This window comes from Equus quagga, chromosome 18 (assembly GCF_021613505.1).
Source record: "Equus quagga isolate Etosha38 chromosome 18, UCLA_HA_Equagga_1.0, whole genome shotgun sequence".
Classification (NCBI taxonomy): Eukaryota; Metazoa; Chordata; class Mammalia; order Perissodactyla; family Equidae; genus Equus; species Equus quagga.
In genome coordinates, this window is record NC_060284.1 from 36,376,063 (window position 1) to 36,448,151 (window position 72,089).

Consider the following 72,089-nt stretch of genomic DNA (forward strand, 5'->3'; position numbering starts at 1 on the left):
ATGCCTGAAACATCAGTACCAAACCCTACACATATTATACCTTTTCCTTTACGTACATACTTATGATAAACATTTATAAATTAGTCAAAGTAAGAGATTAACAAAAATTAATAAAAGAGAACAATAACATACTCTAATAAAATATAGATCTTAACACAGCGTATGATTTTTTTCCTTATTGAGAACTTTCACCTTTACACTTAAGTGAAGCACATTAGGCCTTCTCTTTGGCATATCCAAACTGCCAACATCACAACTCTTGCACTTTAGGGCCATTATTAAGTAAAATAATGGTTACTTGAACACAAGCATTGCGATACCACAGTCTATCTGATAACTGAGACGGGCAGGTAGTGTATTAGATAAAATGACGATTCACCTCCCAGGCAGAATGGCAGATTTCATCATGATATTCAGAATGGCACCCAATTTCAAACTTACGAATTGTTTATTTCTGGAATTTTCCATTTAATATTTTTGGATGGGGGGGGTAACTGAAATGGAGAAAGCAAAACAACCATGGACAACAGGCACTACTGTGCATATACACACATCCTCTGCCTAGAGGCTGTGAATTCTGTGAAATAAACCCCAGAGCCTATGAGGCTGTTATATGCAAATGAGTCAAGAAAACAAAACACTTTTTTGTCTCAACTTTTTGTTCCTTAAACTGAGTTGTCCACCTACCCGGACCCTTAGCTGAAGAAAGAACTTGCTATCTTTAGGCCTTACTATCCTCAGACTATAAATACACACCTCACATTCCTACACCAAGATGCCCTCCCCTCCTGTGCTTTGGCTGTATTTTCCCAAACACCAGGATCAGGAGCCCTGCCAGTCCAGCTCCACACTGCGCTTGCGCCAGCACAGACTCGCTCCTTCCACCCAACCCCCCTCCCCGCCCATGCGTAGCAGTGACTCCTTCTGTCTGGGTTTACAGCCTCTTTCCTTCACGGCCTGAGATTCCTTCTTTGACAACTTTTTAAATCCTCACGCCTCTCTCGGGCGAATTTTTGCTCTTAACACTTTCAACAGCTACCTGGAATTTAAATCACTTTGCTTTCCCGTCACTGTAAAACCTCTCCCTGCTGTCTGAGGAACGGGTCTCTGAACAGGTGTCACGCCTCCGTGGCAAAGGTCTCGCGAGAAGCTGACTACTTTTCGCGGTATTTCTTTGTTAACCAGAATCCTTAGCGCGAGGCGGAAAAATACGGCTTTCTCTCAGTTTCCGTCGATTGCTGCATTTTTTCTGCGGCTCTTTTTTCGGCTTTCCTGTTGCTGTTTCCGCGAGAGAGATGGCGGCCCCCGAGCAGCCGCTGCCGACGATGTCGAGAGGATGCCAGAGCTCTGCTTCGCTTTCTCCGCCGCGGGGCGACCGAACCCTTCTGGTGAGGCACCTGCCAGCAGAGCTGAGCGCGGAGGAGAAAGAGGACTTGCTGAAGTATTTCGGGGCACAGTCGGTGCGCGTCCTGTCCGATAAGGGGCGACTGGTAAGGGCGTGCCCAGTCCTCAGCCTCCCGGGAAGGCCCTTGGCTGGTGACCCAGGGAGGGGCAGGTCTGACAGAAGGAAGAAGACAGAAACGAGTAGGAAGAGGCCCTTCCCCATCTTTCCTCTTTCACATCTAAGTATCTTGCGTGCCAAGTCAAGTTTGAATTGGCTCGAGCCTAGGTTAGTCACAGGGCTGCGGAAAAGGGCAAGTGAGAAAGGCAAGGCAGGAGAGTGGAAAATAGCGTAGTTATATTCCCTTTTGCGACTCATCCTGAGAATCTCAAAACTTGTCTGAAGTTGGGGGTATTTCTGTTAGAGTACTGTCAGAAATGTGTAATAAAGGCCTTTTTAAAGATCTTGGTTCATTTATAAGCCAGTGTTAAAACGTATCAAAATAGAGGAGAAACTACAATAGTAACTTGAGTAAACTAGTTACAGAATTTCAACTAGGTTTTTGACGAAGTTCTTCGTAAAAATTTCCCTAAGGAATCTTTTAGGGAACAATATTACAGGAATGTAATTATTCGTTTTTATACCTGAAGGTGTTTTAGATGGATTTCTCTCCATTAAAATAGGGAGATGGTCTGTGATGGGGTAAAACATCAATGGATTCAAAGTGTCTCCCAGGTGACTGTAATATGCAGCCAGCGTTGAGAATTACTGAGTTAGAAGAAAGACCGATTTTGATAAAAGCTTCATGTATATCAGCAAATACAAATATTCATGTGATTCAGTTTAAGTACACTTAATTGGGTCGTCTTGGATCAGATAAGAAAAAATTAGAATGTGTGATATGATTACTCAAACAACTGGCAAATACTTTAATAAGCATTGACAAGGACTCTTCCTTAGCATAATGATTCGTGTACTTTTGACTTATGTTCCTTTTCTGATGGTTTAAAAGATATTTACAGGTTATATTTAAAAATGACTTCTCCTTTTGAACCCTTATTAAAAAGATAAAACACAAAGAAAACATACACTTAAGGAATGATTTTATGTTAGGCACGTTTTTAAGCTTTGCATTTGGCCGGATAGAGGGAAATTCAGATTTTTAGATATGTTATAAATGGGAGATATTTTATATTTTTGCATGGTTTAAGTGTGATCCTCTGTGTTTAGTAGGAGTTTTTTAAATTCTGGTCTCTTGAACTATTTGAATGTATATATAAAACATTGTGTACCTGTGCACACCTGTATATGAAGAAGGCCACATAGCTTTCATCTCAAAGAAGTTTGATTCAAAAAAGATTCAGAACCGCTGTACTGAAATTAATAAACAGTTAAAAGATCTTGATTTTTCTATGATTTTATTAATGTGTCAAATCACTGTCAACTGGTAAAATATCAGACATTTTTATGAGAAACTGAAATTATATTAGAAATAATGTGTATCTTAATTCTTTTTCAGAAACATACAGCTTTTGCTACTTTCGCTAATGAAAAAGCAGCTGTAAAGGTATGACTTTTTCTTTACCATTAGGGTTATCAACAATTTTCTATTATCATCTTGGTTTGAAAATGAAACATAATGTTAAACTACACTTTTTAAAAGTGAAAGCATTTGTATTTCAGGAGTTTGGTTACAGGCTACATTTGGTTTGTCAGTTGGCAGATCTTGCACAATATTTACGGATTTAAACATAAGAATAGTAGATTACTAGAAAGTGAATTAAAATTGAATTGTAATGTTATGTAATTAACAATAAGTTCTAAAGGATGCAAAGATTGATAACTACCTCTGTAGCTGTTGCAAAGTAAGATATTTTAAGTATTAAAGGGAGAAAATATATATTTAAAAAATCTTAGGGAATCAATTGCAAAGAGGTGACCTTTGATGTGGACCTTTAATGATTAGTTGGATTTTGAGAAGAAAACAAAGGGAGATGGACCATCTAGGTTTGGAGAACATTTAGTAAAGCTATGGGGCATGGAAAGTTGTAAGTGGATCAAGACCTAAGGGTTGAAATGGAAATAGGACTTGGAAAATAGATTGAGTCTAAATTTGGGTGGGAGAGAGGGATTGAATTTTGTTGAGTAGGTATTCTAAAGATACTTGATACATTTGAGTTAGCCAGTAATATGGTCAAGTCTGTGAAAGATATCTGGTAGTGTTTATGTAATAGATTAGATGTGGGAAAAGGTTAGAGGTAAGAAGACCAAATGGAAAGCCAAGACAAGAGAAATGTTATAATGGCCAGGACAAGAGAAAGGATCTGAATAAGGCAATAAGAAGACAAAGGAAGAAGAAGGTAAATACTTGGTAGAGATTGAGTTTGTAAGTCTTATGATCCCTATAGATGTAGAAGTTGAGAGCAGGAATACTTTGAGATTTTTGGACTTAGTTATCGGGTTATTACATTAGCTGACAGAGGCAGGATTCAGAGGATGTTTGCAAGGTAGATAATTCAAATGTCATCTATTAACTCTGAGGAGTCAATGTGCTACTTCTATGGAAATCTTTTAAAAACAGTTAAAAATATGAGTCTAGTGCTGAGGCAAGATAAAAAATGGAGTTTCTTCAATCAAGTGAATGGATATGGTTACCCACAGGAAGACAAGCCAGCAAAGACGACCAAAGGAGAAGTTAGGAACGAAGTAGAACTAGAAAAGAAATGATCATAGATGCAAAGAGAAGAGCGTTTCAAGAAGATGAGATCCTGTGGTGACACAAAATGAGGAATGAACAGCCTATTAGTAAAGGACTTTTTATTATGAAATGATAGAAATGACCCAAATTCTCAGTAAGGAGAAGAGACAGCTTAAATTGTCGTATATCCATATACTTGACTGTCAGAGAATTAAGGCAGAATGAATATGTATTAATAAAGCATGTAGCCCAGATAGAGTACATGAATAAAGTTGAAAAACATTATGTATGACATAACTTTTAATTTATGGAAAACTAATGGTATGTTTGTTAATTTATGCATAGAAAAAAATGTAGTAGAGGTATATGCCAAATTCTTAATGTCTTTCTCTGAGAGTGGTATTACAGAAGATTTTCACATTATATGTATTTTTAAAATTTTTTTCAGAAGACTTTTTTTTTAATATAGCATAAGAAATTATAAATAAAATATGTTAATGAAAACCACATTGTTTTAGGGTCAAGAATAACTTGGAAGAGAGGACATGGAGCCGGTCATTGTCTTTGAGAAATGTTTGTATTGAAGAGAAGGAATGAGAAAATAATAGCAGTGACAGGACTTTTAGGCTAGAGTGCACTTGATTGATTTAAAAAAAAGAGGAAGAGAAATGTTTAAGAATAAAGTGAGCTAGATAGGGAGATTAGTTAACATTAAAAGTGAAAAGCCATAAATCTTTGAAAAGAAGAGACTGTGTGTGATACAATTTTGAGAGGAAGAAAGTTGAAGTAATTCAGCTTAGATGACTTGTGTTTCAGATAATCAAAGGTCCACTGATAGTGAAGAGGTCTAGAGTTGATTTAGGGACTGGAAAATTATTGAAATATTTTAAAACTTGCTTTGTATAATGGAGTCAAATAAGGATGCCTAAAGACAGAATAAAATTGTAGTCCCAGTTAAGGCCTACATTTGTTCAAAAACTATTAAGTGCCTACTATGTGCTAGATGCTTCTTTAGGTCTTGGGATACATCAGTGAATAAAACAAAGATTTTTGCCCTCATTGGAGCTCACATTCTCAAAAGGGGAGACAGACCATAAATAATAAACTTAATAAATTGTTTATTATTTTAGAAAATGATAAATGCTATGGGAAAAAAAGAAAAAGAGCAATAGAATCAGGAATGTGCTGGCTGGGGAGGGTTAAGTTGCAGTTAATGTGGTTAGGGTCATATTTGAGCAACAATTTGAAGGAAGTGAAGGAAGTTAGGAGGTGAATGAACATGCCTGTTATGTTCAAGGAAGCCAGTGTGGCTGAAGCACTGAGGGGAGATGATTGGATTTGAGGTCAGAGTATTAATAGAGTTCATACCTATATTTTTTGTAAGGACCCTAGATTTTACTCTGAGTAAAATGGGGAGCCATTGGAGTATTTTGAGCAAATCAGTAACATAATATGACTTAATAATATTTAAAAGGATCACTTTGTGTTGAGAATAGATGAAAGGCAAGAAAGAGTAGAAACAGAAGATCTGTTAAAAGATTATTCTGGTAATTCAATCTAGAGATGATGGTTACTTGGACCACCGTGGTAGCAGTGGAGGTAGTAAGAAGTGGTTAGATTGTGGATATATTTTGAGGGTAGAAACTAACAGGATTTCTTGATGGCTTTCATATGCAATGTGGGAAAGAGTTGGAAAGCATGATTCCAGGATTTTTGGCATGAGTCAGGAGAAGAAGGAGTTACCATCAACTGAAATGGGGAAGGTTCCAGATGGAGAACATTTAGGGGGATGAGGAGAGATTAGTGGTTCAGTTTCTGAAGTGTTGATTTTACGATGTTTGTTAGACATCTAGGAGGAGCTATCCAGTAGTTTGGGTATATGTTCCTGGACTTCAGCGTAGAGGTTTGGGCTGAAGTTAGAAAGAAGGGAATCATTAGCATGCAGATGGTATTTAAATTTAGGGTGCTGGATTAGGTCACCAAGAGATTAGACAGAGAAGACCAATAATAGGGCTCTGGAGTATGCCTACATTAAGAGTTTCAGAAGGCACAAGCCGAAGAGATTGAGGAGTAGAAACCAGTGAGCTAGGAAGAAAACTGTGGGAAAGTATGGTGTCTTGACCCCAAGTGAAGAACATATATCAAGGAGGGAGTGATCAGCTGTGTTAAAAATACAGTAGACTGAAGACTGCGAGTTGACCATTGGCTTGGCAGTATAGAATTTGTTGTTGCCTGTGACCAGCAGTGTCAGTGGACAGAGTAAATGTAAGCCTGATTGAAGTGAGTTTGAAACTGGAAGACAGGAGAGGAATTCTAGATAGAGGACTTAGATAACTCTTAAGGAATTTTACTGTGAGTAATTAAAAAGGGAGCAAGCAGTGGTAAGTGGGATCAATAGATGAAGAAGAAAAAATTTTAGGATGGGAGAAATAAGAGCATGTTTGTCTCGGATGTAGATAATCCAGTAGAGGACAGAAAATTAGCAGAATAGGTAAGAACACGCCCATAATTCCAGAGAGTAGAAGTGAGGCTCTTGAATAGATTAGAGAGGGTGGGATATAGGACACAAGTGAAGCAACTTGATTTAGATAAAAACATGGATAGTTAATATGTGTTATCAGATGGAAGGTAGAATATGTAGGTACAGATGCTGGTAGGTGGGGAGTTATGTTGGGAATGTGAAGTTCTATCTAGTTGCTTCATTTTTCTCAAAGTAGGAAGCGAGGTCATAGGCTAAAAGAATGGGAGAGGAATATTGTGAGGTTGAGGAACAAGAGGAAAGTACAAAATACTCTCCAAGAGATTAATAGAAAAAAATGAACTAAGAATGTAATACGTAATACGTAATTGTGTGCCTTCATTAAGAGCCACCCCCAGATTTATGTCTGTGGTCATGAATTTAAATGAGACCAGGCCAATTCATTATGTTTGCTTTTCTAACCATTTTCAGCTGCCTGGGTATAGACAGAGTTGGATTCAAGCAGATTTTAGTTTTGCTAAGTGATGGGAATTAGTCCCTTAATAATCATTAAAGCCTTGGCAGCCTGAGCTTAGAAATGTGTAAGAAATAGCTAAAGAAATGTTAGCAGCATTAACAAAAACTGTATATAAATTATTTTGTATATGATCTCTAACAAATAATTTTTGGTACAGTTAGCAAATTTTTACTCTTTTGTTCTTCCAACCGAAGGCATTGACAAGACTCCATCAGCTGAAACTTTTAGGTCATACTTTAGTTGTTGAATTTGCAAAAGAGCAAGATCGAGTTCATTCCCCATGTCCCTCTTCATGCAGTGAGAAAAAGAAAAGGTATGTAGATAGTTAAGTTTTCCTAACATTTTACAGTGTTTTTTCATCAGTTGTATTGCTATTGGATTGTTTTCAGACTAGCAAGTAAATAATTTAAAACAGTAAATGATACATCTGTTGAATCTGTACATTAAAATAGTCTATTTATTTTTGTCCTAATTGTACAGTAGGAACCTGAGTGTTGATTTAATATTAGGAATTAATCAATGTGAAGTGGGAAGAGAGATGGTGAAAAGCATTCCACTTTAAGTGGATGGAAGGTAATTAGTATAAAGTCTTTGTTGTACTAGAGATAGTAGGGTGTCATGAATGGGCGTGCTTTGATATCAAAGACTAATATTTGGTTCCCAGCTGTAATTCTTTGTAGTTATACAACCTTACAAATTGGCTTTATGTTAGTGGTTCTCAAAGTGTGGTCCCTGGACCAGCTGCACCATCATGGATCTTGACGGCAATACAAATTCTTGGGTCTTAACCCAGTTCTACTGAATCAGAAATTTGAGGTTCTGGGGAGGATAACGCCCCAGCAACCTGAGTTTTAGCAAATCCTCTAGTTGATTGTGATGCACATTAAAGAAATTTGAGTGTCACGATTTTATGCCATGTAAACTTCAGGTGTGGTGTTTTTTTTGGTCAATGAGGTTTATCATACCATCTTCACAGTGGTACTGTGAAGAGTAAATGAAAATGTGGCATACTTTGTATAGTATTGGAATAGAGGAGGTATTTTCTGAAGCTTGATTCTGTTTCCCTTCCTTTTCATTGCTGTTTGCTTGAGAAATACTTCAAATTTTTACATATTATAGGACTGTTTTAATAATGCCATGTTTGAAAAGATAATGTCTTTTCTGTATGTAATTTTTCACTCTGTTTCTAAAGATCAGATCAACTTTGATTCTGTGTTTCTTAGGTCTGATGATCCTGTGGAAGATGATAAAAGAAAGAAAGAACTTGGTTGTTTAACCATAGAAAACGGAATTGCACCAAACCATGGGTTAGCATTTTTTGTTCTGAGTATATATACATACATACACATATATATACTGTATATATAATAAATAAGATAAATTTTCTTTTAAAGGGTATGTCATGAATATTTTTAGTGTGTTGATTAAACATTTTGGGCTATAAGAGTTTGTCACTAAATTTGGTTCCATCAACATGTGCAGGGTTATAAGATAAGCTCTAAGAAATACTTTATTTTTCTTTAATGTAGTCAAGGCAAGTTTATTTTTAAATGTACTTATTTGGATCTACTAGAAATAAGGTTAATCTAAGAGTACTGAATCATTTGAGCAATTTTGTATGCTAGCAGGTTACAAGTTATTGATATGAAGCTTATTAAGACATGATAAGAATTTATAATTTTTTTTTAGGCTGACTTTTCCTCTCAATTCATGCCTCAAGTATATGTACCCACCACCTTCCAGCACAATCCTAGCAAACATAGTAAATGCTTTGGCAAGTGTGCCTAAGTTCTATGTACAGGTAAGTAGAATAAAACTTTACTTTCCTCAAAGTGAGTGCTTATGTAACTTGATAAATTATTTTCCATGCTAATTCTCATGCTTTTTCATAATAGTATTAATCAGACAAATTCTGACCGGCAATGATACTATAATATTTTAAAGATATGTCAGTCAGTTCAGGCTGCTATAACTAAGTGCCATAGACTGGGTGACTTATAAACAACCAAAAATTGTCACAGTTCTGGAGGCTGAAAGTTGGAGATCAGGGTGCCAGCATGGTTGGTTTCTTGTGAGGGCCTTCTTTTGGGTTGCAGATGACTGTTTTCTCTTCGTATCATCACAAAGCTGAAAGAGGGTGAGAAAGCTCTCTGGGTTCCTTTTTATAAGGGACACTAATCGCTTTCCTGGGGGTTCTACCCTTGTGACCTAATTACTTCCCAAAGGCTCCCCTTCTAATACTATTAAATTGTGGGGTTAGGATTCAACATATGAATTTTGGAGGGACACAACAAACACTCAGTCCATTGCAAAAAGGAATGAAATATTTCTACATTCAAGTAAAGCCTTTTGTAAACTATAATATAAACATACTAATATGTTTAGTATTAGTGTAATAAACATAAGCTAATTTGGGAAATATAATTTCTGGTAATTCTTTGTTACCTTAGCATACATGTTTAATGTAGAGATTCTTTCTTAAAGGAAAAGACACAGTGGACCCTCAGCAAATGCTTCAAAGTATTGACAGTAATAAGATACTTCTTTGAAGTACAAAATATGTATGTTTATTTCCTTTATTTTGCTTCTCTCTGTTTTATAATTAGTAATCAGGGAAAAAGACACAACATTTCAGTAGATTTAACATTGCAAGAAAGTGACATTTTTAATAATGAGAATAATAGCATTAGTAGAATTGACAAACATTTTAGGAAGGGTGATATGAGATATACTAGGGGCTAGTTTTAGCCCTGTCCAGGGATTATAAAGGCAAAAAATTACTCAATAGTGTTATTGCAAAGTTTTTAATTATGTAAAATATAAGATGAGTCAAATCATCATTTCACTATGTGATTTTAAATGTTTAATTACTTTAAGGTGCTTCATCTTATGAATAAAATGAATTTACCCACACCTTTTGGACCAATTACTGCACGACCTCCCATGGTAAGAAAGCTCTTAGGATTTTTTCTAAGATTTTAAATTTCTCTTCTCAAGGTGGGAATATTGATGCTAACATTTTTAAATGTTGTGCTAGTGACTTCTAATGCATATTGAAAAGAAGGAACAAATATAAAGTTAATGTGATGATAGTCAAGTGGAGAGCTGAAAGTGGAAGAAAGCCAAAACATGAAAGAGGTACTTTTGGTAATAGAAGCCATTGTTTCTACCAGTGTTATTGTTCAATCTTTTGATCCAGACAGTTGTGCCGTTCTATAAGATAATTGCATTTAACCAACTTAATTTTCTAAAATTTATGTTCTGGTTTTATTGCATATAGAACTTCATTTGCAGAAGACAAGAAAGTTTGCTAATTTTTTAAATTAGAATTTGCTATGCAAATCTACCAATTTAGTTAGTAGCCTGTGTCTGCTCTTGAATAATTTTAGTTATTTTGCTATGATACTCTTAGTTTTTTAGATAATAGCAATGAGAAATTATCTTGACTACTAACATTTAAATGGAAAATTTGCTTTTCTGTTGTATTTTGGCTGCTTTTCTAATGTGTACACTCTTGGCTTCATAATTTTTCTTTGTAAGCCAAGACCTCAATGCCTGGAACGTTGCAGGGATATTAGTTAAGACTATGTTAGCTGCTGTTAACAAATAAAACTGAAATCTTAGTCACTTAAAACAATGTGAATTATTTCTTGTTCATGTCAAGTTCATTCCAAAAGTAAGGCAGAATGATGTTCTGCTCTACTGAGTCATTCAAAAGACCTAAGTTATCTTCACTATGTGCATTCTCAGGTTTTGGTGAGGACATTACCATGCAACTTGCAGATCAAGAAGGGAGAGAGGATTATATGTATGGAAGTTTTTTATGCTAACATTCCATTGGCTAAAACGCAGTTACATGGTGAGATCTAACTACAAAGGGTCTTGTAGTTTGGAAATTTAGTCCAGCTAGATGCCAAGGAAAAAGAAACAAGTTTTACGATCAGCTAGCAGTCTGCCACAGCAGATGTTCCCTCAGTGTATGTTAAATGTGTCAAAGAATATCATGAGGTAGAGAGATATGAGAATTGTGTCTGGGTGGATGGTTTTTGTATTCCATAAACATAGATTGCTATAGTATTTTCGTTTTGTTCTTTTAATTAGTATGAAGACTATATGCCATTACATGCACCTCTTCCACCTACATCTCCTCAGCCACCAGAGGAACCTCCTTTGCCAGATGAGGATGAGGAACTATCTAGTAAAGAATCAGAATATGAAAGCAGTGATGATGAAGACCGACAAAGGTTTGTAATGTCAAATAATACTTGTTTAGATTCCAAGAAACGTAGACTATTGGGAAAGTGATTCTCTAGCTCTTTTAAAATTTTGCATATAATCTTTCATAATTTAGGATCATTAAAATTTGTCTTTTCCTAGCCCCCAACCCCTCAAACATGTAGTCAGTATAGATTGAAACCTGAGAGAAGATATCAAGACTTAAGGAAAAATTTTTGTATCGTGAGTAATTTTTTTAGATGAATGATTATGGTATCATAAAGTACAGTTGATCTTCATTATTTGTGGATTCTATATTTTTTAATGTGGCTAGGTTGGTAAAAGTTAGTTGTAACCCAAAAATCAATACTTGCACTGCATTTATGGTCTTTTGTGAACATAGCCATATGCAGATGGTGGAAAATTTGAGTTGCTCAACTTGCACATTCTTAGATGGGGTAGAACAAGGTGACAGTCTGCCTTCTTGTTTCAGTAGCTCCTTGTCCTTTCTGTGGTCTTTTTTAGTACCATGTTTTTCACATTTTTGTGCTGTTTGTTAGTGATTTTGGTGTTTAAAATAGTCCCCAAGCATAGTGTTGAAATGTTTTCAATTCAAGATCAGGAAGACTGTGATGTGCTTTATGGAGAAAATACATGTGTTAGATAAACTTTGTTCAGGCATGAGTTATCGTGCTATTGACTGAGTTCAGCGTTTATGAATCGACAACATACAGTCATGCACCACTTAATGACAGATGCGTTCTGAGAAATGCGTTGTTAGGCAATTTCATTATCGTGTGAGCATCAGAGTGTCCTTACACAAACCTAGATAATACGGCTATACTTAGGCTATATCGTGCTAATCTTATGGGACCACCATTATATATGTGGTCCATTGTGGACCGAAATGTGGATCATTTTGTAGCACGTAACTGTGTGTGTTAGATAAAGCATCCTTAAACAGAAACACACATAAAACAAGATATGTGTTGATCAGTTGATGAAATGTGAGCTTGCGGGAACCTAATCCTGAATTTCCCCTATAGACAATGATTCATCATTCTCTAATTTAGTGTTTGTGGAGGCTTTATGGGACTCTCGTTACTTTCAAATAATGAGAACAGAAGTAAATTGTATTCATATTTTGTCAGCTTCTTCTCCTGGACTTTACTCACCTCAGAAAAATTTCTAGAGCAACTCTGTAGGATTTAATACAAAATTATTTGTAGTAACTACTGCAGATAAATTATTCTTTTTATTGGTTATTCTTGATGATCTACATATATTTTATTTAAAGACTGTCTTAAAACAGTAAGTTGTTAATAAGGTTCAGGTATGTAATCCACAGCATAACCTAGAATAGGAATTGCTAAACATTTTCTGTATAGGGCCAAAGGGTTCTTTTGGAGTGGGAAAGCAGCCATAGATAATGCCTGAATGAGTGGATGTGGCTGTGTTCAAACAAAGCTTTCTGTTTATAAACACAGGCAGTTGGCTTGATTTGGTTGTTGGGCTCTAATTTGCCAGCCCTGAGGCTCAAAGACCCATATAGGCAAATGGGAATCTTAGGTAACTGTGCACAGAAGAGTCAAGATACAGAAGGAGTCGTTGACATGAGTCAACCAAAACCCAGACTGGGAAACATATACAAATAATCAGCAGCAATTTGACATCTGTTGACTCAGTGTCCACTTAAGTAATTTTTTGTTGTTGTTAGAGCTTGTTGAGTCCTAGCAACCCTGTGTACAGCAGAGCAGAACTCTACCTGGTCTGTTTGCACCATCCTCTGACCTTCTGGTGCTGTAGAAGCCAGTGCTCTGCTGTTGTTCATAAGGTTTTCATGGGCAGTTTTTTGGCAGTGAGTGACTAGGGCCTTCTTCCTCATCTGTCTTAGTCTGGAAGCTCAGCTGAAACCTGTCCACCATGGGTGACCTTGCTGATATTTGAAATACCAGGGGCATAGTTTTCAGCATCACAGGACCGTGCAGCCCCCACAGTATGACAGTTGACAGATAGGTGTTGTGGTTCCCTGACTGAGAATTGAACCCGGGCCGCAGCGGTGAGAGTGCCTAATCTTAACTGCTAGACACCCAGGGGTGGTTACTGAAGTACTGGCTCAATATATGTTCTTTTTCTAGGGAAAGAGTTAAGATCAAAATGTAGGCAGGGCGGAAACTACAAAGTGGGAGTGAATAGAGTGCTTTGAACAGAGGCATTTAGAAAGGCTGGCAGTTCTCAATGGACTGTAACTTACTGCTAAATAAGAACAATGCTGCAAAGTGTTGCATTAGGGTAATTACTTAATCTGTAAATCTTACTTTCTTAATAAAAATAATGATAGCAATAAGAAATACTTTAGACTAGCTAGAACCTTTTTTGTTTGTTTTTGTTTTGTTCATTTAGATTTCCATTTTAGGGATATAGTAAGAAATTCTGCAAATAATTCATCTTGAGTCATGAGAACAAAGCCTTTGTGTGAATCAATCTCTGGTTTCATGCTTCTCTGTTATCTTCTAGAAATGTTAAAAAAAAAATGGTACTATTTATTTGTTCAGCAAATATATATTGATTACCTACCTAATATATGCCAGACACTGTTGTAGAGGCTTAGTATACTTTGGGTGAGCAATTTGTGAATGTAGACATGTTTTGTATAACTGGATTTATTCATAAAATTTTTCGCAAGCCATGGTTGTAAAGAGGCTTTAAAAATTTACAGTATTTGTTTTCATTTTTCCTTGCTTAGGGAAGGTTTAAAACTTATTTTAAACACACTCTCCTCCTCCTCCTTTGCATTTTATTGTGTTTGTTTTGCTTTCAAGTTTCACAAATATAACTAGAGAAGTAGAGCTGTGACTAGTGGTTTTTGAGCCTGCTCTGTGGAAACACTGTATCTGATCCTGTGGAAAATACAAAAATGCTTAAAAAAGATCTGTTCCAGATATTACACATACTGGTAATGGAGACAAGCTATGTACAAGGTATCAATTGTTATACCTTGATTGTTACTTACAAGCTACTTCAGGGTATAGGACTTGAAAATTTTGTTCTCAAGTAAGTTATCTTGTTTACATAAGTGTTGATTTGCAACAATTATGTGCAAATTTTTTTTTGTTTTGGTGAGGAAGAGTTTTTTTGATGAGGAAGATTTACTCTGAGCTAACATCTGTGCCAATCTTCCTCTATTTTATATGTGGGTCACTGCCACAGCATGGCTGACAAATGGTGTAGGTCTGCACCCGGGATCTGAACCTGAGAACCTGGGCTGCCAAAGCCGAACATGCAGAACTTTACCCACTAGGCCATGCAGCTGGCCCCACAGAAGGTTTTTTAAATGAAAATACTTCAATCCAGGCTCTGTAATAATTAGACTATAAATGGAAGTAATTTTACTGTGTTCGTAAGGTCTTTTGAATATCAGTCAAGAAAAGAGCAAAATAGTTACATAGATTGTATTAGTGTATCCTGTTCAATGTTTTGGCATTAAGTCCAACCATTCTTATTTGGGCAAATAATAATTTTTATAATGAAACGTATCTTTAAAAATTGATAAATCACAACTGAATAGATTTTTGTTTCCTTCAAAGTAAGATAAAGGTGAGCAAGGAGATTTAGAATTTGAGCTTTTGTCAAATTTATATCTTAATTGATGGCTTAGAAATTACGCTTAGGCTGTACACAAATCATTTTATAATTTATAAGCCCGAATCCATATTTAAGCTTAGCAGACAACAGTGGTAAATAGCTGTGCTTTTCCATAAGAAATTTTATTTTCACTTTCCTTTCCTCCAATGTAGAATGACCAAACTAATGGAACTAGCAAATCTTCAGCCCAAAAGACCAAAAACAATAAAGCAGCGCCACGTGAGAAAAAAGCAAAAAATAAAGGATATGTTGATTACACCTTCACCTGCTTCACACAGGTAACTTTGTTTTGAATTATGAAATAAAGGTTCTGTATGTTCTTTGCCTACTTGCTTAACTCATGTCATTCCTCAGTCTGGCTTTTATTTCATATTCGTCTGTTTGGTTCACTAGTAACTTCCTATTTGCCAGATTCACAAATATTCATAATTGTGTCACAGTTGACCAGCATTTGATGCTTTTGACTACCCTGGGTCTCAAAATTGTCCAGCCTTAATCTTACATTATCATTCTCTCTTTTTTTTAATCTCCCATCTTACTGCCTCTCTTGCTCTTTTCCTTCGTGTCATTCTCTCTCTCTTGCTCGCTCTTTTTCTTTTGAATATTGGGTTCCATGTGCTTCTGTCCATGATCTTTTGTTCATATATTTATATTCCTTATTAATCTCATTAATTTTTCTGCTTTCACCTTTTGAAGCTAATAGATACCAAATCTCTATCTTTAGCTTTAACCTACTGAGAAAGGAAGTCTTCTTTTCCAGCTTCCTCCTTTTTGCCTGCTCAGTGTATCCTGTAGGCACTTAAGACATTCTTCAAAGCAGTACTCTTTTTTTTTTTCCTTTTAAAGATTGGCACCTGAGCTAACAACTGTTGCCAATCTTCTTTTTGTTTTTTTCTGCTTTTTCTCCCCAAATCCCCAAAGTACATAGTTGTATATTTTTAATTGTGGGTCCTTCTAACTGTGGCACGTGGGACACCACCTCAGCATGGCCTAACGAGCCGTGCCATATCTGCGCCAAGGATCCAAACCAGCGAAACCCTAGGCCACCGAAGTGGAGTGTGCAAACTTAACCACTCGGCCACGGGGCCAGCCCCCAAAGCAATACTCTTTTAGTGTCCTTTCACTGTCTTTTTCCCCTCCTGCATTCAGTTTTGATAATGGAATCACCAGTGTGTTTATATGAAATTATATTCATTCCTCCTGACTCCACTACCAATATGAAACATTTTTTGACTTAAAAGTAGCCAACTGGATAAAAATTCACACATCTTAGCTTAGCACACAGGACCTACCGAAGTGCCTTTAAATATTTATTGAATGTGTGATAAAGTTCTCTGCTGAATATCATGTGTGGTTTGGAGCATGTGTCCAAAGGTTAGTGCTATCTATTCAAAGAGTGAGTTCACAGTCTTATGGGCAGTAAGCCATATGCATAGATGACTATTGCGTTAGAAGTTATAATAAATGACATAAGAAAAAGAAAAAGATATAAACTAAGAACTGAAGGGTTGTGAGAAAGGAGAGGTCACAGCTAGTTAAGAAATCTAGAAAGACTTTAAGAGAGAGGAGACATTTCATCTGGGCTTTGAAAGATGAGAGGCAAAAATTAGTCAAGGAAAGGATACCCAGTGTGAATGAAAAAGTAAAAGGAAAGTTCGTAGAGGTAGGAAAATTTATTGGATAGAGATTGAAATGATGAAAACTAGAAGGATGTGGAGAGAGATCTGCCTTAAGTCTTAGGCTAAGATGTTTGAATTTATTGAGGGAGCCATTGTAATGCCATTGACATTTAAAAAAAATTTCTTTCAGACTATGTTATCTTACAATAAACTTTTCAGTGAGTAAGCAAATTTGGGGTAAAGGTCAGGGCTATGAATATGAAAGAAGTTAATTAGATGTGAATCAACTTTCCACTGTTCCTTGAATATTTTGTTGTAGTACAGAAATTGCCAATGAAATGATATTCGTTATATGTATTTTGTTTGAAATATATTGCCCGTTTTTTCCGTTTGACTGATTTTCTGACATTTTGCGTTAACATGATTTTGGTTGAAATTATGGCAGAAATTTTACTTGCCTGTTTGCCATAAAATTCTGTGTGTTTTAATACCTTTATCCAATGAAAATTACTATTAATTGCAGTTTTAACAAGGTAAATTTTCCTTGAACTTGTAAGTAACTTTATAAGTTGAGAAAGGAGTTTGTTAAAATTCCTTTTTTTTTCCCATTTTTAAAAGACTGGGTCTTTAATTTTTTTCTTATTTCACATTAAGTATAAATAATACGATGTATTTCCCATGTTACTTGTCTTGACATCACAGTCCCATGCTTTTAATCTCTGTGGCAGCACTGAACAATTAAAAATAAATAATGTGAAGGCCCGACCCAGTGGCTTAGTGGTTAAATTCATACACTCCACTTGGCGGCCCAGGATTCATGAGTTTGGATCCTGCATGCGGACTTATGCAACACTCATCAAGCCATGCTGTGGTGGTATTCCACATACAAAATAGAGTAAGATTGGCATAGATGGTAGCTCAGGGACAATCTTCCTTACCAAAGTAAATAAATAAATTAATTAAATAAATAAATAAATAATGTGAACCAAATTAGATTTTTCCAATAGCCACATTAAAACAGTAAAAAAGAAACAGATGGAATTAATTTTAATAATATATTTTATTTAACCCATTATGTCCAAAATATTATTTCAGCATACAATTAATATAAAAAGTTATTGAGATGTTTACCTTGTTTTTTAATACGAAGTTGTGAGAGTCTGGTATGTATTTTATACTTACAGCATATTTTAATTTGGACAGCAACATTTCAAGTGCTCATTAGCCACATGTGGCTGGTGGCTACTCTACTGGACAGCATAGCTTTATTATATAGTATACAGAATATAGTTTATAATCCTATATTAAACATAGAATGAGCTTTTTTGCATATTAGTAAATATAGATTTAATAGTGCTCAAGTCCTGTCTGTCATTTACTGAATGACTTTATGCAGTACTTAACATCCCTTAACCTCAGTCTCCTTATTTATCTAAAATAGGAATTTAATAGTATTAGAACATTTGTTAGGGTTTATGGAAGTATTAAGTGTAAGTTACTTTGTGCACTGCCTATAGTGTTGTGAGTGCTTTATCAGTGTTAGTTTTTTAAATTTAAAGTAAATATGAAATAATGTTTTACTTAGGATTTTATTTGCAATTATAAAGTAATGCTGTAATTGTTTGTAAACAGCAATTTACATCCAGTGCTGTTACCTTCGGATGTGTTTGACCAACCACAACCTGTAGGTAGTAAAAAAATTGAATTCCATATATCTACTGACATGGTGGCTGCATTTAAGAAAGATTTAGAAAAGGAACAAACTTACGACGAACAGAAGTGTGGTAAGCATATTCTAGTTCTTTAATATGCTATGTAAAAATTCTTCTCAATCAGCTTTTTATGTTAGAATTCTATGTATAATGTTTCTCTATTTTAGTATTTCTGAAGTATATTTAAAATATGCAGTTAGGTCTTCTCAACATCATGGAATACTGTCCATTTTGAACTTTTTTTATGTAAATAAAATGAGTGCTTAATGGCGAGATTGTCACAGTTGGCTTTTGCTAGTAATGAAATCTAGGGTGAAATTTAGTCTGGTTTTTGCTGATGTTTACACTAAAAATAAATAGAAGAGTTTCTTGTATTGACTTATTTTTCTTGTATTGACTTATTTTATTTATTGATTGTTAAATGTGATGTTCTGTGGTTTTATTAGTATAATTATATTATTGGCTAGAAAATAAGCAGAGTGACTATCTTGTGAATTGTAGATGTCATGTACTTTTTTCTTCCTCCAGAACACATGGAAGGTTGTTTACTAAGATACTATTCTTAAATTTAAAGATAATGTATTGAAATTACAGAATTTTTTCTGCTTCTTTTAGGCATCAATATAATACAATGGTATTCCTTTGTTCTTTAGTAATTTTTTTTTAATTTTGGAAGTAATACCAACTTACAGAAAATGTAATCAAAACAGGAGCATGTAAAGTAAAATTTTAGGAAGTTTACGCCTCAAACCCCACTGTTCCCGTCTCACTACTTAGAAATAATTATGGTTAATATGTTGGTGTAAAGATATCCTTTCAGGCCTTATCATATACGTGTGTAAACACATTTTCTCTCTGTCTTTTTTTAAAGTGAGCGTTATGTTTTATGTAGGATTTGTCATTGACTCAGTAAGGACTTAGGGAAAGCATAGAGCATAGCAGGCTTTATGCTAGGCCCTAGAGGACAAGTTAGACATGGTCTGTGATCTTTTGGAGTTTAAAGTCTAGTAGGAGTAGCTTACTATGTCAACATAAAAATATATACTTTACTTTTTTTGTGGTTGCATAATACTCTGTAATATAGTTATATCAATCTTTATTTAATCATACTCTGTTGATAAAAGTTGAAGTGGTTTCCAGTTTTTTACTGTTACGGAAAATACTACAATATACATTTTTGTATATATATCTTTGAACACTTGTGTGAATATAGAATTATAGTAAGTATTGCACATGTAGTGAATGAAAAACTAACTGGTTTTAGTTCCTGTCTCTGATGGTTAGTGAGAATGCATTCCCTTTCCACACAGCTCCTTTTTTGTGTGTTTCAATATTTATATACATTTTTTTCTATGTGTGTCTTTCTTATCTCATGGCTAGTCACCCCTTGACACAAATTTTTATTTAAGCTTAGTTTTTACTCAAAGGTTTAGATGTATATGAGAGGGGGACAGTCATCTCATTTTACATCAGTGTCAAGTAGTAATACTGAAAACAGTAGAAGCAGTTTTAAAAGTTTTTCTCTTATTGATGCCTTGAGGACACAGGAGGTCTGTTTATACAATAGTTTTTCTACATACCGAAAAGGCATTTATAATCCTAAATGTCGCATGTTCTTTGCATCATCATCTCAGCTTCCTAGAGGTTTTTTTGGTTTCTTTTTTATTAAATATCACTAAAATTTTTTAGTGAATGTTTAACCCTATCCTTCCCAGCCCTCTCCCCCATGCCAGTTTAATTTTTGCTGAAGCTAAAATTCATATTTTCTGAGTGAGATCTGTTGCTGTCTAAAATAAAAAGTTCACCATGTTTCTTAATTTTTCTAATTGAACGAATAATTTCTTAAGTGTGCAAATACTTATTTTTCTTTACTTCTTATAGGGCCAAGATTAGGATTGGTCGTTTTTTTTGATGGAGGGATGCTTAATGTATTTTTTTTTCAATATCCTCAAATGGAAGTCTCTTATTTTATGAAGTTTATTCCAGCATAATGTGTTAATTTTAATCTTTTAATCATGAGACCGTTGAAGGTTGTTTGTTTCACAATATTCTGATGTAGTGTTATGAAGTCTTTATACCCATTGAATAAATAATCTTGAATGACTACATCTCATTAGCAGAATGCCTTTGGTAGTTATGTAATTTATGTAATAAATTGCAAATTTCTTTTCACTTAATTATTAATAGTTCAGAGTGGGTAGGTTAAACAAAATGTTGATTATTGCCCCCCAAAACACACATCTACCTGTCTAAACATTTTCATCAGATGCCCCTCTGGCACTTCAAATGAAGTATGTTGAAAATAAATTCATTTTCTTTCCACTCTGCTGACCCTCTAAATGGCACCACAAAGCAACCATTTGGCTGTTTAGCTATTGTCTATGGCTGTTTCCATGGTACAGTAGCAGAGTTGAATAGTCATGACAGAAACTATATGGCTTCCAAAGCCTAAAATATTGAATCTTTTTGCAGAAAAAGTTTGCCTATCCCTGTTCTAAAGCATTGAGAAAATCACCAAAGAGTTTTAGTGCCAAAAGATATCTTAAAAGTTAAAAATGGAAAACAAAAACTATTTTGAAGGGAGGGAGTTTTAATGTCTGATGTTTAAATGTTAACTCTTAGATTTATCCACTACTGAAGTTGATGCCAATACCGGATTTGGAAAAATCTTCCCAAAACCTAATTTGAACATCGCAGAGGAGATTAAAGAAGACTCTGATGAAATGCCATCAGAATGTATTTCTAGAAGAGAGTTGGAAAAGGGCAGAATTTCTAGAGAAGGTAATTTCATGAAATAAACCAACGCTTATTTCATTTTACATTTCTTTAATCCTTCAGAAACAAAACACCAATTTCTTCATGTTATTTACCTTAATTAAGGCACATACTTCAAAACATCTCTCCAGTCACTGTTTTTAGTCACCACTTTTGGTTTTTAGTAACTATATTTTATAGAGAGGGAAGTATCTCTCACAATACAATGTTTCCAGTCTGTATTTGTTTGGAAAAAATTTTTATTTTCATTTCTAAAACTTTCATATGACATCTTAAACAAATCAGTGAGGCCTACAGTCAGGAGTTCTGTATTCCAAAACCAATTACTAGACCATCACACTACTGTGTCTGAGATGCTTGCAAGTTAATTGTTTAAAAAAAAAAATACTTAGTTTTAATTTTTTGATGATTAGAAGTCTGGTTTAAGGATTTTTGTATCCTAACATGATAGTTTTTTATTTCAAATGGATTATTCCTGTTTTAATACGTTTTAGGAAAATATTTAGGGGGTTTAGATGGGTGTATAACACATAATAATTTTTCCCATAATAATGGGAAATAAACTTCCAGCTAGCATTTTTGCATAGAACATCTAGTTGTCAGGAGCAGATTACTGACACTAAATAGGAGTAGCTGTATAGGGATTCAGAAGCCATAGTTTGTCTGAAATACTCTATTATTATATTTGTATATTTCATTCGTACATTTCAATATATTGGTGCCTCGTTGTTTGGGAAATTGACTTTAAGCAAAACAGTTGCACAAATGATTGATGACATCTTCATTGACTTCAGTCTTTTTCATAAAGTAACTCATCTTAAAGAAGCTTTAATAATAAATACCTTATTGCATAAATTTTAGTTTTTCCAGATGTCTGAAAATTTTTAACTTTTCATATTATCACTTCAGATTTTTAATGAGTATTTTCATACTATTAATAGCATTGCTGTTAAGTTCTGTGGTTTTAACATTTTCATAATGCTTATTTTGTCTATTTAACATTTATATTTGAATGTTATAGTTTTTCTTTAAAAAATTGATGAAAATATCTTAATTTTATATCCTTGTTGGTTTTTTTTTAAATAAGAAATGGAAACACTTCCGGTTTTTAGAAGTTATGAGCCTGGTGAACCAAACTGTAGAATTTATGTAAAGAATTTAGCTAAACATGTTCAAGAAAAGGTAAGTTTAAATTTATGAATTGACTTTATTGTTTTACTTTTTTTTTTTTCTGGACTTCCTTATCTGTCTTTTTCTTGTTGAAATTCTAGGACCTTAAATTTATTTTTGGAAGATATGTTGACTTTTCATCAGAAACACAACGAATAATGTAAGTGGCTGTTGTATTCTCAAATTATGGGGTTCTTTTGTTTACTTGTTTTTTGCTGAGGAAGATTTTCCCTGAGCTAACATCTGTTGCCAGTTTTCCTCTATTTTGTATGTAGGTCACTGCCTTAGCACGCCATGAGTGGCATAGTTCTGCATTGGGAGCTGAACCTGGGTTGCCAAAGCAGAGCGTGCCAAACTTACCCACTAAACCGCTGCGGCTGGCCTTGTGTTTTTTTTTTATCCATTACAAATTAACCCCCTTTTATTCCAATGTTTCCCCTTAAGAGATAAAAATTATATGAAGAAATTTCTCTTATGTGTTGCATAATTAATCTTTTAGTCATCTAGAGCAAGAGTTTGAAAACTTCTTTGTAAATGGGCAGGTAGTAAAAATTTAATAATTTTATTTTATTGCAGGCTATATGGTGTCTGTTGTAAGTACTCTATTCTGTCTTTTTACCTTGAAGGCAGCCATAAGTGATACATAAAGGAATATTCAGGCTGAGTTCCATTAAAAACTTTATTTATAGAAACAAGCTTCATCATAGATTCTAGCCTTGATCCCCAGCTCTTAAGCAATGGTTCTCAAACTTTAACCTGCTTAAGAATCACCTGGAGAGCTTGCTAAAACAGTTTCCTGGGTCCCTCCCCGGACAGTCTGATTTTCTAGGTTCAGGTTGGGCCCATGAGTTTGTGTTTCCAAAAAGTTCATGGATGATGCCAAAGTTGCTGGCCCAAAGGTTACACTTGGAGAGCTACTGTTTAATAACTCATTCAGGAATATAGAGCAGTTAGGCAAATTTTTTTTTTAGATTCTTACCCTGGCTGTAACTTCTCTTCTTTTAATTGGGTTGCATTAAGCAAGGCTCCCAATTTTGTGAGAGCAAAAGAGAAGAATATGATTTGTAAATTATATAAGAGCTAATGTTTAGAATTAGAATTTCATTCTTTAAAATTCCAAGTCAGTTAGCTCCAAGTTATATGAGACCTTTGGCCATATAACTTAGAAGTAGGGAATAATAAAAAAGGTAAGGAGAGAGACTCTTGAGGTAAAATAGAGAAGTGGCTCAAGACTAATTTTGTTTTAATCTTCATGTGAAATCAATACTTTTAAAGTCTTATCTGTCCTGTGTATCTTTTTAGATAGGTATGCACAAGGAGTAAAGTACCATGTCTTAAAATTCTCTATTTATCTTCATTAGTGGCAGATATCTCTTTTGATGAGGATACCAAAAGCTGCTTTTGCATGCCATGCAAAATACTGATCCTTTTTCTTGTTACTACCTTTGAATTACAATTATAAGAAAAATATATATGTATTTCATGTATGTGAATACGTACCTATGTATATATGTATACATCCTTTCCCTCTATTTCCAGTATTGCCTGCAATTAGAATTTGAGGAGAACAAATGATTCTGTATTGAGAAAGCTGTACATATCAAAATAATAAATTATAATGTTTCCCATGGGACTAGTCATGTGAATTTAAAAAAAGAAAATTTCACTGTTTTTAATTGATACTTTTAAATATTTTATATGCTTTGGTAGTCATATAGACTATCTAAATGGTAGGCAATACTTCAGTTGTAATTACAGTCTGATTTTTTTAACTAGTTTTCAATATACTTTTCTCTTGAAAATGTTGAAATATTAGTACACTAAGAAATAATAGAACACTATACTTGGAATAAAAGGATCTGGTTTGTGTTTCTGTATCTAACTTTAGTTATCTGCATGACCGTGAAAAAGTCACTCAGTCTCTGTAGACATCACCTGTAAAACGATGGTTTTGACTAGATGATCAGTGGGGTCCTTTCCTACTCTGAAATCCTACGTTACTTTTCTATGGTTCCTGTCAGCCCTTCTATTCTTGGTTATATAGTTGTTTTTTTGTCACTTCACTAGATAGTATTGAATTGGCTGCATGAAATTTTTTTTAAATAGAGATATGAGATAAAAACTTGAGTTTTGCTTTTATACTTGCTAGTAATATAATTTTTAGATCACATCTATTTATCATAGCTAAAAAAAGATAGAATCCATTTTAGAACAGAATACAAAATATAATTTTAGAAAGCCTGAGTAGTTAACGTGTTAATCAGACAGTGTAGTCATTTTTACTCTGAAATAGCAAAATTTTAAATTGTTCAACACATTCCCATTCACTTCATCAAAATTGTTTGTCCTTCTTTGAATCAAAACCACTCTTCTTTGACTTCTAGGTTTGATATACGCTTGATGAAAGAAGGTCGTATGAAAGGACAAGCTTTCATTGGACTTCCAAATGAAAAAGCAGCAGCAAAAGCCTTAAAGGAAGCTAACGGATATGTTCTTTTTGGAAAACCTATGGTGGTTGTATCCTTTAAGTCAATCTGTTCCAACACTATGTAGTTTTGAGGAGAAGAGTATAATTGAAACTAATTTTTATATTTTCTTTTAGAGATCTCAACAACTGGCATTCTAACTTGAGATGGTTATAAACATACTTAGCTGAGTCAGAGGATAGTATTATTTATATTTTTATTGGAAAATAAAGGAATCTCAGCATCATGAGGTTATTAGAGTTCAGTTTATAAAAAATCATTTCACTTGTACAGCTCAAAAGTCCCTACTCATGCTAAGCCTGAGACTACATTATCCAGAAATATATTTGGAGCTGTTAAAGATAGGATTCATTATAGTTTTATTTTATATTTTATATATTTATGTTATAAAGGAGACCTCTTGTTTATTTCATATCTCTATTTAAAAAAATTATTTTATAGTATATATTATAATTCATGTTTCTGTTTGAGAATTTTAATAACCAGAATATGTCATTGATAACGATCCTGCTTTTAGTAGTTAATGCAGTTTGCAAACTAGAAATAGGTGGGATAGGTGAAGGAGTGAAGGTCAGGTATAAAGAATGACTGTAAAGAAAAAGTACGTTTTTACTTGTCCCCCAAATTGTGGACAGCAGGTCGGAGGCACTCAACAAAATATTTGACAAATGACAGAATGAGAAGACAAGTATAAAAGATAAATTAAAAAACTACCCTACATTAGGAAGTTCTTTGTAGTTATTTAGAAAAGATTACTTTCATGTTTGTGAAAGAAACCTTAATTTTTCAATATTAGCAATTTGCTCGATCTGCTAGACCAAAACAAGATTCTAAAGAAGGAAAAAGAAAGTGTTAAAAATTAATGAAGGTAAGTGTGGATATAACATATTAAAAAGACAAGACTTTCTTGAGGTAAACTTAAGGAAGGATAAAAGCCTGATAGAATAATAATTCGGGTATCTCCTAAGGTTTGTGAAAGATTGATCCATCCATCCATCCATCCCTCCCTCTCTCTCTCTGTCTATACAGTTAATTCCCATTAAACTTCAAATTGTAACTACAGAATAAAGTCCATTTCTTTGTAAAAATTGAATTTGGAGATGACATTTATAAAGAGAATGTATGTTTGTTAGTTTTTATTTACTTTTTCTGTCTAGAGTAAAGCAGTGATTCTTAAACTTTAACATATATTATAATCACCTGGAGGGCTTGAAAAAACAGATTGCTAGGCTTCCCCCTACTCTCACCCAGAGTTTCTGATTCAGTAGGTCTGGACTGGAGACCTTGGGTAACCAGCTATCCCAGTTTTCCTAGGAGGGGTTTTCTGGGACACTGGACTTTCAGTGTCTGCCAAGCCAGGACAAGTTGGTTACCCTTGTTGGCATCTGAGAATTTGCTTTGCTAATTACTAAGTGTACACTTCACAGAAGTATATACATATTGTTTTGTGGAATGAAATATTTTACCTTTCAAATATGTAATTTTAATGCGTACTTAAGTAATTTAATGATTAAAAATGGTAGAATTAAGCACTTGAAACTCTAAAGTTTATCTCACAGTGTTTGATTTAAGAAAGATGACTGAAAATGTATTTCTTTTATCGTTTATTTTAAATCTTTCTGCCTTTGTAAACTGGAAGAACATGAAGTAAATGGGTCAGAGTTACTGCTGTTAAGCTGAAAAAAAATCATATAACTAAATAAGAGAAGTTTGCTTAATGTTTATTCCTTTTGGGAGATGCCATGAACATTTGAATTTTGTTGTATCTATACTGGTGTAATCAGAAGTTTTACAGGTACCTTAGAAGAATAGTTAAAAATAAACGATTTTCAGTGTGTGTTTAAAAAAAATTTATTTGCAAATCTAACGTGAAAAATAAGAAAAAAATTAAACTGCGTTCTGCTGTTCTTCTTTAGAAGCATTCCTGCGTAAATACTGCTGTAATACTGTCATACAAAGTGTATCCTTTCTTGTATCCTTTTTGGGGCAGTGTTTTCTGTTTTTCCTAGAAATGTTTTGTCCCTCCCCCACCCATTGATCTAGATTAAACAATAATTTTTTACAATTTTTTGAAATGAAATATTTTTAAAATTATCTGTTGATTGAACAAATATTTTATGTATTTTTAAAGATTAGTTGCTGAATTTTCTATGCAGTCCTTTAGATTATATAAATTTTCCAAGGAAAGTTAGTGAATCAGGTCAACTTACTTGAAGAATGTAAACATTTGCTTTGACACAGAATTTAGTCTTGTTTTTTTCTATTTATGTATTTTCTAAACAATTCAGTAACACATAATTTCTGTTTTATGATGTATCTGGTTAGGTGTTCTATATAACGTGTTGTAAAATTTGATTGGGGAAACAGTTTTTTCTTTTTGAAAAGTACATATATTGAAAATTTAAATAGCTGGTTTTCTTTGTGAATTCCAAGTAAGAGTAAGCAGACCTTACTTCTGAGGTTGTCTTATTGAAATCTCCTTTGAGATATATAGCAAGTAGAAGTATCTTCTTTCCTTTCTTTTTCTAAACAAAAGGAATAAGAGATAAATAGAGGGGAGAAGACATAATGTTGACTCAGTATAGCACATTAAGTGAAGAGAAACAATCCTGGTAGGTATGTAAGAACAGTGGTTTCCAGACTAGTTGATGCCCAGAACCACCCAGAGCAGTGGTTCTCTATCTTGGCTGCACATTAGAAAGACCTATGGAACTTTTAAAGAGATACTGATTTTTAAAAAAAGAAAGCTTAAAAAATATACTGATGCCTGGGTTCCTTCCCCGGAGTTTTGATTTAATTGGTCTGGAGTATAACAGAGATACTAGAATTTTTGAAACCTCTGAAAGTTTTGATTTTCATGTGCAATCAAGGTTGAGGACCATCGAGGAAGGACTTTTATGCATCCATTCCTGAATTCTATCCTGGAACTAGTAAATCAGAATCTCTGGGAGTGGTACCAAGAATCTAATTTGAAAAGATTTCCTTGGTAGTTCTAAGGACTGACCAGTTTGGATACTGCTTTGTTAGATTAAAATGGTTAGGTGCCTAATACCAGCCTAGCCATCTAACCTTTTATATAAATAGGAAAATAAGGTGTTGGAGGCTCTACATTTCTTTCTTGAAAATCCTGCTATTAATAGTCCTATGGAAACATTTCAAAATTCTGTTAATTGGTATCACCCTGAGAGTACAAAAAGTTATAGATATTGAAATTGCTGATGTTTTTTCCTATAGGCACTGTTAAAATTTTTATTTTTTAATGTTGTAAATTACAGTTTCTGCATAAGCTGTTTACTTAGACGATTAAAATTTTGTACTGACATGATTCACTAATTTTCTAAATATGAATGTTTTAGCTTTTAGTTGCTTTAAATTAACTGTTTTATATAATCATGCTTATTTTTAATGAACTTTTATGATGTTTTAGGTTCCTTTTGAATTTCATATCTTTCAAGTGCTTTCCAACTTTGAGGAGATAAAAATGACCACCTGGACTATGGAACTGTGCGTAACAGCTTTTAAAGTGTATTTAAAAATTAAATCTATATGCATTTAAATCAGTTTATTGGAGATATATTACATGTATTTTAATCATCTCATATATAATAAATTATTTTCTTTCCAATAAAATAATGTTCCTAACTTTTCTTTATGTTGTTTTATACATCTAGAAAAGTGTAACTTGATAATTACATAAATTTTTTTATTAAGGTAATTTTATAATGCTAAATATAAATTTCCTTTATGATTACAAGTACTGCTCTTTTTTCAGTCTTATCTGGATACCAACGCACTTGCTTATGTACTTTTATAAATAGTAATCTTACGGCTTCTGATTATGTTAGGAGTGGTTTTGTTTGAGTTTTGTTTTTTTTGTTTTGTGTGTTTAACAGTGGAGGATTTTTCTCAGTTTAGGGAATTTGTATCCTTGCTCTAATTTAATCTTCCATTTTTGTGCCCTTAAATCTTTCAAAATATCACTCAAAGGTGTAAATATTTTCCATATAAAATTAGTCTGTTCTCTTAGTGAAATTAGTTTCAGCTGTATGTAAGCAGGAACATTTTGATGTATTTTATTTAATTTATTCTTATTGATATTCTCCTATGAGTATGTAATAACAGCTTCCCCTTAGAGTCACTGCCCAAAGACTTGGGTCTTTGTTGGAATGCTGTTGTAAGTCACAACTTCCCATCTTTTACTCTTAGCATTGTGAAATAAGGACAATGAGAGTTTTAAAGATAGGAATTAGAAGTATGGAGAAGTGAACCCTAGAACATGCTAATGTTTATAGATGTCAAGTAGGTAAGGAACCATTAAAGAAAACTGAGGAGGAATAGGTAGAAGCCAAAAGAAGAAAAGATCTCAAGTTGGAAGAGGTGATCAGATATATCTGCTCTGTTGATGATGCAAGAAAGATGAGTTCTGAGGATTGAACGTTGGATTTAGCAACATTTGTGACCTTGACTTTGACCAACTGATCTGATGATGAAAAGAATGAAAGGAGGTATTCAAGAGAATAGTAAAGAGGAATTTAATGTAGTGAGAATTGAAGACAGCTCTGTTAAGGAATATTGCTCTCAAGGGGAATAGAGAAATGGGCTGTTAATGCAAGAGGGTATAGAATCAAGAAGGTTTTTGTTTTTACTTTGTTTGGTCTTATAAAGATTGAGGATAGAGCAGGTTTGTATGCTAATAGAACTAATATCCAGTAGAGAAAAAAAGCACATGATACAGGAAGGAGAGGGATATTACTGGAGCCATACATTGGTGTCCAAATAAAAGGATTAATTTTCAAGATGTACATGCATATAGCTCATTAGTAGCAATAGGAGGAGGGCTGATTGTGTAGGTCTAGATATTCATAGGTTGGAATATATAGTAGGAGAATGTTAAAAGTTTTGTTATATATTCTTAGTGAAATAGGAAGCAAGGTCATGAAGAAGAGGGAAAAGTGTTGGATTGAGGAAAGAAAAGAAGGTGTAAAATAGACATTTAGGAAAGTGGAAGAGTGAATAGACTCTTAGAAGGATTACTAGACAGTACTTAAAGTGCCCACTTCAAGTCCATGGTTGTTAATTTAAGTGAGACCAGTCAACATGGTTTTGTGTTTTTCTCCAGTTATGTTTAGCCTTGGTACTATCACTGAGTCAACACAGAGTCAAATTTAACCAGAGTTGGAATTTTCCTAGATGAATACAACAAAGTGGGGAAAGGAAAAGGTGTTGTTGGTATATTCAGGGGAATGATTATAAAGGAGTGACATGGAAAGAAATCTGGGTAAAAAGCAAAGTGAGAAAATGAAGGACGTTGAGACAGTGAAGAAATGATATGATCAACTGTAGATTGCAGTATGGTTAAAGATGAGTTGCAGTTATTTACTAGAAGTAGGAACTAGAAATTTGGGAGGTTGAAATAAGACAGTAAGGTGACAAATTGACAATATTAGAGAGAGTACAGTAACAAGTGACTAAGTCCTAGGATATGAACATGATACTTGAGTGAAAGAGAGGTCATGGAAACAGATGAACTCAAGAAATTGAGAAACTCGGGTATTGAAAGGATCATCTAAGTGGATTTTGAAATGATCAAGAATTATGACAGGAGTAGTGAGCCAATAGCTAATTATTAGGTGTGCAAAAACACAGTGTTTTTAAAAATCGACAGATAAAACTCTGAGTCCCCATGCTGCCACAGTGACAGGAAATGCAGCCTAAATAGTTTACTGAGAAATGGTGTACTATAGTGGTTTTACCAGGTATAGGTTCTAGATTCAAGTCTTGTGTCTATGGCTTAATTGCTTTATGGACTTGGGCAAGTTCTTTACTTCTCTATCAGTTTCCATGGAGATAATAATAATAGCTACCTTAGGTTTGTTATAAAGATGATTTGATGAATATAAAATACTTAAAACAAGTGTGTATGTGTGTGTGTATATATATAAAAAATCAAGTTCTCAGTAACCATTAAGCATTAGCTCTTGTGGTGGTTGTGGTGGTTTTCAGCTCACCTCAGTCCCCAAGGTGATGTAAAGATTCTGAGGTCTTAGAAAAAACTTGAGTCATCTTATCACCTTGATTATCACTGAGATGCTCGGCGCTTCTATTGCTTCATTGCCACACTTGAACTATGAGTCTATTTGACAAATTTAGGAACTTTGGTGTCTAGGAATTAACCTCTTTATGGATGACGTGCAACCATCCCAACCTCATGCCGACTTCATAAATTGAGCGTATGACCTAAGTGAGTTCAATTAGAAGGGTTTCCTGGGCTTGTACAGAAATTTTTTTTTTTTTTTTTTCCCCTGGGTGGAGCTGTATTTGGAGCTGGTAATCATTATCCTGACAGTTATCATGATGATAGCTCATTATGATCCATGAGTTAAAGAAAAGAGTCATGGAGATGGAGTACTGATAATTTGAGCCTATAGTAAAAGCAGCCCTAACAGCTGTCTATCATTGAATTTTTCAGTTACTTTAAACAATAAAGTACTTATTTCCTTTTTATTTTGCTGGAGGGATTTGGCACTAACTGGCCACGTGTGGGTCAAATATGTCACCCCTGAGGTGAGGAGTGAAGTTTTATATAAACTACATGACATGAGGGTTGAGAAAGGGCTTGTTCTCTAAAGGAAAAGCGTAGCGCTGTAAAATCAAGAGAGAAACTAGGTACTCGGCAGCCAAAAACAAGTGTTTTACTACAGTGTACAATATGTAAAACTCTTCTTGCCATGTGGTGCTTTTCCATTTATGCCTTCTACAAGGGCTGGACTAATTTAAGGCGAGTAAGGCACCTAGGGTGGAAAATTTAAGGAGACACTCAGAGTAATGCAAATGCTCCTCACTTCAGTCCAATCATGGCTCTGGTTCCTACTTTTAGTAACTAACAGAATCAGCATAATCCTGATTAGATAAATCATCAAACAAAAGGGAGTAGCATTCAAATTGCTATTTTAGAGGATTTTGAAAGTATTTGTGGTGCAAATGAGACTCTTCCAAAATCAATATAGAGAGATATTAAGTGTTTGAACAGAAGGGAAAGGAATCAGTATCTATTAGGCACCTGGTATTATTATAAGTATCATAAGTGGTATATCGGTGCTGTGTCATAATTTAAAAAGTTAAAATTTCTTCTGTGTAATCAAATACCATTTTTTATTTCTAATTGATATATATATTCTTCAAATATGAAACTTTTAAGAGCTTAGAAAAATATATACACAAAATACTATTATGTAATATTCATGAAGATATTGAATATCTTCCTTTGGAAGAAAAGATGGAAGGGAACAAGATTGAGGTTTGAGTGGGTAGCACTGTATATATTGTATTTTTCTTTAAATAAGATATTTGAAGAATATTTTTAGAAAATGTTAACATCTGTTAAATATGGGCCTTGGGACATGGGGTCTGATTTTTATATATATATATATATATTTTTTTTTTTTTCCTAAATGACAAATATATTACAACTTAAATGAAAATAAAATAGTGGAACATCTCTAATTGAATGTTTCTCAGCCATTTCTTCATTATTCACCCCTCTACCAAAGGAGGATTTTTAGACGTTTTTATCCATAATCACCGCACATGAAATTTTAATACCACAATGTACTATATGTCTGTTTCTAAACTATATCTGTATCTGTCTTTGTGTGTAAAAAGATTTTTCTTCCCACCCCCCCACCCCCCAGGTAAGCAACAGTGACTCATTTGGAAGACATGATTCTGTACCACAAAACATTAACAAATTCAAAACCTTAACAAATCACACAAAGTATATTCTCTGACCTTAGCTGAATTAAACTAGATATCAGTAACAGAAAAAAATGAAAAATCTTCACATTTTTGGATATTAAAAAATAGATTTCTAAATAATATATGGGTCAAAATAGAATTCTTGAGAAATTAGAAAATGTTTGAATTGAAGGAAAATGTAAATAGAACAACATAATTTATGGGATACAACTAAAGGAGTGTTTAAACGGAATTTGCTTATATTAGAAAAATCAGAGATTGATGATTTAACCTTCCGCATTAAGGAACTAGGAAAAGAAGAGCAAATCCAGAGCAAGCAGAAAAAGGAAATAATAAAAATAAGCATAGATCAATGAACTTGTAAACAGAAAACAGTAGCAAATATTATAAACAAACCTAGTTTCTAAAAAAGATCAGTAAAATTGAAAACGTTCTAGCCAGACTGCAAAGAAAAAAGGAGTCTCCCCAAATTGTAAGACGATCAGATTGAAATGTTTTGAACAAATTTGTTTCCATAAATTTGACAACTTAGATGAAATGAGCCAATTTCTTGAAAGTGACAAACTACCAAAGGTTATTTGAGAAGTAGATAACCTCAGCAATCCTATATCTATTTAATAAATATACTTTGTACTTAAAAATCTTCTGCAAATAAAATTTAAGGCCTAAATAGCTTCACTAGTGAATTCTGCCAAAAATTAAATGAAGAACCAACAATTCTATACAAGAATTATAAAAGCTAGTATTATAATAGTGACTTGTACCTACACTTGTTTTCTACCTGGTTTAAGAGACTAATACATTTTAAAAAACAGGTTATAAGCTAATATTATTGTAACTGGTTTGTAACTCCTCATGTTTTCTACATAACTTAAGAGACTGATGCATTTAAAATAATTATGTTTTGGTGCACATGATGTATAAAGGTATAATTTTGGGGACTTCAGCAAACAAAAGGAGTGGGAACAGAACTGTAAAGGCAGAGTTTTTCTATGTTACTGAAGTTAAACTTGCATAAATTCAAATTAATGTTATAACTTTTGGCTGTTAAATGTAAACCTCATGGTAACCATAAAGAAAAGAGGTACAAAATACACGAAAAGGAAATGAGAAAGTAATTTAAACATTTCATTACAAAAAATCAAGTAAACAAAGACAGTAATGCAGGAAATGAGGGACAAAAAAATCTATAAGGCATACTGGAAAACAAATAAGCAAAATGACAGACGTAAGTTCTGGTTTTTCACCACGGATTTTGCAGGAACATCTGCTCAGTCCTTGGGCCAGGGATTAAGGGGGCTTCACTGCCCAGCATAGAGCCAAGCAAAAACTGCTTAGAACTGTTACAGTACTTTTTAAATACAAGCTTTAAGCATTTACCTATTTCTTGGTTTTACCCTGGATGTGGCCAAGTTCCCAGGTACCTCTTACTGAAGGAATCACCAGCCAGCCACCCTGCCCTGGCAAGGCAGTCTTGTATCACCCAGCTGTGCTCTCAGGGGAAATATGAACATTTGTGCATCCTAGGGCTTGTGATTAGGCATACTTCTTTAAGGCAAAAACTGGCTCCTGTGACCTGGAGTTCTCTAGGCCTTTATCCTGTTCAGATCCCTGGCAACCATGTAGTATGCTGATGCACATGCACAGTAGGCTCCTCTTCAGCAGACCTTGGACAGCTGGAGCCTTCCAGGCCTGGGGTGCTAGGGCCTGGCCACAATCATGTACATAACCTCCATGGTGGAGTGAACCCACCTCCTGAAAATCCTGAAAAGACAGCAGCCGCACACTGGTGACCATCAGACCACATTTGGACTTGCTGCCTGGTGTCCCTAGTTTCTTCAGAACCAAGGTTCCAAGGTGTCTCTTATTGGAGGAATCACTATCCAGCTGCCCTGCCCTGCCCTGGCAAAGCAGGCCATACCTTGGCTGTTGTGAATCATGCTGCACTGAACACAGGATTACAGACATCTCTTCTAGAGAATGTGTTTTACCCCCTTTGGATATAAACACAGAAGTGGGATTGATGGATCATATCATAGTTTTATTTTTAATTTTTTGAGAAACCTCCATACTGTTTTTCATGGTGGCTGTACCAGATTACATTTCCACCTATAGTGTACGAGGGTTCCTTTTTTTCACATCCTTGCCAGTGTTATCTCTTATTTTTTAATAATAGCTATTCTAACAAGTGTAAGGGGATAGCTTATTGTGGTCTTGATTTACATTCTCTTTGTGATTAATCATGATGCTCTTTTTATGTATCTGTTGCCCATTTGTTTGTCTTCTTTGGAAAAATGTGTATTCAGGTCCTTTGCCCATTTTCTAATTGATTTATTTGGGCTTTTTTCCTATAGAGTTGTAGATATGATCTTTTATGTAGAAAACCCTAAAGATTCTTCAAAAAACTGTTAGAATTAATAAATGAATTCAGCAAAGTAGCAGGATCCTAAGTCAACACAGAAAAAACCAGTTGTATTTCTGCATACTAATAATGAATAATCTGAAAAGCAAATTATGAAAACAATTCCATTTTCTATCAAATGAAAAAGAATATAATACTTAGGAAGTAACTTAACCAAGGAGATGAAAGACTTGTACAATGAAAACTAAAATATTGCTGAAAGAAATTGAAAAAGACATAACTAAATGGAAACACATCCCATGTTCATGGACTGGAAGAATTAATAGTTAAAATGTCAATACTACCCAAAATGATCTACAAGTTCAATGCAATCCCTATCAAAGTCCCAGTGACTTTTTTTGAGAAATAGAAAAACCCATACTAAAATTCATATGGAATCTCAAAGGACCTCAAATAGCCAAAACTATCTTGAGAAAGAAGAACAAAACTGGAGGACTAACACTGCCTGATTTTCAAAATATACTACAAAGGTACAATAATCAGAACAGTGGGGTACTGGCATAAAGACAGACGTAAATCAACGGAATAGATTGGGAAACTCAGAAATAACTCTCACTTATAAACATTGAAATGGTTTTTGACAAGCATGCCAAGACCATTCAGTGGGGAAAGGGCAGTCTTGAATAAATAGTGCTGGGGAAACTGGATATCCCCATGTAAAAGAATGAATTTGGATCCTTACCTAACACTATGTACGAAACTTAACTCCAAAGGGATCAAATACCTAAATTTAAGAATTAAAACAATAAAACTCTTAGAAGAAAACATAAGACAAAAGCTTTATGGCATTGAATTTGGCCGTGATTTCTTGCATATGACACCAACAGCACAGGTAAGAAAAAAAATAGACAAGTTGGACTTAATGAAAATTTAAAAAATTTGTACCAAAAGATACCATCAATGGAGGAAAAAGGCAACCCGCAGAATGGGACAAAATATTTGCAAATCATATATCTGTTAAGGGATTAATCCAGAATATATAGAGAACAACTAAAACTCAACAACAAAAAACCAAACAACGCTATTCAAAAATGGGCAAAGGACTTAAATACACCTTTTTTCCAAAGAAGATATACAAATGGCCAATAAGCACATGAAAAGATGCTCAACATCACTAATCATTAGGGAAATGCAAATCAAATCTACAATGCAATACCACCTCACACTCATTAGGATGACTACTATCAAAAAAACCCAGAAAATAATGTGTTGGTGAGAATGTGGAGAAATTGAACCCTATGTGCCGTTTTTGGGAATGTAAAATGATATAGCAGCTGTGGAAAACAGTATGGTCGTGCCTAAGAAAATTTAGAATGGGATTACCATATGATCCAGCAATTCCACTTATGGACATATACTCAAAAAAATTGAAAGCAAAGTCTCAAAGTGATATTTGTACAGCCGTATTCGTAGAAGATTATTCACAATAGCCAAAAGTGGAAGCAACACAAGTGCCCATCAGCAGATGAATGGATAAGCAACGTGGTATATGTGTACAATACAATGTTGTTCAGTCTTAAGAAAGAAGGAAATTCTGCAATATGCTACAACAGGGATGAACTTTGAGGGGTGAACATTATACTAAATGAAATAAGCCAGTCACAAAAAGACAAATACTGTATGATTCCATCTGTATGAGGTACTTGGAGTAGTCAGAAGTGTAGAGACATAAAGTGGAATGATGGTTGCCAGGGGCTGGGAGGAGGGAGGAGTGGGGAGTTACTGTGTAAAGGATACACAGTTTCAGTTTTGCAAGATGAAAAGAGCTATAGAGATCTATGGTGATGGTTGCACAACGTTATATATATTTAATACCAGTGAACTGTACACCTGAGAAAATTAAGATGGTAAATTTGGTTGCGTGTGTATATTTTACCATATGTAAATATTTGATTAATAAAAACCTGTATGTGAGTTTTTATGGTGGCTTTATTCATCGTCCTCCAAAGGGGAAACAACACAGTTTTTTTTTTTTTAACTATTGTAGTAAATCTGTACAAAATAGTAATGACTGATACATGTAACAGTATGGATTTATCTCAAATGCATCACATCAGTAAATGAAGCCGGACTCAGAAAGTCACATACTGTGTGCCTCCGTTTTCATGAATCTATATCAAGACAGAACTATAGGAAAGAGACCTGATGAGTGGTTGCCAGGGGCCAGGTGTGGGTGGACAGGTTAAAACTAAAAAGAGAAATGGGAATTTGGGGATGTGATGGAAATATTGTACATTGTGTTTTTTTTTTTTTTTTTCATTTTGATAAATCTTTAGCTCCCATTAAGGGGTGCATGAATTTAGGATCTATAAATTTACTTAAGTGGAAAACTGTTGCTTTAATAAGCCCCTTAAAAATAATAAAAAGCAAATTACAACTTCTGCGTATGTTTCAAGTGAATCGTTTAATGTGAGTGAGGCTCAGTTTGATATTATCATAAGTATTAACAGAAGAAAATGGGACAGTATAAACATTTAACCTTTTACTGAAAAAAGATTTGGTTCTAGGATGAACAAGCCTGTTAGTCTAACAATAGGTGATTAAAAAGACTAGAGCGATTAATGTTAAAAATGTACTTGGCCGTACACTGTGCATTTATCCAAATACAGATTTATACATTAGAAAAAACATTATGTGAATAAGTTGCATAATAAAAAAAATTCTTTTTTTTCCTAGTCTGTATCATTCATAATTTCTGTATCTGCTTGATGATATAATTAGGATAGAACTTATGGTGGTAAATCTAATCTCTATTCTAACTGAGATATCTTTGAGGTATTACTATTATTTTGTGTTACGCATGCTGTTTTCTCCCTTAAGTTTGAAGCTTTTTTTTTTTTTTTTTTCTTAAGGCATGGAGTTCAAGGATTTTTCCACTTTGCCTATAATCTTTTCCAAAATGTATAAATAGTTTCTGGACATTTCAGTCAGCTTTGATGAAGGGGCTAGTTTTTCAGTAATTTTTATTTGTGAATGCCAGCTACCATTCTTCAAGGATATTAAATAGTACTATGGCTACATCTGTGAGTAGAAAGGAAAATTTTACGTGTATCTGGAGGCAGTATTGTAATAAAAAGAACTTTGGCGTTGAAGTTAAATGTCTTGATTTGAATCCTTGATTTTAGCAAATCCCTTCATCTCTCTGAGCCTTGATTTTCACATTTATAATTTGGTGTAATATCAATCCAACAGTATTGCTTAGGAGTCATAAACATGCACACATACCTGCACATACATGAAGTATCTATTACTACTGGTATTTATTAGTTGCCCTCTATATTATAAATTATAGCTCTGTGTGTGTGGTAAATTACAAAGTATTTTATATATATATTATGTAAAATCTTCATGCCATTTTTATGAGAGAGATGGGTTACCTATGTCCCACTTTAGATTTAGGGAAACTAAAATTAGTGCAGTACAAAAGAAAGACTATAATAAGGAATCTAATTTTTTGTTACTGCTCCAATGTTATCATGAAAGATGAAGTCTTTGTGAGGACTGTGTGGCAAACTAAGTTTCTTTATAAGAGCTTGATCACTTTTGACATTGACTTTCTTCCAAAACAATCCTATTCTGCAGCTGAATCTGTAGACCTTGCCTCAGGGAGAGGTGGTTTACTGTTTGAGGTACTGGATGGGTAAATGATGATAGGAGATGAGGTAATTTATAAACTGTATGTTTTATAATCACTTTCCCAAATTATCATTGGAAAACAAACGCATGTCAAGCTTTGTATTTTTAGAAAGACAATTACTGAGTAAGTGGGGCAAGAAATAACTGAATCAGTGACATTAAGCTTCTTTAGATTAGTATGAATTTTGTAGTATGCATTATTAATAAAAAATTGGGCAATGACTAGTGTAGTCATAAGTTAGAAGTTTTACTTTTTGATTGTAAAGAAATCAATTTTAACATTTTAAAATAAATTTTAATTTCTTTTATATAAATTTATGAAAGTATTATGGCATGGATGGGAATTTAATCAAATACAAAGGATATGAAGCTTACAGAAATATATTAAGAATATCATGGTATTATACATGATATCAAGATTCAAGTTTATCTAGACACCTTGGATTTGTCAAACTTTTTAAATTTTTAAACAAATATAGGGGTGATATTTCTGGCAATGCAGTCTGAAGTGATCAGCAAATTCTATGTCCAAAAACAGCATAAAACTAGACACAATATCAAAAGCCACCATCTCAGGATCCTGGAAATTGAACAAGATAACAACAAATTGATAAGTGTATATTAATGAGAAGCTGTGATAACTCCATGTAAGAACAGTTGGAGTTTGACCTCTTGCCTGGTGTTGCTACCAATCTCATCCTCTGGCTTGATTAGTGTGGGCCTGACCATGGTAACCCGCAGCCTTTCTGCTGGAGTGGAATTGATTTTATATGGAGGCTGAAAAACCTATGGCACCAGTGTCAGTAAAAGTAGCAAACTCTCTAGGAAATATTATGGAAACAGCTTTGCTAGTGCAATGTTGTGGTCCCCGTTGTGGCAAGTGGTGGACCAGCTAGAAATTTCATGGGAAGGTGCTGGAAATCAAAGAGCCATGGAAAGTCTGAAATGAGGTCTATATAAGTTTCTGCCTGACTAGGAAACGTATATCCATTTTCTAGACAGAATGAAAAGGGCCCTATGGAAAGAAAATGCTAAGGCAGACTTGAGAATTCCCTGAACTTTGTACTCTCTATCCTAAACCAAATGTTTAGATAGCAACAAAAAATGGTAAGACATACTAAGAAACAGGAAAGTGAGACCTGTACTCTGGAAACTCACTCTGACTGGGCACAGATGTTAGATTCAGCAAAAATTCAAAACGATTATAGTAAATATGTTCAAGAATGAGAAGAAACAACGTTTAAAGGATCCAAAGAAAATATGATGATGATTCAACACATAAAATATTCCAGCTAAGCTGAAACTAAAAAAGAAACAAATGAAAGTTCTGGAGTTGAAAAGCACAATACTCAAAATGAAAAATTCATTAGATGGCTATATGGCACATTTGTGATGGAAAAGGAGAATCAATGAACTTGAAAATAGATCAATAGAAATTTTCCAATGTATAGAACAGAAAGAAAAAAAACTGAAGAAAAATGAAGAGAGCTTTAGAAATATGTGAAACACCACCAACTATATCAACATGTATGTCATCAGAGTCCCAGGACAAGAAGAGAGACTGAAAGGGACAGAAAAAAATATTTGAAGACATAATGGCCAAAAACATCCTAAATTTGATGAGTGTTCATCCGGTCAACAGAAAAGAATGAAGAGCATTGGAAAGTGGTAAATAAGTGGCTAAAGAATTTTATTTTCCTCTCATGATTTACTTAAAAGATAATTGTTGAATACAAAGCTAATAACATTGAGAGATGGATTGACATCATTCGTAGAAGTAAAAGATATGATAGGAACCACAGAAATGGAATTATACTGCTGTAAGTTTATTACATCTGCAAAGAAGAAAGTGAAAGAATAAAATTGGATGTTTGGCATGTTAGAAAGAAGTACAAAACATACTAAGTAGATTCTGATAATTAGAAATGCATAATGTTAGCCCCAGAGGAACCAGTAAAAAATAACAAAAACACATAGGCTAAGGATCCAATAGAGGAAAGAATACCCTAAAAAAATTTGATAAATCCAAAAGAAGATAGGAAAAAGATAGCAAAAGAACAGAAAACAGAAGAGATAAATGAAAATCAGGTAGCAAAATGGTAGACTTAAGCTCAGGCATATCAATAATTACATGAAATGTTAATGGACTGATAAAGAAAAACCAATAGTCAACTACATGCTATACACAAGAGACATATTATCAGCGAAAAGATACATATTGAATATAAGAGAATGGGAAAGACAACATAAAAATAAAGCATGAGAAAGCAGGCATTGGGTATATTAATATCAGACAAATGATGGACAAAACAAAGACCATAACGAGATAGAGCAATTAATGATAAAATGAATAATTCAGTTGAAATATATATGTATTTGTATATCTGTATATACTCATAAAATATATGTATTTAGATAATACAATCCACAAAATAGCATCAAAACTCATAAAGAAAAACTATGAGAAATAAAAAAGTACTTATTCATAAACAAAACCCTGAAAGAATTAAAGGGAGAAATAGACAAATCAACATACATAATGTAGACATTTGAAAATATCTCTTTCAGTAATTGATAGACAAAAAAATTGATAGGAATATACAATATCTAAACAACAGTGTCAGTTAAATGGCCCCCAAAGATGTCCATATCCTAATCCCCAGAACCTATGAATATTTTTCCATAAATGGCAAAAGGAATTCAACACATGTTGATTAAGTTAAGGATTTTAAGATGGAGAGACTATCCTGGATTACCGGGTAGGCCCACTGTTACCACAAGGATCCTTCAAGGTGAAAAGGGAGGCAGAGGGAGATTTCAGGATAGTTGTTTTAAATCATTAAGTTTTTTTTTTTTAAGATTTTATTTTTCCTTTTTCTCCCAAAGTCCCCTGGTATATAGTTGTGTATTTTTAGTTGTGAGTCCTTCTAACTGTAGCATGTGGAATGCCCCCTCAATATGGCTTGATGAGCAGTGCTGTGTCCGCGCCCAGGATTCGAACCGGCAAAACTCTGGGCCGCTGAAGCAGAGGGCGCGAACTTAACCACTCAGCCACGGGGCTGGCCCCTTAACCATTAAGTTTTTGATAGTTTGTTACACATGCAATAGGAAACTAATGCATTAATTAACATTTACAGAACACTACACCAAACAATTGTAGAATACACATTTTTTTCAAGTTCTCATGGAATGTTAACTAAGTGTACTAACTTCCTGTTGCTGCCGTAACAAATTACCATAAATTTTGCCTCTGAACAATGACCAGTTATTATCTCACAGTTCTATAGATCGGAAGTCCAGATACAGTGCCACTCAGCTAGGTCCTTTGCTTAGAGTCTGCAGAGCCAAAATCCACGTGTCAGTCTGGCTGCATCTCTTCCTGCAGACTTAGGATTAATCTGCTTCTAAACTCATTCAGGTTATTGGCTGAATTTAGTTGCTGTTGTAGAACTGAGATCCTCATTTCCTTGCTCACTGTCAGTCAGGAGCCAGTCTTTGTTCCTAGAGGCTGCCTACATTCCTTCTTGTTTTCCAAGTGTGCCTTAACCCCCAAGCAATAACAAGTCTAATTGCTCCAACTTCTTTGATATCACTTTACCCACAGCCCCAGAGAAAGAGCTTTTATTTATGGGCTCATGTGATTAGATTGAAACCCCCTGGACAATCTAGAATAGTCTCCCCATTCTAATGGGTATAACCTTAACTACATCTAAGGTCTCTGCAATTTAACATGACATATTCACAAATTCCAGGGACTAGAGCGTGGACGTCGTTGGGGCTGCCTACCACACCAAGGTCAACAGATTTGGGGCAATAAAATAAGTGTTGATAAATACCAAAAGATCCAAATACTAAATTTATGTTTTCTGGCCAAAATGGAATTACAAGAAGATATCTAAAAGATGCCCCAGATGTTTGCAGATTTAACAATATACTTCTCAGTAACCTGTGGGTGAAAATTATCACAAGAGAAATTAGAAAAAAAAAGAAATAAATAGTGATGTTAGAGTATATCAAAATTTGAAGAGAACATTTCAGTTCAGCAGTATATAAAATAGAATACTAGATCATTATGAAATGGGGTTTATTCCAGGAGTGCAATGTTTTTTAAACATTCAAAAATCGATTGATGTAATTCTCCACAATAACTTTGTCTCAAAGGATACAGAGAAAGCATTCAACAAAATTTATCTCACATTCATAATCAAAAGCAAGCCATGAAGAGAATAAAATATCTTCAACCTGGTAAAAGCATTTGCAAAAATCTTGTAGCTAATGTTATTCTTATTGGTAAAACATTGAATGTTCCTGTATTACTTTGCTAGGGCTGCCATAAAAGAGTGCCACAAACTGAGTGGCTTAAACAACAGTAATTTGTTGTCTCACAATTCTGGAGACTAGAAGTCTAAATTCAAGGTGTTGACAGAATTGGTTCCTTCTGAGAGCTGAAAGGAAAGGATCTTTTCCAGGCTTCTCTCCTTGGTTTGTTGATGGTTATCTTCTCCCTATGTTCCTTCACATTTTCTTCCCTTTTAGTGTGTGTCTTTGTCCAAATTTCTCCTTTTTATAATAACAGTAGTCATATTAGATTAGGGCCTACTCTGGTGACCTCACTTTAACTTGATTACCTCTGTAAAGAGCCTGTCTCCAAATAAGGACACATTCTGAGGTACTGGGCTTCAATATATGAATTAGGCTTTGGGGGGGGCTGTGAAACACAGTCTAACCCATAATAATTTCCTGTCTGAGATCAAGAAAAAAGCAAGGATGCAAGCTATTTAATATTTTATTTGAAGTCCTAGCCAATGCAGTAAGGCAAGAAAAAGAAAAGACATAGATTGGAAAGAAAGAAGTAAAAATATCTTCATTCTCAGGTGTCATGGTTATGCAGAAAATCATGAAGAAACTTTAAAAAATAACTGCTAAGACTAATGAGTGAATTTAGCAAGATATATTATATATTTATATAGTAGTCATAAGCAAAAAATGAAATTTTGAAAAATAGCATAAAATAGCACCAAAACCCATAAACTAATTAGTGATAAATTTAACAAACTATGTGTAAGACCAAAACACTGAACACTTTAGGACATTGCTTGGAGAAAGATGGTCAAACTCCTTAGTTATCAGGAAAATGAAAATTTATCCACAATGAAATATCACTTCACTCACAGAAGAGTGGCATTACTAAAATTAAAAAGGCTGATAATGACAAGTGTATGAAACGTGGATCGATTGCATCACTCAGGTTGCTAGTGGAGGTATAAAGTGGTATAATCACTTTGGAAACAGTTTGGCAATATTTATAAACTTTACATGCACTTACAGTAAGAACCAACAATTTTACTTCTAGGTATTTACCCATGAGATATGAAAACATAAGACTATAAAATGTCTTGTTCATCCTTGTTCACATCTTTATTTATAATAACCCAAAAATGAAAACAACCCAAATGTCCATCAACATGTGGTTGGATAAACAAACGATGGTACAGTCATCCAATAGAATACCACCTAGCAATATAAAGGAGCAGACTACTGTAATACATATTTTACAAATGCTGTCTGACCCAATTTTGAGGCCCTGACTAGAGGCCAGTTGGTTCTCCTTTTTGAACAGCTGATTAAATTCATGCTCTAAACCATCTCCCTTAGTTAACTCTTTTGCTCTACACCACTATATACCTGCTGCAATTGCCCAAGGGCTAGGTGCTAGACAACCAAGAAAATGCCTTATACCCCAGAGCCCACTGAAATTCTTAAAACTAGCCATCATAAATCTGCCTCCCCTGCCTCACCCATTCCTCCCCACAGACACCATAAAAAAGGCACTGGTCCATAATTTCCTGCTCTCCCTCTGCCTTGTGGCTTCCCTTGAGTGGCCCTTGAGTGACTCAAGTGACCCTTGAGTGTGGTGTCCTATTTCCCCTCAGGGAACTGTGATCATAACAAATGAAAAACTTTCTGATTTCTCTCTCTTGATCTGAGTCTGGCTTTACCATACCAAACCCATGGTGATATGATTAAAGCAACTAGTGATATACAAAAGACTACATACTTGTATTAGTTTCCTACGGCTACTGTAACAAATTTCCACAATCTTAGTGGCTTAAAAGAACAGACTCTTATTCTCTCACAGTTCTGGAAACTAGAAATCCAAAATCTCTTCTACTGAGCAAAAATGTGTCAAAAAGGACCATGTGATATCCAAAGGCTCAAAGGAAAAATTGAAACATTATTTCTTCCGGCTTTGGTGGCCACCAGCATTCCTTGACTTGTGGCCACATCACTGCACTCTCTGCCTTTTGAGTCACATTGCCTCTTCTATATATGTGTATCGAATTTCCTTCTTCCTCTCTCTTATAAATGTGATGGCATTTAGGGCCCACTTGGATTATCCAGGATAATCTGTCCATTTCAACATTCTTTTTTTTAATTTATTTATTTTTTGTGAGGAAGATTACCCTGAGCTAACTACTGCCAATCCTCCTCTTTTTGCTGAGGAAGACTGGCCCTGAGCTAAGATCCATGCCCATCTTCCTCTACTTTATATGTGGGGCACCTGCTACAGCATGGCTTGACAATCAGTGTGTAGGTTCACACTGGGGATCTGAACCGGCAAACCAAAGTGAACATGCCAACTTAACTGCTACACCACTAGCCAGCCCCTGCAAGCCTTTTAAAGGATTGAAATACTACAGAATATACTAATTGTACTAAGATCACATAAGAGGCTCTTATCAAATGGCTTATGAAATTAATTGCTACATTTTCGGGGAAGTATTTTTTCCCAATTAAAAATATTTTATATGTAATATGTGTATATTTTTGTTGTTCAAAAGTGTTAAAACATTACACATTAAACTTCAATTCCGTTGAGTTTCATCCCTACTTCACCAGAAAGAACCTCTGTTACTAATTTCCTTTGTGAATTTACATGCAATTTATTTCCATACATACATGTGCTCATATAGAATGTTGTACATATTTTTGGAATGACTATAAAAGTGTTTTTTCATTCAAAATGACTTTTCATGTTATTACAACTAAATCTGTCTCTTTAAAAAAATAAAAATAAGAAACTGTTGCATTATCTTCCAGAGTATGGTTATACTATATTTTATTTAGCCATTTCCCCCATGTAATGGACATTTATTTCCAAAGATTTTGTTGTTATGAGTAATGTTGTAATGAAATTCTGTGTACATATCTCTTTGTACACATGGGTGAATATTTCTGTAGGCTAGATAAGTAGAAGTGGAATTTTGAACACATTTTTATATTTTGATGTTATGTAAAATTGCCCATAAATAGTACCAATTTGTACTCTCTCTAGTCCAATTTGTACTCTCTCTAGTAGTAGTATTGCATTCAGAATAACTTTACCACACTCTCACTAAAAATTAACATTATAAAGCCTCTAATTTTTGCCATTTTAAGAGATGAAAAATAATTTCTTATTTTAATTTGCATTTCTCAAATTACCATCAAGATTGAACATTCTTTCACATGCTTTTTTGGCCATTTGCGTTTCCTTTTTTAGGATTTGCATATTGCTTTTTCTATCTATTTTTGTTTTTTAAAGTTTTTTCTCCTTATTGATTACTTGAAGTTTATTTTATGTTCTTGTTATAGTTTCTTTGTGGTATGTAGAAAGTACATTCTCTCAGACTGTCACTTGTTTTTTGAATAGCTTCTCCAGTCTTGAGAAATCATAGATGTGGCTAAAAACTAAGATAGTGCCAAAGACGTATCTGCTTTAATTTTTACAACTATTTGCCAGGCAAAAACGTTTTTGTTACTTTTTAAAGTGATTATTTGTTAAATGTAATTCTACTTGTCTCATTCCTAGATCTGGTTTTGTATATCAATAAAATAAGAAGATTAGCTTTAGATAAGGGGTTCCAAATGACAAAAAAAGTCTAGAACAATGTACAAATGGTAGATTTCTTTATAAAGCTAAATTTAATGTTTCTTTATGTTAAAATATGTGTTTATAAAATTTTTGAAGTTATACTGATTAGTTAGACTCGAAATCTGGAAATCCTGGAAACCACTGGCCTAGTTTATTCCAGTAGTCTATTTCAATGTTAACGTTCTCTGATCCTATGATCTGTTCTTCCCTTGACTTCCTTCATCCCAAAAGAAAGGAAATGTATATGGAATGTCTTATGAATCAAAGAGCTTAAGGGTACTTAGTGGTTGTACCAATCAGGATAGAATAGGTTATATGAAAGTAACAAAAACTAAAACTTCTCAGTGGCTTACAAATGCCAAGTTTATCTCTCATGTTCATCTCAGATCAACAAGGACACCCTTTGTATCAGATCACTTTACAATCTGTCACAGAAACATCATTTTGACACATACTTTAACTATCACAGAGGCCACAAAGTAGAACATATTGCTTATGTTTGCATTTCACAGCCAAAGCAAATCACATGGACATTCCCGACTGCAATAGGACAGGGGTGTATATTTCACCTGCAGGGAGAAGCACCAAATATTTGTGAATAACGGTATATTCTGTAGGTGAGTATGAGATCAGGAATAAAAACTGTGCTAGAGAAAATTAATTTAGATTAGAGTGAAAATTTAAAAAATAAGAAATATGAGAATAAACTTTACCACCTCTGCAGTCTTCTAAACATGTTAATATTAGCTAAACAGAAATTTTCAGATTCCATAATATTTTCACATACAATATTTTCTTTGACTTTTATAACAACCCACTGAGGCAGACTGATAGGACTGAGTAATGCCTAAGAGCTCACCACAAGTTAGAATGCTTGGTTTTGAATTTCAGTCTCAGCATTTACTGAACTTTGACCATGGACAAATTGCATCACTTAATTTCTTAGTGCCTCAGTCTCCTCCTTTTAAAACTGGGTATAGTCGTAGTTCTGTCTTGCGTTTATGTATGTGTGAAGAATGAAAGTGTTAATACATGGAAATGGCACATAGTAGCTCTCAATGCATATTGTTAGTTGCTGTTAGTTATTTCTGTGTTTTTATCACATTTATCAACAATACCATTATGTCCATTTTCTAAAGGAGGACCAAAATGCAATCTACAAACTTTCATGTTTTCTCTAAGGTTCACACAGTAGATGGCAAAGCTTTGATTCAATTCGATTTTTCGTTTAGAGACGTTGCATGCTAGTCATACTTATTTTATTTAACTAATTTGACAAAAACGTATTCTCATCTGTGTCTTTAAAGTTACGTTAGCAAAATTTTTTTGCTATAGATTGATATAAATGAATTAGAAAAAAAGAGACTAGTTGAGATTGAGAGAGGATTTTGTAGAAAGAGAAGGAAAGACAAAGAGAAAGCAAACAACTGAAAAGGAGCAGTGTGTTCAGAAGAGGGGGCAGTGCAGCAGCTGAGCAGGGAGGGAAGACAGTGGTTTGCTGGGGGAACAGTGACAGTGGCCAATCTGGTCTCATTGTGGAGCTCAGATTAGCCTTTTTGTATAAACTAGATTTAGAGAATTGGAACAAGGTTGTGAGAGCACATACTGAAAGGAAGAGGATTATAGAAAATCTGTAAAGTCCTAAATCCATCATTTTTTTCTCAGTTGAAAGGAAACGAAAACCAGTACTGTGTGATTTTTGTGATTTTATGATTGAAAAAGACTGAACTGTGGATTTGAGAGATTGCTGATATGAGGAAGCTGATGTGGTAAGTATTTTAATGTTTCTTGAGTATCACATAATCCCTGCTCTGCTTTTTGTCTTGAAATAAGTGGTTTCTGTCATATGATTTGATATAGTTCAGTGTTTCCAAATCTATTTTAGGATTGTTGTCAACTCAAGTTTCAGGTTCTGGCAGCACAAATATACTATTTATGTTTGAAATGTGTGTTAACTTTGGCTCAAAATGTTTGTCTCATTTCAGAAATCTAGTAGGCAAACTTGCTTATCTTTTCCTTCTTTTCTCTAACCTTTACATGTGCCTTATGTTGGGTTCCAGCTCTTTTTCTTTTTTTAATTTTCTGTTTTTGGGGGGATGAGGGCACTTTTGGGTTTTGGGATACTGTTTTGAGAAAATTGCATATAATTCAATCTTAAATTTAGATTAATAATGACTTTTTTCAGTAAGAGAATCCACTAACGACCAAGTACTATAGTAATAACACTACCTAAATGTCTGGAATCTTGTAAACTGGGAAAATAGAAAGAAAATTGAAAATAAAAACTTAGAGATAAATATAAGTGATAAAATAAGCATAGATTTCGGGGGCTGGCCCCGTAGCCGAGTGGTTAAGTTCGCGCGCTCCGCTGCAGGCGGCCCAGTGTTTCATTGGTTCGAATCCTGGGCGTGGACATGGCACTGCTCATCAAACCATGCTGAGGCAGCGTCCCATATGCCACAACTAGAAGGACCCACAACGAAGAATATACAACTATGTACTGGTGGGCTTTGGGGAGAGAAAGGAAAAAATAAAATCTTAAAAAAAAAAAAAGCATTTAAAAAAATATATATATATTAAAAAAAATAAGCATAGATTTGACATTGAAGATATTTCCATTAAAATTTTTAATGATACTTATTAAATTACTTGTTATAAAGATATTTAACCGTGAGGTATCTAGGCAAATAACTATAAAGGATAAAAGTGGAAAAAATGTCTCTTCTTCATTAATGCTAGTTTATTTACATGTTAAACAATATCTTAGTGTCTGCCTGAGATGTGAGGCTGCTTTGAATAGGGATAAAGAACTTTGTACATAACTGATCCTTATACAGTTTAGGTAACTGATTTTTATCTGGGTAGAAAGGAATCTATTGAAGTAGATACAAGTTTCTTGACTACCGCTTTATGCTTAACATTTTAATAGAGCTCTTTCATTTCATTTACATCATGGCTTTGGTGTGATGTAAGTAGACTTTAAGCTAAGTGACTGAATTTATGGTATTTGACATTTTAAGAGAATTCCTGAATTTATACTAGAGTGTTTTCCTTATAATGTCATTCATACTGTGAACATTAAATAAAATAACAAATGCCTCTTATATACTAATGATTGTGAAAAAAACACATGGGAACATCAGAAACTAGCAACCCTGTGCATGAGTCTGAGTTAACAGAATTTTTTTCTTCTTAACATTGGATATGTTTTATTGACAATTCAAATATTAAGGAATATTGCTTTGTTGTTAGGATATTATCAAATGTTCTACTTCATATTTTTAAGAAATTCCGAAGACATCTCATTTGGCATATTATTGTAACCATTAGAGCTTTAGAATAAAGAGAAATTTTCTCTTTGTAGGGCAATCCAGGAAATATGAGATGTGGGCAACAGAGCATTGATAATAATATTAATAACTATGAATAGCTTCTCTGAGGAGAACCATTTTAGGATAACTATAATGGGAAGTAGACATAACAACCATTTCAAGTTCTTATTTTTTTGTTATGTTGTTGATGCCAAGGACGTCAAGGATTTGTTTGCAGATTGTACTTCAAAAGATACAAGTATATTTTGTTTTAATACCTCTCTTATGGAGCTTTATAGCTCTTTAGATTGATTGAGATGAAAATTAAGATTAAATGAGTTAACATATGACAATGCCTGACCATTGGTAGATCTTATTATATGGTTTTATATCTCCATCTATTCTGGGATGCTAATAAAATTCCCCATATTATGTCTGTAAGTTATCCTTTATTTTAATTACATCCTAGAATGCATTGTGAAAAAACTTATTTGTTATTAAAAGAGCATTTCAGAGTTAACTGATGAGCCAAAAACGAGAAGTGTATTTTAAAACCAACACGTAATCTGCCACAAGCTGTAAAGAGGTTAAAAAAAATAGATGAAAGAAAATGTGGAAAAACTTGCAGGTGGAAAACATTGCTAGTTCCTTCTTATCACCATCTGTTCCTCTGGGGGATATGAAGATATTTTTGAGAAGTAGAAAGTATTATTAGAATTTGGGAAGGGTGGGATGGAAAGAGAGAACGTCCAAGTGATAATAAGTGAAGGTGGGAAGAGAGCATGAGTATAGCAGTTTGAATAGTACCAGCAGTAAAAATCACAATACAATAATGACATTACAGCAACAAAATATTGAGCTTTTATTATATCCATGCACTGGGATAACTGTTTTATTTGTGTAAATTTGTGCAATCATCATAACAACTCTATGAAGTACATATTACCTTTTCTAGTTCATAGATAAATTAGTAAAACGTTACTTTCCAGGATCACACAGCTGTTAAATTGCAAGGTCAAGATTTAAACTACAGTTTACCTAACTCTTAAGGTCATGTTCTTAACCATTACGTTTTGCTATTTGGAACCCTAAGTCAAGTATGAAGTTCAAATGATGCTCTTCTCCAGCTTCCAGCTCTTTATCACTATCAGCCCTATATCATCCACTATCTAGTTAGTCTTCTCTCTTATTCTCTTTCTAATACTCATCTTCATCCAGTTAGTCTCTTCTCATCCTTGCAAATTTTCCTTGGATCTGTTTTTGAAAATATTTCTCTAGTAATGAAACTCCTCTCCCTAATCGAAGACACTTCTTTATATGCTCTCTCCTATCGGCCCCATCATTTCGATTGGTGGGCTTGCCCAAAGTTGTAACTTTGGATTCAACATCTCTCTTGGTACCTTGTCAGTTCTCAAGGGTTTGGCTCTCCAGGCCCAATAATGCAGACAGCGTGCTTTGGCCTGTACATACTGGTTGCTCATGAATGGCATCTGTTCTGACTGGTCAGTATCTGTGCTAAGTCAGTTGTTAAATGTTTTGTGTGCCATTTCTGAAACTATCATTGCCTTGTCGAAAGCTCCTAAATCTCCCTGCTTCTTTCTTTATATCTAATGCTTTTTTGTACCTCAAACTCAGTATATCCCCAAATCAGCTCTTCAGTTTCTCTAAACCAAGTCTGTCTTTAGATTGCACTATGAACGATAATGGCATTGTCCTTCTTCCACTCACTGAACTTTAAATCACAGTCCCCTCTGACTCTTCCTTTTCTCTATTCCATACATCTGCTTAGCAGCCATTTCCTGTAGAATAGATCTCCACTGAATCTATTACATCTCTCCTCTCTGTATTAGTTAATTATTGCTTAATAACAATAACAACTTCTTATGTTTCACAATTCTGTGGATCGACTAGGTGGTTCTTCAGCTGGTTTAGCCTTGGTACCATTTTTCAACTACAGTTAGTGGGCGTCAGCTCAGATGTTTGGAATGTCTAGGGACAGTTAGTCTCTCTGTAGTCTACAAAGTTGTAAACCAATTCCGTAGTCTATGTAGGAAGAAACTCCAGAAAGGCATGAATACTGACAAGTGTTATCATTGAGCATACCATATTGTACAATTTACCATACTCTCCTAACTTGCATTCTTACTGCTGAAATTTTAGTTCATATTTCATCATTACTCTGTTTACTACTGCACAAGTTTTCAATTGTTTCTACCTCAGTTTCCTTTGCTTTCCAATCCATCTGATATACTCCAAAAACTCTACTCTTATTACTTTCCTGTTTAAAAACAAACAAATAAACAAATTAAAGAAAACCTTTTATAGCGTCTTATAACTTTGGGAAGAAAGTCCACCTTCTTCTCCCTGACTTTGAGAGACTGCAATATAACTTCCTACTTTAACTCCTATGGCTCCTCCACAGCAAACTTAATGTTCTACAAAAGTGTATTGATTTCTTGCCATCCTCCTTGCCTGTTTCCTACGTTGAATAATTCGGTTTTTTCTTCCTTAAAAGCCATTTCACCTTATCTCTTTTAGTAAAGTCAAACGCATCCTTTGAATCAATTTTATCTTCCTCAATTCCCATTCATCACAAATGAATTTTCCTATCAATGAAACCCTGAAGCACTTTACTCTTATCTCTCTTAAGACATATATATTTTAAGACAGTGAACATATTCCTAATTTTATTATTATTTTTGTATTTATGTGTGGATTTGTCCCTTCTCTGACTTAACATGGTCTCTAGAATGGTCCCATCCAATAGAAATATAATGAAAATCATAAATGTAATTTAAAAATTCAGTAGCCATATTAAAAGAAGTAAAAAGAAACTGGGGAAATTAATGTTAATAATAAATTTATTAAGCCTAATGCATTACAGAATATTATGTCAATATGTGAATGACATAAAAATTCTTAATTTTTTTACTTTCTTTTATCACATTAAGTCTTCCAAATTTGGAGTGCATTTTACACTTATAGCACATCTCTGTTCAGACTCGTTGTATTTCAAGTGCTCAGTAGCCAAATATTGCTTGTGGCTACCATACTGGACATCACAAGTCTAGAATTCTTGAGAAACATTGACGTAATACAGAGCATATTGATTTGTAGTAGGACCAATCTCACATTCTGGTTACTTACCCTATGAGCAAGGATAATTTATTCAGTCTCTGGGCCATAGTTCCTTCATGTGTACCAGGTTTTTGCAAAGGTTAGAGTAGATTGTATTGCATTGCACAATTTCTGATATAGTGATCATTTATTTTTAAAAAATCAATGAGGGGGCTGTCTCCATGGCTGAGTGGTTAAATTTCTGTGGGGTCTGCTTCAGCAGCCCAGGGTTTGTGGGGTTGGATCCCGTGTGTGAACCTACTTTGCTCATCGGCCATGCTGTGGAGGCAACACATATGCAAAGTAGAGGAAGATTGGCACAGATATTAGCTCAGGGCTAATCTTCCTTAAGCAAAAAAAGAGCAGGATTGGTAATGGATGTTAGCTCAGGGTGAATCTTCCTCACACACACACACACACACACACACTCCTTTAAAAATCAATGAGGACATACCTCTGGTTATGCCAATGTCTTGCAAAATACCTGGAACTTAGAATCTGCATTCTACAACCATTTATTGATCACATAAGCCATTATGCTAATTGTTTTGCTAGATTCTAGGAATATTATATATGAAGTCTACCTTTAAGAAGCTTGGTCCAGAATGATGCACATGTAAAACTTAACTATTTACAATATATTTACAATATAAAGCAAATTTAGTTTAATAAGGTCATATAAGTGGAAAAGCTATAATCCAGGAGAATAATTTTCTATGTCCGGGAATATCACAATAAGCTTCATATAGATGTTGCTTCAACTGCATTTGAAAGGAAGAATAGTTACCACGTACACAAGGGTGGTGGAACAGGATCAAAGAAAGAAGGAAAGCACTTGGAAAGTCATAGGGGAATGAAACTGCTTGTAACACACAAGAACCTTTGGTTTTGCAGTGGATAGGTGTTATGGACTGCACGTTTGTGGTCCTCTCACCCCTGCCAACTTCATATGTGAAACTCTCATCCCCAATAGAATGGTATTAGACTGTGGGGCTTTGGGGAGGTAATCAGTTTTAGACAAGGTCATGAGAGTGGAGCGCCCCCCAATGGGATTAGTGTCCTTACAAGAAGAGAAAGGGACCAGAGCTCTCTCTGCTGTCCACCGTGTGATGAGACAAGGAGAAGACGGCCATCTGTGAAACTAGATGGGGGTGTTCACCAGATACTGCATTTTGATATAGAGCTTCTCAACCTCCAGAACTGTTAGAAATAAATATTTGTTGTTTCAGCCAGCCAGTCTGTGGTATTCTTGATATAGCAGCTCAAACTGAATTAGAAGATAGGACACACAGTGTTCACATGGTGGATTGGAGGAAAGACCAAAGGAGAGCATTAAGATTGATAGAGGACTAATTACAGAACATAGGACTCTTGGTCACCCTTCCTCAAAGCTTGTACCTCTTCATTTTTCCTGATCTGAATGTGTGGTTTCACTACCATAAACCTATTTCTTTAATTTTTGTCTCTCTCCCATTCTTCAGTTCTCATGAATCCATAAACCCATTGCCTCTCTCTCTCTGAAATATATCCTGTCAGTGCCCAAGTCCAAGCTACTCGCTCTTCCCTAGACTACTAAAAAAGGCTAGGTGAGGTCCCTGCCTCCACTTTGTCTTCCTAAAATACAATTTCTTCACAGCAGCAAAAGTGATTTTTTTCTAAAGTGTATCCAAGTCTCTCAGCTCCCCCTCTTAAAGCCTCAATGGCTCTTTTTTTCTTTATGTTTTACAAGGTCCTGCATAATTTGGCCTACCTCTCCAACCTCATCTAATTGTACCCTCCACTGTATCACACTTTGATTAGTTGCATTGACATTTTTTTAAATGTTACTTGAGTATTTTAAGCTTTTTCCTTCCTTGGCCTTTTACTATTATGTTTTTCTGTAGGTAGATTGTCTTTCTCTGTTGCTCAAATGAATGGCTCCTTCTAATCCTTCAAATCCCAGCTGAAAATCACTTCCTCAGAGATGCCTTCTCTTACTATCCAGTCTAAAATACCCTGGTGGTGAAATCATTTTCTATTTTGTTACCTTGTTATTTCACACTGGTTCTTATTGCTATCTTAATTTTCTTGATCATTATGATTATTATTATTTACTCATATTTTTCTTTCCTTTCCACTAGAATGTAAGCTCCCTGAGACCCAGAAACTTGTCTGTAATGTGAAAGTAATACAAGTAATTCATACATATATATATACATGGAATGTATTTGTAAATAGTATATATCTATATAGTTTCTATGGAAAAAAGACTCTACAGAATAACCATTTAATTAGAGAATTTCATTTGAGGATTGTATACTGAAAGAAATACACAGTCAGATTACTCTAAAGCTATTTTAAAATTATATATATATATATAGATATCTATATATAGATATACACTTCGGGTTTTTTTAATAGGAACTGGGGAGAAGGCTGGAGTTTCGAGCCTTCAGACAGAGCACCTGTCTTTGTGGATAACCATGACGATCAGTGAGGACATGGAGTGGAGGAGCATCTATTCTTACATTCTGGGACTCTAGGTAAGAAACTAAGTTCCCCAATTTTTTTTACCTATCTTTTAATGATACTAAAAATGTCTCTTCTTTTATGGTGCTGTCATCTTGTAAATTTCAGACTGTACAAAATGGCAATTGGATTTATGTTCTCACATCCTTGTGGATTTACACAAGTAATGTCAAGCTACCATTGGGCAAGATATTTTGAGAATGGACAAGTAAGTTTCGGTGCTGTTCGAAATATCTTTTTCTCAAGGAAGAAAAGGAAGGAAATTTGGTTTTAATTTCACATGATGCTATTACATTCACTATTTATCAAATATTTATTAAGAGAAAACCTGATGCAAGACCCTTTTAGCAATGAAGTGGATATTAAAAAATTAAAATTCACAGTCTCTGTTGTCAAAAAGTATGTAAACTGCTTCAGAAATATGACAAATATATCTCCTCATGTGAAAAGAAAACACTGAAAAGTAAGGATACAGTGAGTAAAATATGTACTTCTCCTAAGTACCTACTTCATAGGGTTGATATGAGGCTTATAAGTTAACACTTGTAAAAATATTCAAACAATACCTGCCCAAAGTATGAGCAATATAAATATTTGTTGAATTTTCTTTTAAAGCTCTATGGAATGCACAGAAATTATTCACTTGAAGTGAGGTTAAATAGAGGAAATATAAGAGGAAGGAAATTATATGTGTTAAAGAAGAGAAGTTTGTAGATTATTCTGGGAAAGATATGGCTGAGAAAAATATTTGTGATGGTTAAGACATTATTCTGAGTAGCAATTTTTTTTAAAAGGAAATGAGAAATAAGATTACGAAGGTATTTGGAAAGTTTTTTTTTAAACTGAAGATTTCAAATGCAGCATCATAGAGCAATTTCACACCTAAAGTAGAAAATCCTCTTTACTACAAGCCAGACAGGTATTTAGTTAGTTTCTTCTAGAGTCCTTTCAACTTGAGAAATCCACTACTTTATACAGCAACTCATTTTATTGTTAGGCAGCTTTAATATTTAGAAAGTGTCCCTTGATATGAAGCCAAGTTCTTGTAATCTCCACCAATTGGTCTTATGTCTGATGTCATGAGTCATGAACTATGACTATTTCCCTTTCCCTCATAACTTTTCCACTTTTCCGAGACTTCTGCATGATAAAAACTCTTCGTTTTTCCACTATTCATCCCATGACATGATTTTAAGATAGACACTTATAACCTTCCTAGGTATAATCTGTTTTTTCTTATGATTATCTTTAAAGGTACTAATCAAAAGGACAATATTAACAATTTGGTCAAGTTAGTAAAGAATATTGTGATGTGCAGTATACTTATCCAAAAGAAAGAATGAAGGGAACTAACATTTATTTAGCAATTATCATATTCAAGGCATTTTCACAAATATTATTTAATTTTTATAGCAATTAAGCAATATGGTCCTTTTACAGAAGAGGAAAATGAGGCACAGATAAGTTACGCATATTGTCTAAGTTTTCTGAGCAAGTGGTAATAGAGCCCATGTTTTAATCTTGCTGTTTCTGACACTGAAGCCCTTGCCATTTCAATGACATTGTGCTGCCTACAGTGATATTAAGAACCCATTGCAATTCCTTGGAAAGAAAATGAGAGAGTAAAAATATCTTCCCCCTGTTTGAAATAGGGCACTAGAGAATGAGAATTCTGGGAGAAGATGCTGAGGACTTGGTAGAGGGCTGTAAAAATACTGCAGGAGTTGCATTCTAAATAAAGACACTGCAGAGACAAATAGCAGGGCAGATTGGGTGTGCTGTACAGGAAAAGGAAGAAGCAAACACATGTAATGTTATAAAACTGAACTTTTTTAGTTAAAATTCTTTTTGTGCTGATTAAGGATGCTAATGATTGGATTGGGCCACCAAATAATAATGGCGTGATTAAAGAAGTTACTATTAATCCAGACACTACTTGTGGCCATGACTGGGTCTGTGAACACCGATGGCGTCAAATAAGGTGGGAAGACCTATGTACAGATATCCTCTCATGATAGACTTCCTTAACATTTTATTGTAAACTGTTGAATTACTCATCAGCATTTTGTATCATACGATATGTTGTTTTTAGAAACATGGTTGCATTCCATAAGGTAGTTGTTGGCCAAGCTTTTACAAACTGGTGGGATAATGGTAGCAACCAAGTAGCTTTTGGAAGAGGAAACAAAGGATTCATTGTCTTTAACAATGATGATTGGTAAGTAGATGTAATAGTAGAAATTACATTTTAGACTAACTTGTTCTTGGTTTATTCTTTTCCTGCTCATTTACTTTTTTCATATCTGAAAAATTCTCCACTCAGTAGATTAAGAAAACAGAGAGATCAGAAAAGGCCGAGAAGAAAAATGATGATGGCTCTTATTCTTTTGATCTCCTCTTTAAAGGACTTTGTTCTAAGTAGAGTTATTTTTTTATGCACACTTTCATACCACATGCATACGGATATGACTCATGTATATGCTCACATGCACACCTCATACAAAATACGCAGCATACTTAGTATAAATGTTGTGAAGTCACTAGAAGAACATGTCTTACACACCTATTGTTTTTTTTTATAGTGGAAAAATACTGCCTCAGAGTTGAAATATCCTCCTTCCAGCTCTTTTTCTCAACTACTCCTGTATCTGGTTCTTTGATCTTCTTTCTGCATTTCCCTCTCTCTCTCTGTGACAAACAGCATTTTTTAAGCATATGTATAAAGAATATGTTTCTTATGGTCAATGATTCACCTCAGGAGATTGTTGGGTGTTGGTTCTGAGACTTCTCTGCCTGCTTTTCGTTTGTAATCCTTGTAGCCTCTGCCTCTAGTGTACAGATTCCCTCAGATGCAGAACCATAGCTTAGAAGACTTTGCAAGCAGTTGAAATGTCTCAGTCCAAGGCCAACTTCACTCCTGCTTAGTGCCTTCTAGCCTAAATCATATTTTACTGACAAAAAATAAATCAGATATGTCTCTTTCTTGCCAAAAGTATCCATGGTTAGTCCTTCAATTTCTGTCTTTTGTGGATGGGAGAACCAACGTAAATTTATGAGACAGCTTTATATTTAAAACCATATACTTCTTCACAGAAATGCTAGATTATTTTTATCTCCAGCCCAAATGCCTCTTGGAAGAAAGAGATTTTCCAAGAAATAATCCAATTTCCATTCATGAATGCAGTCAGTATTTTCTTACATTTGAATGAGGACACATTTAAAATACTTGTGTTTACCATAGGATATACATTTTTCTAAGAGTGGCAGTTCACTCAAATCTTCAGTGATATTCATCTGCTTTAAGTTTTTGGTAAAATTCACAAAAGCCTAGGAAATTGCTAAGTCTTCTGTAGGATTTCTTCTGGTCCTAAGAATACTTTTTACACTCACTGGGGAGGTCTTTGTGTTTGAATTTTCTTCTCACTGAGACCTTGATTGCTTAGAGTTCTACAGCACAAAGTGAAGCTGTTTTAGAGACAGTCTGTATTCGTGCTTTTAGTTGTGTTGAATTCAAGCTAATCTTAAATTTTATCTTGCAGGGCATTGTCTTCAACTTTGCAAACTGGTCTTCCTGGGGGCACGTATTGTGACGTTATTTCTGGAGATAAAGTTGATGGCAATTGTACAGGAATTAAAATCTATGTTTCCAGTGATGGCAATGCTTACTTTTCTATTAGTAACACTGCTGAAGATCCATTTATTGCTATTCATGCTGAATCAAAATTGTAAAATTTGAATTAAATACATGCATCCTGAGAAATAACCAAGTGTTCTTTTCTTTTACGTTCATTAATTCTTATAATTCATTAATTTTTGTAAAATCTATCATAAGTAATCAACTTGAAAAACTCAGAGAAGCATAAATCACATATAATTATACAATTATAAGATAATAACAATCAACATTTTTCTATATTCTAGTGACTTACATTAACCTATTTGTCAGAGGAATTTCTAAGAACTCAGAGAGGCGTCTTGACAAATATGCTTGCTGCCATTAACAGCATTTGCCCAGCTGTGAATCTCTAATGAATTTCTTCCACTGAGTATTTCTAACAATTAGTTAGAGTTAGCTGATTTAATGATGGTTCCCATACAAAATTATAATATTTGGGTAGTTTTTGACAATGTGAATACTCTTTTACTGTTAATAAATTGAAAATTTAAAATAAAACCCTTAAATTATGCAAACTATATTGTCTTAATTATATGGAGCTCACAGGAATCTTTTCCTACTTTCTCTATATCCTTTGCTCTTTTTTCTTTCTCTTTCTAAGGGCTTTAACTTGATGTTGTTGTATGGCTTTTAGTCCCATCTCTTCATCCCCAAGATGGATGGATGTTTATTTAGGGTTTTTATGACACCACATGCTCCAAGTTTTCTCCCTCATCCTTTGCCTATTCATTTTCTTCACTTGGCTTTAAGTGTGGAATTTGTTGAGGCTCTCATCTAGCAGTTCTTATATCTCTCAGATGTTTCTTATGCTTGAATAAGAAAACAGAAGCCATAACTTGGAAACTCTTCTTTTCACCTACAAATGATTCCACACTTGCCTCTATCATTTTCTTCTTTCCTCCTGTCGTATTGAGAAAGTCCACCTCATTCTACCAAAGGCCATTCCCTCCACTTGTGTTAAAAATACCATTCTATCTTTATCTTTTTGGGGACTCTATTTCTTACATTATCCTTTCTCTTCTGATTTAACAATCTTTCCCTATCTGCCAGATTTTTCTCCTCAGATTACATGTGTTAGGATCTTCCAACCAAAAAACCCATTGTCCTCTAGGTACAGCCCATTCTCTGCTCCTCGTTTTAATCAAAATTCTGTGTTCTCTTCACACAGTCTCCACTTCCACAACAATAATCATTTTTCGTCTCTTTACTGTTAGTTTCCCTTATGACTTCATTGAATCTGCTCTTGTCAACATCATCAAAAACATTTCCGTTACTGATCCAATGTACTTATTCTACTTCACAACAGTATCAATATGCTGAGCCACTCTCTCCTCCTCTCTTCCTTTGGCCTCTGTGATTCTACTCTCTCCTGCTTTTCTTCCTCTCTCACTGATTGCTCTTTTTCAGATTCTTTTGCTAACTCGTCTTCTGTTTAACGTAAGGTCTCATGTGCATTTAATTCTCTTGCCTCTATCCTCCCTCCTCTAAGCGATTGCAATCATTTCCATGGATTTAAAACACACACTTCTGCATGGAGACCTGTGTCCCTAAAGCACTTCTTTTCTTGGACTTCAACCTCACATTTCCAACAGATGCTCGACATCTCCACTTCACTGTTTCACAGACATCTCATACTTAACATATCCAAAATGGGACCTTCCATTTCTTTCTTCAACAAACTTTTTGGTATTCCCTGCTATCCTGACTCACCACTTCACTTAGAAACTAAGGGTATTTCCTTGATTTTTTCTTTTCTCTCAGTGACTTTCTTTATCCCCTCATATAAAGCTTAGCATGACCTATTAATTTTATCTTCAAAATATCTCTTGATTCCTAGTACTTCTTTTGTATCCTCTGTCACATCTTCATCCAGGTCACCATTATCTCTTGCTTGCATTTCCAAACAAATAATTTCCTATTTGTATTCTTTTTTACCCTCAATTTATTTTAATAAAAATCACAGCATAATATTCATAAAATTTAACTCATATTACAAACTTTTACGCCTAAAACTCTTAAATTTTTATTTCATTTAGAGTAAAATCCCAACTACCCATGATGGCCTATAATCACACATTATCTGGCATGAACCTAGCTCTCCAACCTGTGCTCTGCTGTTTCCCTTGGCAATTCCACACCCTTAGCCACGCTGCCTTTCTTCGTTTTCTTGAAGGTGCCGTGTTATTTTTTATCTTGGGGACTTTTTTTATAGTTTGCCCTCACAGTTTTTGGAATCCTCTTCACCCAGTTTTTAGTATGGCCGGCTCCTGTTCTTTATAAGTGTTTCTTAACTCAGTGACTGGCATCACCATTCATTCAGTTCTGCAAGCCAGGAAACTGGATCTCATCTTTGAAACCCCCTTTTCTTATGTTTCCCAGGTCCAATCAAACACCACATTCTTATTTTACCTTCTGAATACTTCTTCACCATGTTCTTTTCTCTCTTCTCTGCCACTATCTAGTCATCTTTTTATTAAATGACAAAAATATCTTATTTTATCTCCATTATTATGAATGTAAAAGGCCACAGACTCACTATTTAAAGCCAGATTTTATTATTTATAACAAATGCATTCCACGTTGGAAGCAGGGAGAGTAATCACAAACCAGGGGCTGGGACCACCTCATACAAGTTTTGTAATATATCAGAATTACATGCTTTCTTTTGTTTAAGATTGTACCCAGAGAACCCCTTTAAGAATTTCCTGGTGTTTAGCAGGGGAGCAAGATGTTCATGATGTTCAGGTCATGATGAAGACGTATGCGTTACCCCAGCAGGGGATTGGAGGATGAACCTTATGGACATAAGCTAGAAAACCTCAAAAAGTGTATTAGAAAGGAGTTCAATAATGAGGTAACAGTATTTGTACAAGGCAATATATTTGTATAGAGGTTAAAGAATTTGTCCAGGGGAATAAAACATCAAGGATGTCTTAGTTGAAATTTTAACCTTGGGATATCCGAGTAACAGAACTTCATGCTTTTTTGATTATGAAGGGGCTACTGCAGCATCAGCTCCACTGCCTCCAAGGATTCCATTTGCTACCATGCAGCCAGAGTGATCTCTTTAAATCAGAAAACCACCACCATCACCACCACCTCTTTTCCAAAATCCTATCAATGGATTACCGCTTACCTTAGGAGAAGAGGCCAAAATTCTTAACAGGACTATAAGGCTTGTCTACAGCTGAAGCCTCACCTCAGAGAACTCTCCTCTTTAACTTTTCTCTAGCGATACTAATTTTTTAGTTTCTCCAAACTCACCAAGCTCATTTTATCTTCTCAAGTTCAACCCAAGGAACATTCTGCTTCTTCTACTTGGAATGTTTTTACTCACTTATTCTTTTTTTTTGTTTTTTGAGGAAGATTAGCCTTGAGCTAACATCTGCTGCCAATCCTCCTTTTTGCCGAGGAAGACAGGCCCCAAGCCAATATCCATGCACACCCTCCTCCACTCCATATATGGGATGCCTGCCACAGCATGGCTTGACAAGTGGTGCATATGTCCGCACCCAGGATGCAAACCGGTGAACCCCAGGCCGCCGAAGTGGAATGTGGGAACTTAACCCCTACGCCACTGGGCCAGTCCCTCACTTGTTCTTTTAATTAACTCCTATTCATCACTCAGATCTTAGTTCAAAGGCCACTTCTACATGGACATTTACCCAGGATTAGGCCAAGTCCTCCTATTATTGTCATGATTTTCTGTACTTTCCTTCTTATTACTAATAATAGTCCTATGGGACAATGTCTGTTTTGCTCCTTGTTGAATCCTTAGTCTCAGGACAGTGTCTGGCACATATTGTGTAAGAGCTCAATAATTATTTGTAAAATAGATTGAGATAATGAAAGAGAAGAAAATAAAAGTATATCAATTTTTGACAGAGAAATATATTAGTAAACATATGCCCTTGTAATAGAGAAATTTCTCTCATTCTCTAATTCTTCCCAAATTTAATTAATTCATGGTTAACCCTGATTTCTCAGGTCATTAATGTCATAAGATCTCAAATGAAGCAGAAAAATTATTTGACAAAATTCAACATCTTTTCATGATAAAAACTTTCAATAAATTAGGTATAGATGGAATGTACCTCAACATGATAAAGGGCATAAATGATAAGCCTACAACTAACATTATACTCAATTGTGAAAAGCTGTAAGCTTTACCTCTTAGATGAGGACCAAGTCAAGGATGTCCACTCTCACCACTTATATTTCACAAATTACTGGAAGTCCTAGCTAGACAAATTAGACAAGTAAAAGAAATCAAAGACATCCAAATCAGAAATGGAGAAGTAAAATTGTCTCTGATTACAGATGACATGATCTCATATATGGAAACTCCTAAAGTCTTCACCATGAAGCTGTTAGAACTAACACAAATTCAGTAAAGTTTCAGGATACAAAATCAACAGGAAGAAATCTGCTGTGTCTCTATGTACTACCATCAAACCATTGAAAAAGGAAGTTAAGAAAGCAATCCCATTTATAATAGCATAAAAAACAATAAAATACTTAAGAATAAATTTAACCAAGGAGGTGAAATATCTGTAGACTGAAAACTATCAGACGTTGAAAAAAGAAATTGAAGAAGCTACAAATAAATGGAAAGATAGTCTATGTTCTTGGACTGGAAGAATTAATACTGTTAAAATGTCCATGCTACCCAAAGTGATCTTCATGACTAAAAAAGGTTCTGTTGTATAGAGAAGTGTGGCTCAGAGCCACTCAACGTAATCTGTTTTTACATAGAAACAAGCATGTTGGAAGAGTTTAGGTACAAAAAGCATCACTTTCACTAGAGTAAAAGATGACAGTTATCATTTCCTGTAATTACAAATCTGCCAAATTCAACTCATTATTTTTTCTTTGATACTTTTAAAGATTTTTTTGAATCATGAAAGGATTATATTTTCATAATTAATTCAATCAATGGACATTAAAACTTCCCTTAACCTCAATTTTCTCATCTGTAAAGTAAGAGTGGTATCTACTTATTTAGTGTGGTGTATTAAAGAAAAATTGTATTTAATATACTACCCACTATTTCTGGCTAGATGTATACTTCTTCATCTCCTCAGTAAAAATGTGCTTCTAATTCTTAATGCTGAGCATGGGCAACCTAATATTCTCCTAAAATTTAACTCAAAGAAGAAAAAAAAACAATCACAAAGGATTGGAATTGGAGCAGAAAGTAGTATTTTACTCTAATTTGAAATCTTGCCAGGTTCAGTCTGTGTGCCCTTATCTGAAAGTTAGTTGACAGAAAATCTGTGTCTTGAGTTTAGTGTTTCTAATTCAGTTGTAGGTCATAGAATCTGTGGAAATGCCTCTATCAGAAACTTCAGCCTCAGCTTTGTATATTATGATGTATATTATGTGCTAAAGGGCCACAAGTAAAGATTAAATCAGTCTGTATTTACAATGAAAATGCACATCAATAAATTCAACATATATTTATTAAGTGCACAGCACTCTTTTAGGTATTTTGAAACGTGTTACCCATGTTTAAGTACAAAGTATAATTGGGAAAGCAAAATATAACTATGTGATTCACTAATGAAAATAAAGGAAAATAGTTAAAGTTGTGTATAATAAAGTATGGATAGTAGGTTGTTTGATTTCAAAAGAGGAAGATAATGCATGCGTTGAAATGGTCTGAGAAAGCTTTGTGGAAAAGGAAAGTCTTGATATGGATAAGAAGGATTTGTAAGAAAGAGAAAAGAGGGAGGGATATTCCAAGAAGAAGAAAAGGGGTGACAAAGGGACAAAGGAACAAAAGAGACTGTGCGGTGGTGAATAGATGGGTTGATTAGTGAGGCTGGAGAAGGGGATTTATAGGTGAAAAATCGATTGGAAAGGTAGAATGAGACTAAACACAGAAGAATACATTTTCTGTCAAGACTTTCTTATTAAGTTTGATGTGCCGATACCAGCAATGGCATTTCTGGATATAAAAGATATCCCTATCTGTGCAAGATAATCATGTGTTCCTACTGGGAAACTCTAGGAACTATTATTCCTTATACTGATATTAATACAGAATTAGCTAATTAAGTTTTAGTGTACATTACCTGTATGGTCTGCTTCCCTTCTTTACCATCCCTGAGCTGTGTAGTTTAAAAAGCGAAACTGATTGCCCCTGCAGTCCACCAGCCCACAGGTCTGCCGATCTTTGAATGATTTCAGATTTGCCTGAACATGTGTTTGTCAAGCCTCACTGCAGACTTTTGTATGACTATATGTCATATAAAACTTTTAAACAAATTAGGAGTAAGGAGAAAATCTGTAATATTCTAGGTAAAATGACCGTGTAGTCAAATAGGTTACAAACTTGCTTTTTTAAATTAGAAGACTCCCCTCCCCCATCCCTTTAAAAATTGAAATCTTACGGAATCTCAATGTATCAAAATCTAGTGATGAGGCTGCTCTGTTCGAAGCTGCACTGGGATGGGATGGGGATGCTGGAGTGCCTGCCCTCACCTTCTCTCTCCCTGTCCAGGACAACTTGGAAGCATCTCTAGGGGCATGATGCTTTGCTTTTAAACTCAAGTCTGGGAAGAAATCTTTAAAATGCTTTATTTTTTATTTCAATATCTTATATGGGAAATGTTTTTGAGAGGTTTAAAAGTGAAATTGTTTTAAAGAATATTATGAAATAACCTGTGATATGTCAAAATTTTCTTAGTATTTTTAACAGCACTATTTTTGGACAATATATCAAGTTGAAAATAAGTGGAATCTAATGCACAAGAAGCATAAAATTTTAATATTTAGTTTTCTGCTGCAATAATGTTGCATAATCAACAACCTCAAAATCTCAGAAACTTAAAACAACACGTTTATTTTTCTTGCTCCTAATTCTGCAGGTTATTTGGGCTAGCTCTGCTTTATGCTTGAGTTTGCCTGGGCTTGACTCCAGGCTGTGGGTTGGAGTCATGCCTGATCCATTTTCTTCCATCACTGGCTACTCAAGGCATGTTCTTTTCATGGTGCAAAGCAGAAATACAAGGGACCAAGTCTAATTGTGAAAGAACATTTAAAGCCTTTGCTTGCCTCAATGTGCAAACATTCCGTGGGTAAAACCAAGACACATGGACAAGCCCAGCATCACTTGAGTGGGATAACGTACTCTTTACTCTACTAGGAGGAATTGCAAAGTCATATGGCAAAAGACATGGATGTATATTTCTTTAATATTGGCAAACTAAAGAATTTTGAATAATAATCCAAACCAAAAACATCAAAGGCAAATAAAAACAAAAATCAAATCCAGCTTTTATCATGGACACTTCAGAACAAGTGTGGTATACTGAATCAGCAATGTGTTAGACAAAACACCTACATGCACTTGCACACTTGCCACTACCATAATTCTAAGATCGCATAGTTTCTGTTTATACTTTATTATAGTTAGCAATAACTTTTACTGATAATATTTTACAGGCCTGCATGAACCAGAAGTTTTCAACATGTGCATGTGATGGATATTTACTGTTTATACTTGTCAAGGACCCTTTCCTCCTTTATTGGTAACAGTATAGTAACAGTATATCACTTTCCCGTTAAGAAACTACTCAGAGACCATGGTTCACCCTTGCTGTGAAGGCACAGTTGACCTCACTTCTCACCTCCAGGTGCAGGCATGTGATCTATGTGGAACAATCAAGACATTCCATTTCCCTGTCACAATGTTTGGTTCAGGGATAGGCTTACAAACTAAGCCACACCAGTTAAGAGTCAGCCTTGGGTCTTTGGCTTGAACTGTTGGGAAAGAGGTGTTAGAACTATTGGGAAAGAGATGCTTACTTTCTTCTCTGAGTTTGCCAATCTGATAGGAAGGGAGCTTGACACTGTTTGAACAGCTTTGCCGCTGCAGGGGAAAAGTTTACCTGAGAATGAAGCCAAGACAGTGGAAAGCAGAGCCAAGAGATGAAGAGAGAAAATGCCTTGAGATTTTTTTTTTTTTGAGCTCCTAATTCCAGTTTGAAGCCATCTGCATCCCTTACTTCCCAATTATAACACTAACAAATTTTCGTTGTGCTTGAGCCCGCTGGATAGTGTTTGTCACTTGAAATCCAAAGTGGGTGCATTATACTGCTGTGAATAATGTGATAGAAATATTTAAACAATATCCTTTTATTATCATTCTCCTAATTATTAAGATACGTCAATTAAAATATTGGTGTTTTTTTCATATGTACCATTCATTTATCTCTAAATATTCTTTTCAATGAGTTAAAAGAAAACAAACTATTCTGTATGGGAAGGGGAATAGCAAAATACCACTTGTCAAAAAAAAGAGAGAAAAAGGAATATCCCAGTCAAATTAAATTACAGAGAGGATTGACATTGATAAAATACAAGTGTCTAAGATAGAATTGTGCAGAACTCCTAAAGTAACACCCAATTCTTATAAAATATACCACTAGGAAACACAGGTTCCATTTTATATCTCATTGCATCTGAAAAAGCAATTTTTTTAGCAGAGTTCCAATATCCCTCTTCAATTTCAATATGACATTTCCTTTTAAGGTTAATAGATATTAGCAATACATATGACCACAGAATATCAGCTACAACAATACCCTAAACATAGAGAAGGTAATTCTGTGGCTTCTGTTCCATTAGACACCATCACGGGGCCCAAATCTGACTGGATGTAAGCTCCTTATACTTTAACTCGTTCAGTCTACTATGGCATCATAGAGCATCTGAGCAAGCCTCTCAGTGACAGTGTTTTACCATAACATCTTTCCTGACTTAGTTTCCTCTGTCATAGGATCTCATAGCAACAAAAGTTTGGAAACTGTAGGTTTAACCATCGAAAGCAGTGTCATTGTGAAAGACTTTGGGTACAGAAAAGATAAAGTAAGATATTAAATGCTAATAATGATCACAGTACTGAGTTAAGGTATATTTCAAAATATAAGCTTTGATTAACTTAAATATTGTGACACTTGGATTGCTAACCTAATCAATACATTAGGGTGACTAAATGAAACAAGAAGTCAACTCCCATTTGAATTATTTATATGTGTTTGCTGGAGTCTAGGGGACAGGGAGCAGAGTTAGATGCTAAAGTGAGTCCAAAGTGACAATTCCAGATAGTCAAAAAAGAATAATAGGTCTGATGATTGAAACAATTCATATAGCTCTTTAATTTTTAATAGGAAATGACAGATCTATTGAGAATTCTGAAATGCTTCTACTTGCCTAAGGGGTCTACTCCGTTCTGTTTTAGTGTTAAGCTTCTGTGATCTTACTCTGCAGTCATCTATTTGTTTCTTGTTCTGAGGATAAGAGGAGATAAGGAAGTTATATTTCAGAACTCAGCCTATAATTGTAATGCCTGTAAGAATCCACGAGCCCAATAAGTCCAATCAGACGTGTTTATTTTTTTGTGGAGGGATTCTCAACAGGATCAGAAGCTGTGACAATGATAGAATTTCACCAAGAGAGGACTGCGAGGGGCAAGACCTCTCTCTTGCCCAAGAAATCAGAGAACTTTGAGGGAAAAATTCATAAAGAAAGAAAAGCAAAACTTATGAAAGGATTAAGGAAAAGGAGTGATTCCGAGTACTGTAATGTTCCCTCTATCCCTCAGATTTTTCCTTGTTGTTTACTTGTTTTTGTTTTGTTTTTCTCTATTTATTATTTTATGTTGTTTAGTAAGATTTTATAGTTTTATTCATGTAGGTTTTGTACAGTCTGTGTTAGTGGCTTTTTCATTGGAGTATAGTTGAAATGCAATATTACGTTTCAGGTGTACAACTTAGTGATTCGACATTTGTATACATTACAAAGTGATCGCTACAGTCTAGTAACCATCTGTCACCATATAAAGTTATTACGATATTGTTCACTATATTTCCCATGCTGTACATTCCATCCTCGTCACTTATTTACTTTATCTGGTAGATTATTAAAGTCAAATCTGTATTTTATTTTATTTTATTTTAAAGATTGGCACCTGGGCTAACAACTGTTGCCAATCTTTTTTTTTTTTCTGCTTTATCTCCCCAAACCCCCCCTGTACACAGTTGTATATCTTAGTTGCGTGTCCTTCTACTTGTGGGATGTGGGACACCGCCTCAACGTGGCCTGACGAGCGGTGCCATGTCCGCGCCCAGGATCCGAACCCTGGGCCGCTGCAGCGGAGCGCGCGAACTTAACCACTCAGCCACTGAGCCAGCCCCTGTATTTTAATATGTAAGCTTTAAACTTAAAAAAATGGCAGCATTGGGGCCAGCCCCAGTGGCCTAGCGGTTAAGTTCAGCACGGTCTGCTTTGGCAGCTTAGGTTCAGCTCCTACACCGCTCTGTTAGCGGTCATGCTATGCTGGTGGCCTACATAGTAAAAAATAGAGGGAGATTGGCACAAATGTTAGCTCAGGGAAAAATTTTCCTCAGCAAAAGAAAAAAAATGGCAGCTTTATTTAGAGAAAAAGATTTATCCTAGGAATATTTGTTGTTTATAGAGTTAAATCATCTGTGTTATGTGGATGCTTTACATGTTGCTGATCAGGTATGCTCATACTCTTATTGCTGCCAAGTTCATCCTTACATGTCACCCAGAAAAATGCTGACATATTGCCAATTAGGGTGAGTCTTCCTGCAGCCCTTGTCCTAGATTTTATTGCTTCAAGATGAATACTGTGCAAGTATGAAACAATATGTTAAGGACAGTCAAAAAAGCTAAGAAATATGTTTAGTGTAATTGGGAAAGCAAGTCCATGTACAGGCCAGGCAAGGCTGTATTCTCATTATTCCAGAGATTTTGGAGGAAAAATTTTAAGTGAGGAATTGGCAATGTTTCCAAGCGGGAAACTATCTCAGACAGCTTAGAATGATTTTTCTCAAAATTTATTATTGCATTAATAATATTTCTTTCTTTTTTTTCTTTGTGAGGAAGATTGGCCTTGAGTTGCCAGTCTTCCTCTTTTTGCTTGAGGAAGAGTGTTGCTGAGCTAACATCTGTGCCAATCTTCCTCTATTTTGTATGTGGGATGCTACCACAGAAGGCTTGATGAGCAGTGCATAGGTCTGCACCTGAGATTTGAGCCCACAAACCCCAGGCTGCTGTTGTGGCGCAGGCAAATTTAACCACTATGCCACCAGGCCAGCCCCTGCATAAATAGTATTTTAAGTTATCTATTTTAATAAATATGTAATTTGAGAAAAGCTCATAAAAGAATAAAATCTTATTACAAAGACAAATCTTTATAATTATTCACGTATCTATTTATATATAAGAATACATTAAATTTTTTGCACTTGATATACTCTCTGATACAAAATAGGCGTTAAATATTTGTTGAATGAATTGATGAGTGAGTAACTGAAAGAAAATGTAGTTCTTTACTGGATACTAACATGCAACCTCTGAAAAACAACCTACATGCAAATAGATATAAATAGTACAAGAATATTGATAATTGAAAAGAAAGAATCAATTTTTGCATTAGTAAAAATGTGGGTTTCGGAGTGAGATAGACCTGGGTTTGAATTCAATACCTGCTACTTTGTTGTGTGGCTGTGGGCAATTTACTTAACCTTAGTGTTCTTGGCTTATAAGGGTAAACGATAGCTAACTCACAGAGAAGTTATAAAACTGTGCTAACATATAGGGTACAGTGCCTGCGACAAATGTGCAACAAATTATAGTTTTCTAATAAAACCTTCTTATCTGACTAGAAAGAATAGGTAAATAATGTAATTGTGTAAGTTTAGGTAGACACAAACCAATTTAATTTAATTACTTCAATGGAAGGTCTGCATTGAAACATCTCTAAGTTTTTGATTTTATAAAATTGAATTTATGTATATTGCATGAAAAATGTAAATATATAAAAATTGACTTCACAGTACTGATAAATTTAATTTAGCAATCGTATTACTATGTGGCACTTTGATCTATAATTTGAAAAAGTAATAAATTGTGGGCATACATAAATACTTTTCTAATGTAAACTCACAAGGAATATCTGGTCCACGAGTGGTTACTATCACGGTTGCAATATTCAAATGAAATATATACATTTAAAATCTTCCCATATTACATTTTTGAATCTTTATCATTTGAATAAATGAAGAAAATTCTGTCCGTAAGTTGCCTAAATAACGATTGCATTTATCTGGAATATCAGTGCAGCTCGGAGTATTCAGAGGCTCAAGTTACACTATGGTTCTAACTAATAGTGCGATCCTGGAAAAGTCATTTTCCTCTGTAGGTCTCAGGATGCTTGACAAGATGATATTTATGGTACCTGACAGGGCCTGCCCCAGAGCCTACTTTACAGCTACAAAATAAGAAATAAATCATAGAAGTTGAGTAATAAGACAGTTATGAGAAGGTGGAAATATATTATTTTAGCATCTGGCATCTGAATTCTATCATAGATAAAATGCTCCTCTTTCAGAAGATTTCTTGACAAGCCACTGATGGATAGAGAGTGAGACTCTGAGACAAGACCTCAAGGGTAAACATGGTTTTTTAGATCTGTGCTAAGGAGAGGATTTTTTTTTTTTTCTAGAAAAGGAAATAAAACTAGGGACTAAAGAAGGAAGAGAATTAGAAAATCCAGTGAAACATTGTGAGATGACCAAGAGATATGAACCTATTCTCTGCTTACCACCCATCAACAGAAACGTTGATGGCTTTGGATTTCCAAAGTAAGTAGGGTTGGGAATTTTATCAAGTCTTATCTAGTTCTCAAGGGGCAGGAAAGCCCAAAGTGACATCTGGACCACATTTTGGGGGCCTATTCAAGATCATGTGAACTACAGGCTTTTGAGCCCACTGCATCTTGAAATAAATCACCACTGCTAAACTGAGCCAGCAGTAGCAAAGTGTTGGACACATGGCAGGATTTCTTTCTTTTTTATGGCTGAATAATAATCCTTTATATATATATATCTCACATCATCTCATATTTTATTTACCCAGTCATCCATTGACAGACACCTAGGTTGTTTCCATATCTTGGCTATTGTGAGTAAAGATGCAACGAACAGGGAGGTGAAGATATCAATTCAAGATACTGATTT

At 34.6% G+C, this 72,089-nt stretch overlaps 1 protein-coding gene across 14 annotated transcripts; it reads left to right on the forward strand.

The window, feature by feature from the left end:
• The first annotated feature begins 1,162 nt into the window (after positions 1-1,162).
• Positions 1,163-59,124, forward strand: RNPC3 (RNA binding region (RNP1, RRM) containing 3). Of its 14 annotated transcripts, none has more exons than XM_046645532.1 (22): positions 1,163-1,490; positions 2,901-2,948; positions 7,270-7,388; positions 8,299-8,382; positions 8,765-8,876; positions 9,953-10,021; positions 11,177-11,319; positions 15,088-15,213; positions 18,187-18,338; positions 20,889-21,047; positions 22,129-22,223; positions 22,313-22,371; positions 24,596-24,728; positions 25,494-25,565; positions 26,614-26,669; positions 27,241-27,309; positions 28,125-29,202; positions 48,091-48,194; positions 55,254-55,375; positions 55,470-55,569; positions 57,224-57,342; positions 58,901-59,124. In XM_046645532.1, exons 1-14 carry the CDS (start codon positions 1,296-1,298, stop codon positions 25,551-25,553), a joined length of 1,554 nt encoding a protein of 517 aa, XP_046501488.1. In that variant the 5' UTR covers positions 1,163-1,295; the 3' UTR covers positions 25,554-25,565; positions 26,614-26,669; positions 27,241-27,309; positions 28,125-29,202; positions 48,091-48,194; positions 55,254-55,375; positions 55,470-55,569; positions 57,224-57,342; positions 58,901-59,124. The 14 variants fall into 14 exon arrangements, with proteins under 14 accessions (XP_046501488.1, XP_046501489.1, XP_046501485.1 ...); XM_046645533.1 differs by having other exon boundaries at positions 26,614-26,657; XM_046645529.1 differs by having other exon boundaries at positions 27,241-29,202.
• Positions 59,125-72,089: the final 12,965 nt, after the last annotated feature.

Coding starts and splice junctions, on each gene's coding strand:
- RNPC3 (XM_046645529.1), top strand. CDS start 1,296: ATGGCGGCCCCCGAGCAGCCGCTGCCGACGATGTCGAGAGGATGCCAG. Junction 2,949..7,269: donor ATGAAAAAGCAGCTGTAAAG/GTATGACTTTTT, acceptor TTCCAACCGAAG/GCATTGACAAGACTCCATCA. Junction 22,224..22,312: donor CTAAACATGTTCAAGAAAAG/GTAAGTTTAAAT, acceptor TTGAAATTCTAG/GACCTTAAATTTATTTTTGG.